General features: G+C 36.3%; 2 long non-coding RNA genes, 1 other non-coding gene and 1 pseudogene across 3 annotated transcripts; all 4 read left to right on the top strand.

The window, feature by feature from the left end:
• Nucleotides 1–16,171: 16,171 nt before the first annotated feature.
• Nucleotides 16,172–17,330, top strand: LOC147493915 (patellin-6 pseudogene; annotated as a pseudogene).
• Nucleotides 17,331–37,404: 20,074 nt separating this feature from the next.
• Nucleotides 37,405–37,496, top strand: LOC147493914 (small nucleolar RNA snoR8a). The gene has a single exon (XR_015200511.1). It is a non-coding gene; the product is annotated as a small nucleolar RNA snoR8a (small nucleolar RNA).
• A 994-nt stretch (nucleotides 37,497–38,490) lies between these two features.
• On the top strand, nucleotides 38,491–39,384 carry LOC147493913 (uncharacterized). Its single transcript, XR_015197525.1, has 3 exons — nucleotides 38,491–38,763; nucleotides 38,839–38,960; nucleotides 39,048–39,384. It is a non-coding gene; the product is annotated as an uncharacterized LOC147493913 (long non-coding RNA).
• Nucleotides 39,385–40,798: 1,414 nt separating this feature from the next.
• On the top strand, nucleotides 40,799–41,874 carry LOC147493912 (uncharacterized). The gene is made up of 4 exons (XR_015197670.1): nucleotides 40,799–40,871; nucleotides 40,955–41,052; nucleotides 41,436–41,692; nucleotides 41,777–41,874. It is a non-coding gene; the product is annotated as an uncharacterized LOC147493912 (long non-coding RNA).
• Nucleotides 41,875–72,089: the final 30,215 nt, after the last annotated feature.

Raw genomic sequence — 72,089 nt, 5'->3', positions numbered from 1 at the left:
TAATTAGGGCATTGACAGTTGCCAACAAAGGGCACCCTAAGATGATAGAAACAGAGTCATGAGCGACTTATGTGTCGAGAATAATAAAGTCGGCTGGATAGTAGAAGTCTTGAACTTTAATAATAATATTTTCAACTACGCCCTTAGGATACTTAATCAAGCGATCGGCTAACTGTAAAGTCATTTTAGTTGGTTTGAGATCATGTATGCCTAGTTGTTTATAAAGGTAAAATAGGAGTAAGTTAACAGTTGCCCCTAGATCTAGAAGAGCAATTGTGGTGAAAGTATCACCTAAGGTTCATTGTACAGTAAGACGACTAGAATCCTTGTACTTAATGATTCCGTTGTGTTCAGATAAAGAGGGAAACTGTTCAGTTAAAAAGGCTTCCTTAGGTATGTTTGTTTTCCTTTTTGTGGTGCACAAATCTTTAAGAAACTTAGCGTGTTTTGGAAGACATTTAATGGCATCGAGGAAAGGTAGGTTTATAGTCAGATTCTTGAAAACTTCCCTAATCTTGTCAACGTTATCCTCTTTCTTTATCATGACTAGTCTCTAGGGAAACGGGGGTTTTTCCTATATTTAGCATAATGGTCAATAAGAGTATTGCCCTTTTCTTTGACTTTTGTTGTTTTCCCCTTAGGTTGAGGTTTAACTGGTACTTCTACAGTTGTCAGATCTTCAGTTTCAACCACGGTATCTAGTAAGGTTCCATTATCTTTTTCAATTTGTTAGGAATATTTTGGCATAATTACTTTCTTGTCAACCACTCTCCCTGAACAAAGAGTAGGTATAGCCTTCAATTCACCTTGAATTAGATTATCATTACTAGGATTACAGGTTACTTCGAAGGCTGTGTTTGTTGATTTTGGATTAGGTACGGGTTGACTTAGAAACATGCCTTTTTGTTGGGCCTTTTATTGGGCTAACTATTGGATAGATAGTAAAATCTGTTGTTAAGCCTGCATGTTTGCATCGAATCTATCAGGTTGGGAAGGTTGAGCGGCCGCTAGTTGTGTAGCAGGAACTATCTCACGTTGATTATTAACTGGTGGTGGTGATTGTTCATAAGCAATAGGACAATAAAATTTGGAATGTTCAAGAGTAAAACAAAAATTACAACATGGAGAGTTGATGTTCATGACTGGAGTGGATTCCACTTCTTGTTTATGTACAGAGAGGGTATCGACCTTACGAGTGAGGGATTCAATTAAAGTTCTAAGTTGACGATCTAGTTTTAATTCAAACATACTGGCTGCCTTAGCTGTAGAAAAAGAAGGGGTGGAACGGGAGTAATCGTGACCTTCCCAGTTGTTACTTTTCTTGGATTGATTATCTAAGAAGTTATAAGCATCTGTGGGTCCTTTACTTAAGAAATTACCTCCATTCATGATGTCTAAAGTCTCCTTATGGTGTCGGGATAGACCTTTGAAAAAGGCACGAACTAGTGTGCCTTTTCCAAGATTATGATGGGGACATTCTACTAGAAGATCAGTGAAACGATTCCAAGCCTTAGAAAAAAATTTCGTGAGGCTTTTGGCAAAAAAAGTGAAATTTTGAAGCATTTCGTCACTCTTCTGTGGTGGGTAGAATTATTCCATAAATATTTCAACTAGTTTTTCCCATGTGTCGACAGAGTTCGGCTTTTGTGCTGTTAGCCAAGCAACCGCTTTGTCAGCTAGGGTGATAGGAAACACCCTTAGCTTTTCTTGTTCAGGTCTTACGTTAAGATGATGAAATGTAGTAAGAACTTATTGTATCCTACGTAAGTGTTGGTAAGGCTTCTCATGGTCTGAGTCATGGAAAAATGGTAGCAGATTAAATATATTAGGAGGGGATTCTAAAATCTCCCGTAGTGTCTCCAAGAATGATGCATGACTCAGGTCCATCGTTCATAGCCTTATAAAAATCAGAGAGGGGTCTCTCTACTATTTCTTCACCCATTGCTATAAATGTAGTTGTGGTGGGTGTGTGATGATGTGTGAATTTCTAGATAGGAGATTATTCTTCCGTCTACGAGAAACTAATATGGCAGGTTTATGTGTAACAGATCTTAATCTCATACAAGTTTTAAGTCTAATAGGCAATTCCTAACGAGCATGCAAAAATAGCCTGATTATTACTAGAAATAGAATCCTCTTACAGTAGATTTGCGGATGTAGAGAGGTGTTACCTGGAGCGTCATTGCTACGCATATAAATAGTGCCTTCAATAGCCTTAAAGCACGACTATTTGTTACTTGAACAATTATATGAGTACTAGTCCAGGTTCACTAGGTGGATTGTGAAGTCTTGTAAAAAGTTTAACATGATTAGTGTTAAAGTTTAAGAATAAGGTTCAGGCTTTTTACTATTGGCTTCGTGTTGGGCCTGGATGTCAGGCCTGTGAAACGGGCTTTGGTAGTGGGTGGGCTTATTAACTTAACTACATATATATTCAAACCAACGACCAGGCCACTTTAAGAATTGAGGGAGGTTGTCTGTGCGTGCATGTTCCTTAATTAGAGGACCCCAATTCTTTAAGTTTTCTAGACGCCATATAGTATGAAAAATTAATTTTGAATTACTTAAGTTGTTGGGCATACGAGTACTGTAATGTACTCGTGAGGTAATATTGCACTTAATGTAAAAAACTTATTTTTTTCTAATTAAACTAAGGTGCAGGCGCGCTTGGAATTAAGCTATTTATGGCGCGGGTCGCGCCTTTGGTGTGAGGTGCGGGGCGCACTTTGTGAAGGAAAATCTAGGGCGCGCGCGCTCATATGTAAAAATAGTAGTTCGACTTTTTTAGGGTCAGGTCACAGGGTTGCAGGGAGTTGGAATCACAACTCGTATGCACTCTAACAGTAGCAAAAATATTTTGAAAAAATACGAACAGTAAAAACAGTGTTTTGGTTTGTGAATAGTGAAAACAGTTTTGATAATCTAAACAAGCAAGATGGCTAGCGGTGCCATTTAATAAGAATTGAGTAATTATTTATATGGGAACAGTAGATTGAAGAGCTTGAATAGTAGATAAAGTTGTGAAAACTGTAATTTAGATACTCTCAAATATCATAAGATAAAGGGGAGTAGTCGTGTTCGATCCATTCTTGGTTGCACGTACTTGAATACTTATCTAGACTAACTAAACTACTTCACTAATGAGAGTAATATGATATGAAAACAATACTTTTAAGATGCTAAATAGTGATTTAATTGATGAGACAAGATATTAGAGAGGGGAAATCCAACCACTCAATTCGATTGACTATTAGTTAGCTGTCGAGTTGCTTGTTTAAATCCCTAGTGAATATACTAAGTCATCTATGATCAAGGTTTCACTAGCATGAGAGATTAGCACTCCTACAAATCTCTTTGATGGAGTTTCTAATCTCTAGTTCTCCATTATGAGTTTTATCTCTAGAAACTCAGAACGTAGAAATTGAAACTCTAATTGCAAAACAATAACTAAACTAGCTAGTTACCAATCATCCTCACGTGGCTTCATAAACCCCCTCTAATGGAGGTTTTAGCCTTGTATCATCGAATTATTTAGACTAAAGCAACAAGAAGAAGACAATAATAAAAATAAACATTGAATATGATGAACTAAAGCTTTATTTGAAGGTTTAATGGTGGCTACAATACTAACCCATAATTACTTATCTAAAAACTAAACTAAATTATGCTAATGGGTTCTATTATATATATATATATATATATATATATTGAGAGGCTAGCCCTAATTCTCTTTATAAAGGAGAGGATTAGGTTACAATTTTCATGCATGGACCTGGAAGGGGGACTTCGGGCCTCAAATGTGAGCCCAAAGTCCATTAGGTTAACTCTAAAAGGGTCACTGCTGTTGGAAATTACTTCTGTGTCCATTTCATCTAATTTTATAGCTCTGATTGAGGCAAGTCTAGGTCCATTAGAAATTTGGTTCCGAGCCGTTCGTTTTGACATAAAGTAGGCCCAATTATGAGGGCATAAGTCCAAAGATACGCCCATTTGAAGTTCTGATAGTTTTTTATCCTTTTTCTTCCTGAATTGGCTTTGACTGGGCTTGAAAAGGTTTTTCCTTCTTGATTCTTGGGCTTTAAACATAGAACTTCCTCAATAATCAGCTTGACTCTTTTTCCATGCAAAAATGGTGTATTTAGTCACCTAATCAACTTCAAGTCCTGAAATACACAAAAACACTTAAACAATACTAACTCTCATTTATTATAAACATAATTGGCCTAACTAGAATACTATTAAAGGGTTTAAACTACACTTTTGGGGTGCTTATCACAAACCACAAATCCTTTACCCAATAAAAGAAAATAAAAAATAAAATAAGCTTACCTATCTAGATATGTCTGAGAAATAGGATGAGTGAATAAAAGAGAAGAGAAAAACCAGTGTAAGCAAAAATTAGTTAGTTTCTTCAAAAGAAAAATAAGAAAAAGAAAATAAAGTTTCCATCCAAAGAGAAGAAATATAAAATAGAAATAAAATAAAAAGTTAGAACTCCAAAAATAGAATCAAATGAGTCAAAAGGCAAAACAAAATGGCTAAGGATGGATACAAAGTATAGAAGAAAAATAAGAACAAGGTTTTCTCTTGTTACATAATATGAAGACCCTATTTTCTAAGACTTGTCTTTCTGATTATCCATTTCCTTCCTTCTGTAACCAACACCTATACCCCGTATCACCTACTAAAGACCTCTAACTCAATTAGGAATATGTTGGTGTGAAAGTATGTGGTAAATGTGTTTGATCGACCTCGGCTTTCTTGGATTGTCATTAAGATTATGAGGAAATGTGTGCCCATTGTACACTGGAGTTAGCAAACTTGAGTGGAAAAATTAGAGTGTTATGTGTCTTGACACATTCCTTTTGGGAACCTACTTAGGCACGTTACCCAAAAGTTTCAGAAACGGACCTATCATTGCATTTTATAGCATAGTTCATTATATAGTTGTTTATATTAAGATGATTTGATTATTATGCATGTATTAATTTAAGAGTTAGATTAATGATCCATGTTTAAATGCTAGTGAGATGTATAGATATCTAAGATAAATTAGGGGATAATTACTTTTATTTCTTAGTCGTTGTAGTATAAATGAAGTTTGTCAATATCTTCTCTGGAAAACACTCATGAGACAATTACTCATCCACTAGGGAATTCCCAGTGGCTTAAAGTCTTATTGCATATGGTCAATGCAATCGCACTCTGTGAAACGAGATTAGTTAGGACCACATTTTTTGCCACTTCTCCATTTTATTTGTTATATTTGTTTGATGACAAGCAAAATGCTATTTGGGGGTGGTGTGATAAGCACCCAAAACTGTTGTTTTAAACCCTTAATAGTATTACATTTAGGCCAATTATGTTTATAATAAATAAGAGTTGGTATTGTTTACGTGTTTTTGTGTATTTTAGGTATTGAAGTTGTTTATGTGCTTAAAGACGCCATTTTGTACGGAAAACGAGTCAAGATGATTGCTAGAAGAGTTCTATATTTAAAGCCCAAGAATCAAGAAGAAAAAGCCTTTTCAAGCCTAGTCAAAGTAAATTCGGGTAGAAAAAGGACAAAAAGCTATCAGAACTTCAAAAGGGCGTATCTTTGGACTCAGGCCTTGAAATTGGGCCTACTTTATGTTAAAACGACTGGGTCAGAACGAGCTTTCCAATGGACCGACCTTGCCCCAATCAGAGCTGTAAAAGTGGACGAAAAGAGTACTTAAGTATTTTCCAACAACATTGGCTCTTTTAGACTTAACTTAATGGACTTTGGGCTCACATTAGAGGCCCGAAATCCCCCTTTCAGGCCTATGCACGAAAATGTGACCTAATCCTCTCCTATATAAAGAGGATTAAGGCTAAACTTAATACACCTCACATCCTCATTAGTTTAGTAGTAATTAGGGTTCACTCTCCTAGCCTCCCTTTTCTTTAGTTTAATATAGTTTACGGTTAAGTAATTAGGGTTTAGTAGTGTAGCCTTCATTAAAATCTAACAACACAAGGCTAAACCCTCAAATAGAGGGGGATAATGAAGCCACATGAGGATGATTGCTAGTTAATTAGTTGTTGCTAATGTAAGCTTTTTAAGTTCATTATCATGTGGTTTAGAGATAACCCTCATGACGATGGACTAGAGATTAGAACCTCACCAAATAGATTTGTGGGGGTGCTAATCTGTCGTGCTAGTAAAGCTATGATTAGAGATAATTATAGGTTTGTTAGGAATCAAAACAAACAATTTGATGACTAAAGCAATAGTCAATCAAATTGCGTGGTGGATTACCCTTCTTTATATCTTTCTCTCATCGTAAGTCACTATTTTAGCATATTTAGTTACTGTTTTCATAGCCTAATATTACTCTCATTAGCGAATAACTTTATTTAGTCTAGATTCGTTATTAAGTACGTAAGGAACAAGAGTGGATCGAACATGATTACTCCCTATGTTGTATGATTTAGAGAGTATTATAATATCTTGATAAACATGATGAGTATTGTTTAAAAACACTATTTTCACATTTACAAATATACTCTCATCAAAGTCTAACCAAACAAACATATTAAAATCAATCAACTAGAGCCTAAAGTAGTCACGCTCCTCCAGAAAAGGACAAAAATATAGCCACAAGGATTAAGAATAATCAATTACTAGATTTCGGTGGACTAACTACCTTCCTCATTCCCCTCCCCCAGATTCACCGTGAGTGAAATTCTTGGTTGCACACCACTTGGTGAAGTGATTGATTACTCTTCTGAGCCGTGTAGTAGATTCATCCTAGTTTCGAGCCAATTGTTCGTTTGAACAGGGTATAGTAATCTATAGACCAAGCAAACATTTTCAAAACTCCAAATTGCAAAAACAAATTTCGATTGTTTGAGCATCCACTACATCGTTTGTGCATTTTAGGTAGTTTTGCTAGTCTTGCTAAAGTGCATGATACTATGTTCAGGCACTACAAAGTTTAGCGAGCATAAAACTTACTCACGTAGGAGAGCACGTCATCATAGATAATCTCCAATTTCTCGTCCCCGACTTTTTAAGATGGCTGGCGAAGTTGTGCAAGTTGAAGAGCCCCTCTCCAACTTCTACACACCGTTGCAAGATAGGCCTCCATCTTGTATACGACTCACACCGCTCACGAGCGATTTTTACATTCCACCAAACGTGTTCAATATTCTATCCATCTTCCATAGGTTTGAACATGAGTTACCGTACGAACATATACGCCGGATACAAGAAGTATGCAATACTTTCCACCATCCGGGCCTCACCGACGATCAAGTGAAGCTATGAGGGTTTCCGTTCACTCTAGCTAGTAAAAGTCACACATGGCTTCTTTCTCAGAAGCCTAATTCCTTCGATACATGGGAAAAGGTTGTGTTCTCCTTCATGAAGAAGTATTTTCCACCAAAGAAAGCAGAAGAGATAAGAAGTAAGATACAGTTCTTCAGACAGAGTCCAAGTGATACATTTTCCGAAGTATGGGATAAATTCTCTAACCTACTCCATTCATGTCCTCACCATAAACTAGAAAAATCCACTCTTGTCCAATGTTTCTTCAACGGTCTTCTCCAAGAACACAAAATAACCCTCGACATCATGAGTAATGGTAATTTTTTGGATAGAGGTGCAACCGAAGCTTTAACCTTTCTTGAAAACCAAGCTGAAAAAAGTACCCATTAGGGAGATATAAACAATTCCAGAATAACCCAACCCAGTACATCTAAGGCTAGTGGTATTTTTTAGGTGAAATCCGATCTAGAAATCAAAACTTTAATTGAATCCCTCACAGAAAAGATAGATGCCCTCACAACCAAAAAAAAAGACTAACCTCCTCATCCTTTCTATAGATACCACTTGTCCCTTGCTCACAAATTTATCATCACTTCCACTAGAAGAAGTTTGTGCTTTCAATATACCAAATGCACCATGGAGACAACACCCCAACTTCGCATGGACTAATAATCCATAAAACCAACCACCTCTAGGTTTCACTAACCACATCTAACCACCAAATACATTCATATAAGGACAAGGTACCTATAACAATCATAACAGAGCATTGGTTCCATCCCAGTTTAACCAGAACTACCAAAACCTAGCTATCAACAACCAAAAAAACCTAGTTCCCTTTACACCACCAACTAGTGTCCAAACCGATAAGCCAACCGAGATAATGTTATCGGTCATGCAATAACAAACTCAAATCCTAGCATCCATGCAACAGTCTCTAAACTTGTTAGCCCAAGACAAAACCCAAAAAGGTGTGTTCCCAGGACGAGCAATCCCAAATCCTAAACCAACAAACACAGTCTTTGAAGCAACAAGTAATGTGAACGAAGCTGGAGCACAAAAACTTCTTTCATGAGTATTCATGTCTACGAGGATTAAATCCTCTTTTCCACAATGTATTCCTTCTCCTTTTCCTTCCATTCCATCTTTTTCTTAAAAAAAGTATATCAATAAGGTAACCAGACCTTCCATTTGGAGTGTGTGGTTGTAAGTGTCGGACCTTTAGTTCACGTATCTCTTGCATGTTCTTTGTAAAACATTTTTTACTCATCGTTTGAGTAAGTGTGAACCTGTGGAGCGAGTATGTTGGACTGTAAGATGCAGAATGATAAGAGAAAGTTTAAGTAACACATCATGGAATATATGCAACAACCTGTCATGTTTGAATTGTCTAAAAGAGTATGAGTGTAGTACTAGTTGTTCTTCATGAAGCTCAGATGATGCAAAATATTTTATTACCTCTTTTTCAGGCACTTCAATCAAAGTAGGGCTCTCATCAACTGGAATGATAGACTCGTGAGTTTGTATATTGGGAAAAATCTCTTTACTGGGAAGGTTTAGAAAATTATGAAGGATCTCAAACGCAATTGGCTTAAATGAGAATTGAAATTTTCTTTGAAATGGTTTAGTGGTGTAGTCCTCATAAATTGGTGGATTTTTTTGTGAATGGAGGTTGGCTTTCAAGAGGTGTTAAATTGGAATGGTGATAGTTGGGTGATGGTTTTCACATGATCTCGAGGACTCAGAGAAATTTTCATCTATCTTTGGCGTATCCACAAAATTGTGGTTCATATATGTAATAGTAAGGATAACACAAATTTGTTCCATCAGTAAATCTTTAACGAGCAAACTAAATTGAGATCCATTTCCCACCATAGGTTTTATTTCCTCCTCCTCGGGCACCTGATTTTCTTTGTCCTATTTGTTTTTGTCTAAGTGTGTCGAGTTATTTTCCAACATGAGTTCTAAAGTTTCTGCTGCCAAAGGTTTCTCATGCATAGGTGATGGTGTACTAGGACAAGTGAGAGAAATTGTAACTTTAGGCATGTAACCATCATCATAAGATCTAGAATTTACACAATAGTCAAGTGGATGGTGATGGGGTTTTAATTAGTCATAAATATCATGATAGGCTTTACCAATCGGCTTTGCTATAGTAACACCTTGTTCCACGTTTCGGTTGGGTTCTGGACTGGTGGGAAGAATATTAGTCTCAGATGTGGAATCATTTGAAATAGATTGGAGAAAATATAAGGTCGTTGTTATTTGCTGAATTTGTATTATTTGCTCAACCATTACCTGGTAAAGTTTGTCTGTGATAGATGGTGGAGTGGGATATGAATTTGACATGGATGGTGATGTGAATGGTAATAGACTATTAGTGAACCCATTTTCTGACTAACCAGGTGTAGGTATATTGATGGTTAACTATTTGTGTCTGAACTCCATGAATTGTTTGCATGATTATAAAACTCTTGAGTGTATTGGGTACTCAGGAAGTTTCAAAATTGAGATTCATAACTGTAAGAATTTCCCATAGGAGGCTCCAACTCGGTATATGATGGGCATTGAGACGCCCAATGATAAGGACTACTACAACAAGAACAAGGTTCTGTTGCATTGTAATTCCATGACGGTTGTGATGCATATTAATAAACCATGGATGCTCAAACAAGGATGATGCACAAACAACATATATTCATTTTTTTTAATTTGTATATAAAAACTTTGAAAGTCTATAGATTTGATACTATGTCATGTTCAAAATAGACAATTGGGCGCAAAACTAGATTTTGTGCTTTATGTTAAGTAAGTTTTAATGACTAAAAATCATTATATTAGAGATGGGAAAATAGTACTTATCAATATATAAAACTCTCTAAATTATGTGATAAAGAGGATAGTAGTCGTGTTCGATCCACTCTTTCTTGCACGTACTTGTAAACGAATTTAGACTAGCTAACTATTGCACTAATGAGAGAGTAATTCTTATGCTATGAAAATAGTAGATAATTATGCTAAAACGGTAGATTTAATGATGAGAAAAGATTAGAGAGAAGTTAATCCACCATGCAACTCGATTGGCTATTAGTTTAGTCATCGATTCGTCTTTCTTGATCCCTAGCAAACTACCTACATCTCTATAGTCATTATCTAACTAGCATGAGATATTAGTACCCCCACAAATCTCTTCGATGGGGGTTTCTAATATCTAGCCCTTTGTTATGAGTTCTATCTCTAGAAACTCACAAAAAAGGACTTGAAACTCTATTGCAAAAACAATGGAGAACTAAGAACTAATCATCCTCACATGGCTTCATAAACCCCCTCTAATAGAGGTTTAGCCTTGTTTCATTGGAATCATACTAACTAAATAATCAGCTAAAGACATAATATAAAAGACAAGAATTGAATTAATAATTATAGTTTTTATTGAAACGTTCTAATGGAGGCTACACTACAAACTAATTAATTAACCCTAAACTAAACCAAAGAGGGAGAGAGAGAGAGAGAACCCTAATTACAACTAAACTAATGGGGAGGATGGAGAGAATAAGTTTAGCCTTAACCCTTTTAATATAGGAGAGGATTAGGGTTACATTTTCATGCATGGGCTAAAAAGGGGGATTTTGGGCTTCTAATGGGAGCCCAAAGTCCATTAGGTTAGGTCTAAAGAGGCCACAACTACTGAAAATTACTTTAGTGCCCTTTTTCATCTACTTTTACAACTTTGATTAGGTCAAGACTAGATACATTGTAAATCTTATTTCGAGTTAGTCGTTTTGACATAAAGTAGGCTCAATTCTGAGGCCCGAGTCCAAAAATACACCTCTTTGAAGTTATGATGGCTTTTTATCCTTTTTCTTCCTAAATTGACTTTGACTTCCCAGCTTTGACTGGGCTTGAAAAAGCTTTTTCTTCTTGATTCTTAGGCTTTAAGCATAGAACTCTTCTAGCAATCATCTTGACTCATTTTCCACGCAAAATGGTATCTTTAAGCACATAAACAGCTTCAAGACCTGAAATACACAAAAAACACGTAAATATTACTAACTCTTATTTATTATAAACATAATTGACCTAAATGTAATACTATTAAGAGCTTTAAACTACACTTTTGGGTGCTTATCACACCACCCCCAAACAACACTTTACTTGTCCTCAAGCAAAAATGAGAAATAAAAACATATAAGTGGCCAAAAATGTGGTCCTAACTAATCTCATTTCACAAAGTGCGATTGCATTGACCATATGTAATAAGGCCTTAAACCACTAGGAATTCCCAAGTGGACGAGTTATAGCCTCGTGAGAGTTTTCCAGAGAAGATACTCACAAACTTCATTTATACTACAACGACTAAGAAATAAAAGTAATTGTCCCCTAATTTTATCTCAGAATCTATACATCTCACTAGCATTTAAACAAGGATAATCAATCTTACTCCTAAATTAATACATGCATAATAATCAAATCATCTTAAGATAAACAACTATACAATGAACTATGCTATAAAATGCAATGGCAGGTCCGTTTCTGAAACTTTTGGGTAGCGTGCCTAAGTAGGTTCTCACAAGGAATGTGTCAAGACACATAACACTCTGATTTTTTCACTCAAGTTTGTTAACTCTAGTGTGTAGTGGGCACACGTTTCCTCACAATCGCAACGACAATCCAAGGAAGCCAAGGTCAATCAAACATATCTACCATTTACTATCACACACTACAAGAAACAGGGTATTTGGTGACAAAAGTTTTAGCGATGACAATATATTGTAGCCAATGGTCACTTTTGGCAACATTTTTAATCGTTACCCATACTATTCTAACTTGCTTTTGAAAAATATTTTTGCCGATGTTTTTAGCGTAGCCAAAAGTGGGAATCATTATTTGTAGAACGAAAATAGAATTTTGGCGACGAAGTCAACGACGTAAATTGATTTTTCTATTTGGCTACGTTTTTTTGTGTTGGTGATTGTATTTTATTACCGACGTTGTTTCGAACCGTTGCTACTAATGGGATTTCAACCACATCAAAATATACGTCGTTAATCCACTTTATAATTCATTTTATATTAGGGACAAAGTAATTGTCGGAAAATATCTAATTAGTTTAGTGACAAAATTTTCTTATTTATGGCGCTATATTTTTCGGTCGAGCCCGCTATATTTTTAGCTATTGCCGCCCGATTGTTTTAAGAAAACACAAAGAAAAAATTAAATAGGAAACCCTAAGTCTCCAAAATAGAAAATAACCAAATTTAAAACCCTTCTTTCCTTCCCTTCTCCCACACTTCAGCTTTCTCAATACTGAATCATGGCAACCAATCGAATCAATACACCAACATTTGGCTTGAGGTGGTTAAAGGTGAGGCTATTTCAATCCCAACTACCATAACCCATACCTTAATATTGGTTATCTGATAAAGCATTGTTTTACAGGTTCTTACACAAAGAAAGGAGCTCTCGGATCAACCTTGCGCTAACAAAAGGTGAAGCACTAAAATTAAGGTACGCCCTCTCTATTTATCTCTCCCTCTCTCTGGAATTAAAAAAAGGTGATGCCTTGCGTGAAATTTTAAGCTTGATTTCTATTTCTATTGTTTGGATAAATCTTAAAATTCACCCAAAAGTGGAAACCTTGTGTTGGTCGGATCTATTTTTTATTTGTTAAGTAATTTAGTTGATTTGTTCCTGAACTTGCAGAGTTTCACGTTCGTTTTATGTTAAGTTATTAGATATTCATCGGTCACTTCTGGTAACATTCAAAGCTTCAGTAGTTATAGTTTTTTCCATCGGTCACTTCTGATACTAAACTTATGGGTCAGAGTATTGCTACCTTTTGATGATTAATTTTAGTAATTTATGCTACTTTATGTAAACTCTAGTAGACTTCTGTCTCTATTAACTCCCTGCTAACTGATAAGGGGAAGGACCCTTTACTGGTGAACACCAATGACTCACTCCCGCGGTTTACAGTTCCAAATTGGGAGAAGGGTTTATACTTTTTGTCTAGGTTCGGTTTTGATGTCTCTAGGCAAGAATTTAAAGTGGCATTGGAAGTGAGATGTTATTTAGAGTGGTATAAATTATTTGGATTTGTCACTATGCTTATAACCACTGTGTAAGGAGGCGAATGTACTAAGTCTCACAGTGGACATTGGCAGTGTGGTTGACTTAAGGGATTTGTGGTCTGGCTGTAGTCTAGAGTTTCTCCCTTTTTTCAGGATTTGCCCTTCATAAATTTATTTTTGGTCAAACAAATGTTGCTGATCGGTAACATGCATGTGAATCGACTTTCTTTTACTCATTAGTTTAGGATTGTTTGTGTTTAAATACCATGTCTGATGCATACTTTGTGTTTCACACTTTGCTACTTTTCTTTTCATTTTTACTTGGTTCTCTGCCTAATCCTTTAGATCTGTGTTTGTTGCAGCATGTAGACATGTGTTGTTAAAAAAATTAAGCGAGGTTGTTAACTTGGTGGTTTTAGGAAGTGTAAACTTTTTTACTCATTAGTTTAGGTCGGGCTTTGGTTGTGTTTACATACTTTGTATGATGGATACTTTGTGTTTGACACTATGCTATGTGTTCTTGTTGTTAGTAATTACTACCTAATCCTTTTCGTGTTTGGTTGTTAGAACTATTTGTAGACATGTGTTTTTGATCTCTGGTTTGTGCATCCCACTCCTAATAAATATAATTAGGGATAGTTTTTCTGCTAGCATGTATCTCTTACAAACTTATTCAAATGGCCTTAGTTTTAGGCATCTTAGTTGAAAAAGTTAATCTATTTGATATGTATCGCTTAGAGTATATCATAAACAAATTGGTATGATCTGGTCTGATTTGTATGCATGTTTAACTATTATTGTCATATATTTTCAATTTATCTGGAGAACTAAAAATCTAAAGGTATGTGATAGGGACATTTTCCTTACATATTGACTAATTGCATGGAACTTCCATTCTTTATGAATTGAACTACTAATTTAGTTGCATGTGATATCAATGTAAGTGTAGCATATATAGTATAATATAAGTTAGTTTTTTAAATGTAGTATTGTAGAATTACCCTAAGTATATAGCCTGATGAATTAAATGCATGCCATTTTTTGTTAAATAGGACAGTGGTTTTGGTTTCAATGCAAATGATGGTGTTTATTTTCATGGATAAATAGGATCAAATATGGATAAGAGTTAGATGAATATGCCAAATAGGCCTATTGAATATGCCCAAGGTATTAAGGATTTTATTGTCCTTGCTAGCAATCATTTAGACAGTGTAGGTAGGGCACAGTGTCCATGCAAGAAGTGCAATAATAAGATGTATAGAAAGTTCCAAGAAGTAAAAGATCATTTGTATGATAACCGTTTTGACAAAGATTACACTTGTTGGATATACCATGGAGAACCTTTAGATGTGGCGAGTGACAACGATGATGATGATAATGATTTCAGTGGCGACGATGGTTTTAATCTAGGATGTTAGTATGCATAACCAGTACAGTTGTTCATGCCTCGTCGTCAACCATTGTGTTGGTTCAAAATCTTTTCTGCGTATTCGGGCTGACATGGTATAGTTAATTAAATGATTCATTTTAGATATTAAAAATAGTTTTTTTGTCTTCTTCTAGTACTAACTTTGGGAGTTTGTTTGTCTTTTGAAATGAAATAGCCGATTGATCCTGAGACTCAACAAGAGGCTGGGATGATTGCACTGCATCGTAAGACTCATTTCAGTGACAAAAAAGGTTGGGTTTCTCCTGAAGCAGAAAATAATTATGTAAGTAACTTGTACTTACCTTTTAAGTTAACTAAATTGTAGTTTTGTGAGATATTTATATTTATTTTTTTTCTTTTTAGGAGAGAATGGTGGAACTCCAAAATCAACCTATACCAGAAGGTTCTAACCCTTTGACTAAAGAAGAGATTTTTTATAAAGTCTTGGGCATAAGACATGGTTATAAACGGGGGGACATGGTGAGGCACCCCCATCCTATAAACGTGTGGCTGGATATGAACACCCAGATATGGATCAGTTGAGAGCAAGGGCAGATGGGGCAAAGTCTCATTGCGAGAATGGAAGGAAGCGGCTCAAGAGACACAAGCAACACACCAGGTGCAAATTCAACAACAACAATGCTAGTTGGACTATCTCATGGAGAAGTTTGGTAGTCCTCCTTCAATGTGGTATGATCTATGAATTTAACTATTTTCTGATATGTGTTGGTGTTGTTTCATTGGGTTTTAGTTGTTTGAAGTCCCATAGAATGAATAACCCTCCATATATGGCATCACTATCCTTTGGGTTGACTTTATTGAGTCATTGAGTTGTCCCCAAGTTATAGTACATTTACCAGCTTTATGCCGTGTAAAATAACTTTTAGTTTACCACCTTTCTCTATATGTAGCAGTAATTTTACCAATGGCTGCATGCTTTATTTTCTGTCTCCACATTCTCTTGGTAGATGTTAGGAGTTAGTATGTTAGTATGTTTCAGGTTCTTAAGAACCTAATGGTAAACTCCCTTGAAAAGTCCTCTGTGGGGGCAAGCGTATATCCTATTGGAGCAACATAAGCAAAGATTCATTTATGTTGCTTTGTTCATGTTAAAAATATCTGATAGAGTGTGCCCGGATAGTGTGATTGGAAATAAAATGGCAGTTTTCAATTTTGTTTCAAGTCATAATTAATCAAGAGAAGTGATGAGAAACCAATTGGGAGGATGTCACAGAGTATGTATAGAAGGACCATGTGAAAATTTGACTTTTCCATGTGAACTCAATCCACAGTAGTCAATCTATTGAAGCCTTCAAGTTGACATGGTAAATCTTCTCTTAGATTTCATTTGCATTTCTCATGGTTAGAACCTTCACCATGGAAGAAAAAGCTATACTATCTCCTCTCTCAACCCAACCAGAAAAAGTTATACATAGTCTTGTTTCTTTTGCTTCATTTAGATCTTCATCATTCAAAGAAGACACTTACATTACTTCTAACTTAAAATGTTCTGAGAAAAAAGCTTTACAAGAACTCAAAGAGAGACTCTCAACTACTTCACTTAAGTCTAATTCCATGTGGGGTACTTCTCTTTTAAGTGGTGATGAAAGGGGTGATGTTATTCTGTTGAAGTTTTTAAGAGCAAGAGATTTTAGAGTGTCTGAGGCTTTTACTATGTTGGAAAAGTGTTTAGCTTGGAGAAAAGAGTTTGGTGCTGAAAGTATAGTTGATGAAGAGTTGGGGTTTAAGGAACTTGAAGGGGTTGTAGCCTATATGCATAGCTATGATAAAGATGGACACCTGTGTGTTATAATGCATATGGTGTGTTTAAAGATAGAGAAATGTATGAAAGGATATTTGGGGATGATGAGAAGTTGAAGAAGTTTTTGAAATGGAGAGTTCAAGTGCTTGAAAGGGGTATCAAACTTTTGCATTTTAAGCCTGGTGGTGTTAATTCAATTATACAAGTAACTGACTTGAAAGATATGCCAAAGAGAGAGTTAAGGGTAGCTTCAAATCAGATTATATCTCTCTTTCAAGACAACTATCCTGAGCTGGTAGCTAGAAAGGTTTTTATCAATGTTCCATGGTACTTCAGTATGTTGTATGGGATGTTTAGTCCATTTCTTACTCAAAGAACTAAGAGCGAGTTTGTAATAGTCAGAGAAGGGAATGTGGCAGAGACCCTTGACAAGTACATTAGGCCAGAGAACATTCCAATTACTAATCTGGTAATCGGTCTCGACACGGTGATTCATAGGATGGTGTCCCAAAACCAGCATATGAGTTCATTGTTAAAGGAGGAGAGAAGGTTAATCTAGAGATTGATGGAATTGAGGCTGGTGCGACCATAACATGGGAGTTAGTAGAGGGCGGTTGGGAGTTAGACTATGCAGCTGAGTTTGTTCCAAATGCTGAGAAAAGCTACACCATTGCTATTCAGAAGGCAAAATGGATGGCTGTTGTTGATAACACAAATTCTCGACGAAGGAGGGTTGCTACTTACCGATATATCGTCCATCAGCCTACTGCATAATCTTTAAGAACCCAACATATTTTGTTTGAGTATGGTGTTTAAGTTAAGACTTCTGAATAATTTTTGATAATATGAGTTTGTAAATTAAGGTGATGGCAGGCAAGGATTTTGGTTTCTATCAAGAAGTTATTCCTGGTGTAATGTTCGGAATTGGAATTAGAAATGAGGACTTGGGTTTAGTTCACTTGCCGCATTCCCCACACTTCTTTTTAGATGAAGATGTCCTTCCACTTGGACCATCTGTTATTAGTTTCTTGATAGTTCACTTAGAAATGAGGACAGTTCAATTGGGACTATCTGTTATACATTCTTTATCTTAAAACTCCAGGGAAAAAATCAGAAAAAAGAAAAGGAAAAAACTCTACGGTGACATATATTATATGTGCGCACCCACATTCATTTTTGGACAATTCGATTAAACTTGGGATTCTTCAGTCATAATCACAACTTTAATTTATTTGCTTAAACGAACAGGACGAAGAACCTTGTGTTAGTATTGATTATGATTTCAGTTGTTTGTATATTGCTTGCTCATGTTATTATGCTCTACAATGCGAAAGGTCTAATAGATAACATTTTTCGTGTGCAGATAATTGTACATCAAAAGAGGAGTGTTGTGAAGAAATGGCGGTTTGGAATTGCAAGAGGCCTCAGATGAATCTATATGCTATTTTATGTCACTTTTTTTTTGCTTTTTAGTGAAGACAGTTTCATTTGCAAGCTACATGAGGGATGTTTAGAATTGTTTTTGTTACGTTAATACCTTTATTATTAAGAAGAGTTTAGAAAAAAAAATATGCAACTCATTTGTTTATAACGGAGTGAATTGACCCAATTTTATTTATTGAAAATTTGTTGTTTATTACAAATTATTAGATATTTGATGTTATGGTTTTTGTTTTTAGGTTTATTTGTTAAATGATAGTTTGTGGGGCACAATTGGCAACGATATTAGTGATAAAAATAGTCTTTTGCAGCGCATGTAATGTCGGAACAAGAACACAACTAATAGACTTTTTTGGACTCCAGCGACGATTAGAACGTCGCTTATAACACCAATTTTTTAAATTCATTTTAGCTTTGTCGACGATGGAAACATTGCTAAAAACACACAAAATTCAAATATTTTAAATCTTTAACGACGATAAAAACATCGCTTATATGAACAAAGTTTCAAATTACTATTATCTCTAGGGACACTAAAAACGTCGCTAATACTACATTTTTTTTAAAAAAATTTGGACTTATAGTGATGATTAAAACGTCACTAATAACGCTAAAATTTTCAAATTTTTTGAACTTCTATCGACGATAAAAACGTACCTAGTAATCCTCATTACCGACGATTTTGAATATGTCGCAAAAACCCCATCTTTTGCTACGTTATTGCATTTAGAATGCAGAAAATAGTTAGCGACGAAATTAGGTAAATGGCGACAGTAGGAATCGTCGGTGAATATATGATATTTGGCGACATTGAAAAATCGTAGGCCCATATCATTGCTGACTATACCATTAGCGACGCTGACATGACACTCCAAAAATCAACGCAAAATACAATTGGTGGCATTTTGGCAATTTTCAGCGATAGTATTTTTTGTCGCCAATGACCCTGTTTCTTATAGTGGTACACCAACCTATTCCTAATTGAGTTATAGGTTTTTATTAGGTGATATGGGGCATAGGTGTTGGTTAAGGAATGAAGGAAATGGATATTCAAAAAGACAAATCTGAGATAATAGGGTCTTCAAAATATGTAACTAGAGAAAACCTTATTCTTATTTTGCTTCTACACTTTGTTACCATCCTTAGCCCTTTTGTTTTGGTTTTTGACTCCCTTTGATTCTATTTTTGGAATTCTAACTTTTATTTTTCTTTCCTTTTGAAAACTTTTTTTTTCTTTTCTTTTTCTATTTCTTTTTCTTTTGAAGCAACTAACTAATTTTTGTTTACATAGGTTTTTCTCTTCTATTTTCTTCACTCATCCTATTTTTCAGACTTATCCAGATAGGTAGGCTGATTTTATTTTTTATTTTGTGTTATTGGGTAAAGAAGTTATGGTTCGTGAAAAGGCTAATGAAAGGCTCAGTGGGGCGACTAGCAGAAAATATACTTAAGTTAAAATTTCTAGCTATATTAATCCAAAGAGGGCCTAAATTCTCACTTAGGATATGGTATGGTGATCAAGCAAGTGGATGTGTGATTTCTCTACTCGGATTTTACTTCTCCCTTGTGTCATCACTCAGATATTTCACTTATATAAGGTTTTTTAGGCTAAATGCTCAGAGGATATGTATTAAGTACTCTAAACTATGTCTCAGAAAAATACTGTCAAGTACAATCATAGATGCTCATGCAAGATGTTCATGAAAAGACGCAATGACTATTACCTACATATTAATCTAAGTTTTAAAAAATAAATCCTATTCCAAGTAGTACGTGAGATTTCTAGACTATTATCATCACGGAGAAGGGAACAATACCATTATCACTAAATACATAATATGAACTATTTTTATGATTTTTTTACTTTTCTAATTTTTATACGACAACTAATACTTAATGTACAACTTAATATGTGCTTAAACATTTACAACGTGTTTCTATACCACCCCCAAATAGAATCATGCTTTGTCCCCAAAGTATGGAATGAAAATAAAGGATAGAGAGTACCATAGAAATGTGATTCTAAATGGGAGCACCTGAAAAAGAATGATAATATATACTAATAGAAAGAAATAAAATCATGCACAACTCCTATATGAGTTCCTCCTATTATAGGGATAGTTAACATGAAATAATAAATAGCGCTTGGAACATAAGCGGACTCTTATAGAAATATAATAATACCATACGCTCACAAATCAAGCATGCGCATATCGTGGCTCCTATAGGATTAGCTTCCCAATTAAATCAATAAGGCCCATGGATTATATATTTCAATATTTATACATGCAATGTTAATATGTGAATGTACAATGTGCTAAAAGTAACTATACCATCCCCAAACAATTTTGGAGAAGGGGGTTACGAAAAAGAAATAAAAATGAAACTCACTCCATAGAGAACACTAATCAAATAACGAGAAAAAGTGCAAGAGATGAATGCATGAGTTACATAAAACGTGGACTAAGGATCTGGCACTTACAACCATTCACTCCAAAAGGAGGGTCTGGTTACCTTAATGGTGAGTCTTTTATAGTCAGATACTCGAAAATTTATCTAAAACATGTATTAGTATGTAGTTTACCATAAATCAACAACCGAAATAGTTGTGGATCTTTCCATAAATAGTTAACACAGAAAGCACCCCCAAACAGAATCAAGCACCAAGATTTCCTATGACGTAGCTTAGCAGAATAAGAGTGAAGTCTAATGGACCTATAACCTAATCAAGCGTGTATTTTCTTCTTTCTCCTCCAATAAAAGGGTGTCTTAGTGAATGATCGTGAGAAAATGGATGGTTATGGAAGATATGTGGGATATGGATAAATTTTAGAATGAAGGAATGGAAAAAATAAGAATGCAGGTTTAGCACAAAATTTATTCATGGTGTAGGTCTAAACTGTCTCATATCTTAAAATAAAAGGATCGGGTGGCGTGTCCTTGGGTATTACTTCTTCACCAGATGGGTTTAGAAAGTCATGAAGCACAAAAGAAACAAGAAGGTCAAGTGCAAACTCAGGGTTCTATTAAAAAGGTGGAGGGCGGGGAATCAAGGTGGTGGTAAATGATTGGTATTTATTAGGGATTAGCTCAGTTGGATGATGGTCAGGTGGTGTTCTAGGTAGTTCTGGAGAAGGTGGATCATCACAGGCTCTTAGAAACTCATCGAATTCCTCATCTAGGTTGTTTGCATCCACGTAATTGTGGTATTCATTTGCATCTTTGAAGAATTCATCTATCTCGTCCATTATGAGATTGACTCCATCTCTTATAGGGTCAAAAAGCAGGGTAGAAAATTCTTCCTCTATTTCTGTTATGTGCAGGGAGTCGAAACTATGATCTTTGTCTTCTTCCCTAAGAGGGGTATCCACTAGTGTGGGGATTAAAGCATCGACCACACTAATAGAAGATACAAAACTCTCAATGTACTTACTTCACCTTCTACAGGCAAACCTAGTTGTCCCTGCTTCAGTTTACATATGTTAACCTCCATAGATAGATTTCCAAAGGAAAGAATCATTGATCCATCCGGACAATTAATTTGGGCATTGGTAGTTGCCAAGAAAAGATGCCCTAAGATGATTGGAATATAATCATGAGCAACTTATGTGTCATGAATAATGAAGTCGGTTGGGAAGTAAAAATCCTGAACTTTAACTAGAATGTTTTCAGCTATGCCTTTGGGATACTTAATAGAACGATCGGCTAACTACAAACTCATTTTGATCGGTTTAAATTCGTAGAGACCTAGATGTTTATATAAATAAAATGGGAGCAAGTTAACACTCGCCCCTAGGTCTAATAGTGCAGTTGTTACGAAGTTATCACCTAAGGTGCATTGTACAGTAGGACGACCAGGGTCCTTGTACTTGATGATTCTGTTATGTTTAGATAAAGAAGGATATTATTCAGCTAAGAAAGCTTCGTAGGGTATGTTGGTTTTCCTCTTCATGGTGCGCAACTCTTTTAGAAACTTAGCATGTCCAGGTAGACTTTTTATAGCATCTAGAAAAGGTAGGTTTATAGTTAGATTTTTAAACACTTCCCTAATCTCATCAAAATTCTCGTCTTTTTTAGACATAACTAGTCTCTGGGGAAACGGTGGTTTTTCTTTATACTTAGCATATGGGTTAACATTAGTATTAACCTTGTCGTTATCTTTTGCCATTTTCCAACTAGGTTTCCATATTGGAACCTCTATAGTTATAGGATCATCAATTTCTATTAAGGTTTTCCCTTTTGGTTGTGGTTGGACTGGAACTTCTACAGTTGTAAGGTCTTCAGTTTCTATGACAGTATTTGGTATGGTTGCATTCTCTTAGTTTGTGGGCGATCTTTAGGCATAGTCACTTGGTTATCAACTACCTTACCCGAATGAATGTAGTGACGGCCTGTAGTTCCTCTTGGGTTATATTACCATTACATTGAATACTGTTTACTTCAAAGGCAATGTTTGTTAACTTAGGATTAGGCACAACTTGACCTGAAAACACGCCTTGTTGGTTATTATTTTGGTTAGGAGACAGATCAAATAACATTTGGCATAATGCATGCATCATATTAGTTTGTTGTTGTTGGTTTTGTATCATGGTTAATAATAAGTTATCTTTTGTGGGTTAGCCACTTGTGCAGTAATAGGAGGGGTGATTAGGACTAAGGTTTGTTGAGTGTTTATGTTATAATTTTGATAGTACTGAGGTGCGTGCACTAAACTTATGTTCTGGTCACCTAATCTCCTTGTCCTAGATGTTGGTTAAATTAGTGGAATTTGTAGTGGGCCTAACATTTTGATAATTAAAGCATGGAGGTGTAGGCTATTGTTGTTGATTATAATTAGTGTCCTGCATCCATTTTGTGTTAGGTTTGGTTAAAGCGTAATTATCTATGGGTTATGGTGGAGGTGAACCCTAGAGTAAGGGACAAAAGGAATTGGTATGGTTAGGATTAAAACAGACATTACACAAAGCAGTGTTTATGTTCATGACCGGATTGGGTTTCAGTTCTTGTTTGTTAATAGAAAGGGCATCGACCTTTTGTGAGAGGGATTTTATTAGAGATATTAAGTCAGGGTTGGGTGTAGCCTCAACTATGTTGGTTGCTTTAGCTGTTGATAAACAAGTATTGGAGCGGGAGTACTCACTACCTCCCAAGTTGCTCCTCTTAGTTGATTGATCTTCTAAGAAGATATGCGCATTAGATGCTCTTTTACTTAAGAAATTTCCTCTGTTCATGATGTCTAGAGTCTCCTTGTGGTATTGTGAAAGACCTTTGAAGAAAGCACAAACAAACATGTCTTTCTGAAGGTTGTGGTGTGAAAATTCAATTAGGAGATCCGTAAAATTACTCCAAGCCTCTGAAAAAGATTCATGAGGGTTTTGGCAGAAGAAATGGATCTTTTGAAGCATTTCATACGTCTTATGTGGTATGTAGAATTGTTCCATGAATAACCCAACTAGTTTCTCCCATGTGTCCGGCCACAGAGTTTGGTTTTTGTGATGTTAGCCAAGCAGCCACTTTGTCAGCTAAGGTGAAAGTAAACACCTTAAGTTTTATTTGTTCAGGACCTACTTAAGGATGATGGAAGGTTGTTAGTACTTGTTATATCCTACGTAAGTGGTGATAGGGTTTCTCATGGTCTAACCTATGATAAATAGGTAGTAAGTTAAAGATATTAGGGGGGGATTCTAAAATCTCCCGTAGTATCTGCAAGAATTATGCAGGAGTCAGGTCCATCGTTCAAAGCCTTGTAAAAATCAGAGAGAGGTCTCTCTGTCTCTTGAGCCATTGTTACAGATGTGGTGTGTGAATTTCTAGATAGGCGTGTGGTATTGTGTCTACGGTAAACAAGTAAAGCAGGTTTATGCGTAGTAGATCTTAATCTCATGCAAATTGTATGTCTAATATGCAATCAACCTAATTAAGCATGCAAAATAGCCTGATTATTACTAGAAATTTAATCCTCTTACAGCAGATGTGAGGATGTAAATAGGTGTTACCTTAGAGCATCATTGCTACACGTATGAATAGCGCCTTCAACAGCCTTGAAGCACGTCTTTTACTACTGGAACACTTATACAAGTATTGGTCTTGGTTCATGATCAGCTCCCAAATGTGCGTTTTATTATCCTTATATTAATGCATTATAGCCCGTCTTATATTTAACGAAAAGACAACTCATAGCTTTTATTGCCATTTTCAGGATATGGAGAATTTCAGACCACTTATCATAAACGATGTGTCTTATCACCAAAAGGAGCCTTAATCACATTTATTATGAAGACCAGAAGCTGCTATGGAAAAATGCTAAAAAAGTTATAGTCAATAGTCAAAGTCACAGGTCAAGGTCAAAGCCCTCAACTCAGAAGACCAGAGATGGAGGCCCTTATCTCAAAATATGACATTCTCCAAAACCTACCTTGGTCAAGAAGAAATCAAAAAGTAAAAGTGAAGTGTAAGGTGTCTCAAAAGTGCTGGAGGAGGGCAAATTAGTAAAAGGCAAAAGTAGTGGTATATAATCTAAAAATTAGGGAGAGAGATAACATCCATTGCTTTAGAGTCCAAACCATTCGGTTTGTTTTAATTTTCTTATCTACTTTTTTTAATTCAAGACCTTTACTTTATTGTTCTTCATTTCCTTTTATTTAAATCTTGTTATTTTGCTTTGTTAGTTTCAATCCATCAATCTTATCTTGTTGTTCTTATTTCAATCTTTAATCAATACTTCTTTCAAGGTTTTCATGTCATTTCCGTACCAAACAACTTGATTTTTCATGTTTTCATTAGATTAAAACAAATCAAATCTATACCAAGAGTCTACCTTTCTTCTTCTTAACTCCCACACTCAAACTCTAAACAATTTAGGATGAAGCTCACTTCTTACAAACTCTTTTGAAGTTACATACCACAATATACAGCATTCAAATGGCGCCGTTGTCATGGATTGAAGGAGCAAGAGTGCTTGGTTAAGAATCTAAGGAGGAAGCACCATTCTCATCTTTCTATTTCTATTTTTTTTTTCGTCGTTTTATTTTGTTGTTTTTAGTACTGATTTACTTTCTTGCAAATCAGGGTTTGGGACCAACAAGTTGGAAAAAAGCTGAAGTTACAGCTGAAAGACGACCAAACTTTATTGGAATCGGCGGGCGACCTCGGTCTAGCCAGGGTGCGACCGCCCAGTCACCTCCAGGCACAAGGGTCCAATTTTTTGGCAGTTCAGTTGTTTTTTGATGAATAGTTAAACACCAAGCCCGGATTTTGTAATAGAGTAGGATAAATCAGTGGAATTTGTTTGTAATAGTTAGAGATAAAAAGAAAAACGAAAAAATTTAGGAAAAATTGGTTTTGGATTTATTTTTGTGGATGAACATAAGTTAAACTTGGTTGAAGTTGTACATTTACCAAGGGATTAGAGTTTTCATTGCCTTAGGAAGTTCAAGTGTATGAGGCGAGTTGTGAATCATAGCTCGCACACTTTGAATCAACTTGGTAATCAACACTCTAAGTCCATTTGACTCTAGTTAATCTCGATTATCAATCTAAAACTAGTTAATCTAATAGATTAGTATAGTATTAGTTTAGTTTTAAGTTTGGGCCCTTGAAAGCAAAGTTGTATAAATAATCAAAAATCCAACTTGCGGACTTTTTAAGTGGGCCTTTATTGTAACTTAAAACTGGATAAATCTCGGAAGGTTGGGCCTGATTCTCAGATCACGCGCCAACCGACGTCGACTTCTCTTCAAGTAGCGCGTAAGTACGGCTTGAGAGGTAAATTCTAAACCTCCTCAAAGCCCAAGTAGGAGGATACCTTGTGTGTTCAAGCATGCTTACATGACTGTTTGAAATTTAATTTCAGCACTGCAATTTACATTCGCACATAAGGCTGAACTCGAGCCACATAACAACCATTGGGAAGTTATTCCCCAATGAAGGTAAATTGAACGTTGCTTGATTCTTGAAGCCCTATACCAAAAAAATTAATTAAAATCAATCAACTATAACCCAAAGTAGTCACGCTCCTCCAGAAAAGGACAAAAATATAGCCATGAGGATTTAGAGTAATCAGTTACCAGATTCCGGTGGACCAACTACCTTCCTCACTCTCGTCCCCCAGATTCATCTTGAGTGATATTCTTGGTAGCACACCACTTAGTGAAGTGACTGCCTACTTTTCTGAGACGTGTAGTAGAGCCATCCTAGTCTCACGCCCAATTGTTTCCCTGAACAAGACATACTAAATTATAGGCCAAAGCAAATATTCTCACAAATAAAAAAAAAAAAAAAAAAGAATTTCTACTATTTGTGCATCATCATTGATTGAGCATTCATGTCTTATCAATATGCATCACAACCGTCATGGAATTACAAAGCAAACCCAGAACCTTGTTCTTTTTGCGGTAGTCCTTATCACTGGTTATCTCATTGTCCATCATATACCGAATTCGAGTCTACTACGGGAATTCTTTACGATTACGAACCTCAATATTCAAACTTCCGGAGTACCCAATACACTCAAGAGTTTTCTAATCATGTTGACAATTCATGGAGTTCCATCACAAATAGTCAACCACCATTCATCCATCCATATGGTCAGTCAGAGTGCGGCTTCAACCAAAACCCATTACCATACATATCAAATTCATATCCTACTTCACCATTCATCACAAACCAACTCTACCAGAAAACGGCCAAGCAAATAATACTAACTCAGCAAATAGCAACTACCTTATGTTTTCTCCAATCTGATTCAAATAATGCCACATCTAAGACTAATATTCTTCCCACCAATCCAGAACCCAACCAAAAAGAGAAACAAGGTGTTACTATAACAAAGCTTATTGCTAAAGCCCATCCTGATACTCATGACCAATTAAATCAGCATCAACCTCCACCTGACTATCGTGAGAAGTCCAGCTATCATGATGATAACTATATGCCCAAAGTCATAGTTTCTCTTACATGCCTTAATGCATCATCACCCATAATTGAGAAAACTTCAGCAGAAAAAACTCAAGAGCATGTATTAGACTCGACACATTTGGAAAATGGAATTGAGAAATTTTTTGAAGATCTAGGCAGAGAGGACAAAGAAAATGAAGTGTTTGGAAAAGAGGGAGTAAAATCTATGGTGGAAAGTGAATTTCAATTTAGGTTGGTCGTTAAGGACTTATCGATGGAACAAATTTGTGACATCCTTACTAATGCAGATATGAACCACAATCTTGTGGACATGCCAAAACTAGAAGGTGCTTTTAGAATAAGATTGATCTTTGCTGAATTCTCTTAGTCCTTGAGATCATGTGAAGAACCACCACCCAACCATCACCATCCCAAATCAACACCTCTTGATATCCAACCTCCATTCATAAAAAATCCCCCAATTTCTGAGGACTGTACCATGAAACCATTTCAAAGAAACCTCAAATTCGCACTTAAGCCAATTGCCTTTGAGATCATTCATAATTTTCTAAACTTTCCCAGTAAAGAGACTTCGCCCAATATACAAACTCAAGAGTCTATCAATTCAATAGTTGAGAAACCTGGTATGTCATATTCCCATCAATTGAGCCTCATGAAGGACATATATTACCAACCTCTCACTCTTTTGGACAATTCAAACATGACAGATTATTGCATAAGTTCCATGATGGGTTACACTATCCTTTTATCATTATGCATCTTACTCTCCAAATGTATCATTTCATTCTGTTTGGGAGTGTATGCTTTTATATGTTTTTCTATAAAGATCTCCAATTGTTTAGATTATTAGTATATAGTTAACAACATATCATCCATCTTATGCATAGTCTTGGGGAATCTGACTTAAAACGACCCCACATAAAGTTTTCAATATCTGACTATAAAAGATCCATGTTATGTTTTCTCGATGCATTCCATATGAGTGCATCATTAAGGTAACTGGACCACTCCATTTGGAGTGTGTGGTTGTATGTGCCAAAACCTTAGTCCACGTATATCTAACATATTCTTTGTAAAACACTTTTTACTCGTCGTTTGAGTAAGTGTGATCCTATAGAGCGAGTATACAATTTTCTTTTTCTTTCTTTTACATTTCTTTTTCAAAATAGTTGTTTTTCTCCATTCTCATAATAGATGATTCCCGATACATCAATAGTGATGTGATTTTCCAAAAAGAAAATGGGCAATGGATTTCACATAGACCAACCCTTAGAAGTACGCAATCTCCATTCTTCTAAGGGCGGTTTGAGGATCAGTTACTAAGGGTCGCCCATATCACCATGCACTTTCTATCTCAGCTTAAACCATATAAATACCAATTGTCCCTTGCTCACCAGCATATCATCACATCAACCATCAAATACATTAAGACAATGACAAGGTACTTACAGCAATCAGAACAGAGAATTGATTCCCATCCCATTTTAACCAGATCTACCAAAATCCACCAAAAAGACCTAATTCCACCACCCACTAGTGTCCAATCAACTAAACCCTTCCATTATTTCTTGCACAGTAAACCCCCCAACACACATAACTAAAGCCACAGTCTGACTAGATTGAGTTCAATAAAGAGCCGACACGAAAGTTGCTTGAGATTACCTGTTATGATTTGTTTTCAAAAGATAAGCTTTTAGAATCACGACTTTTGAGTACAAATCTCTTTATAACATCTCTACATAGTTTTCAAAACCTGAGGATATAAAAATAAAAATTATACGCCCAGTGTAACTAAAATGATACCGGATCAACGTATAATTTTAACTTCTTGTCAAAACCTCTATATGGTTAGAGAAATCTTTAGATTGAGAAAAACAATTACTTAAAAAAAATTAAAAAAAATTAAAAAAATTAAAAAAAAAAAAAAAAAAAAAAAAAAAAAAAAAACCCACCATTCACACATTAGATATGTGTCTATATAGATAGTTGTTTACATACTTTACATTTTTAACTTTTTAGTGTAATAATAATCATGCATGTTAGATTTTCTATATTTTTCTGCATTACATACGTTTTCAAAAATACAAAAACCCAAAAAGATTTCATAGTAGAATAAATATCCCTAGTATAATAAACCATGTATTTCTCGTTATATATCAAAGAACCCACGCCCCAAACTTATTTGGGGGTAGCGTATTTTCATCATGAAGAACATAATATAGGTGTCTCGCCATTTTTGCTCATGTTTCTATAGTAATCTCTTTCCTTATCTCTTCATACTTTGATGACAAAGCATAGTTCTATTTAGGGGTGGTATAGTAACATTTTGCAAAAACTAGACATTTTCTATATAGTAGATATAATAGTATATTTCTTCCTTTCTAAAAAATTTTCAAAAAAGACCAAAAATATTTTTCCATTTAGTATTAAAAAGTCTTGTTTCCTTTTTCTATGATGAATAAAAAGTTTAGAAGTCTCATTATAGCAATAGAGTAAACATTCGTTCTTCGTACTTAGACTAATATACCTACAATAATTTCTGCATCTTTTCATGAATATCATGCATCAGCATTTGTTTGTATATAGCAGTGAGTTTCCGAAGCAAAGGTTAGAACAATTAAGTTCCATATCTTGTGAGAATCTAGCCAAAAGCCTCATCTGAATGATTATTGAGTAATGACACAAAGGATGTCTAGATAGAAAGACCACACGTCCACTTGCTTGATCAGCACGCCATATCCTATGAGAGAATTTAGGCCCTTTTTGGATCGATATAGCTAAATAAACATTAAAACCCCAAAAACAAAAGCAAAGTTAGAAATTCCAAAAATTCACAATCATATGGAATCACAAAGCCAAAGGGCTAAAAGAATGTGTCACAATTCGGAAGCAAAAATAGCAAAATGAGGTTCTTCTCTAGTTACAAGTATCTTGAAGACCCAATTTCTCAACTTATCAGATTTTATTTTTCCCTTCCTTTTTCTTTCAAAACCATCACCCTAGCCCCATAACTCCTAATAAAAGACCTTTAGCTCGATCAAGAATAGGATTGTGTGATAGTAAATGGCAAGCGTGATCAATCGACCCCAGTTTCTTTGGATATAATTTGAGTATGCGAGGAATATAAGTGCCTGCTGCACTTGATAGAATGAACCTTGAGTGAATCTATCAGAGAGTTGTGATTGCAACACACCTCTGTGAGAACCCACCTTAAGGATGCTCTCTAAAAGTCTCATAAACAACTCTGCTTTTGCATTTCATTGCTTATGTTTTGCACATTTATCTTGAGATGATTAAATTACTATACATATGTTGTTCTAAGTTCAAAGGAGCTTGTCCGTATTCTCCGCTAATGAGATGTATGAACTTCTGAGAATAAATAAGGAAACAAAACCTTTGTACTAAATAGAAGAAGTATGTGAATACCTTCACTGGAAAACTCTCATGAGGCTTGAAGCTCATCCACTAGGAAATTCATAGTGGTTTAAGGCCTTGTTGTATATGGTCAATACAATCGCACTCTACGAAACGATATTAGTATAACATATAATAAATCACTCATTTGTTATCTTATTTTTATCTCTCATCCTTGCTTGAGGACAAGCAAGATGCTATTTGGGGGTGTTGATCAGCTCCCAAATGTGCGTTTTATTACCCTTATATTACTGTATTACAGTCCGTCTTATGTTTAACGAAAAGACAACTCATAGCTTTTATTGCCATTTTCAAGATATGGAGAATTTCAAACCACTTATCATAAAAGATATGTCTTAGCACCAAAAGGAGCCTTAATCACGCTTATTATGAAGACTATAAGCTGCTATGGAAAAGTGCTAAAAAAAGTCAAAGTCAACAGTCAAAGTCAAAGGTCAAGGTCAAAGGTCAAAGCCCTCAACTCATAATACTATATATGGAGGCCCTTATCTCAAAATATGACATTCTCCAAAACCTACCTTGGTCAAGAAGAAATCAAAAACAAAAACAAAAACAAAAGCAGAAGTGAAGTGTGAGGTGTCTCAAAAGTGATGGAGGAGGGCAAATTAGTAAAAAGCAAAAGTAGGGGTATATAATCTAAAAGTTATGGAGAGAGAAAGCATCCATTGCTTTAGGGTCCAAACCATTTGGTTTGTTTTAATTTTCTTGTCTAGTTTTTCAATTCAAGTCCTTTACTTTATTGTTCTTCATTTTATTATATTTAAATCTTGTTATTTTGTTTTGTTTGTTTCAATCAATCAATCTTATCTTATTGTTCTTATTTCCATCTTCAATCAATACTTCTTTCAATGTTTTCATGTCATTTCCATACCAAACAACTTGAGTTTTCATGTTTTCATTAGATTAAAACTACTCAAATATATATCAAGAGTCAACATTTATTTTTCTTAACTCCCACATTAAAACTCTAAACAATTTAGGATGAACCTCACTTCTTACAAACTCTTTTGAAGTTACACACCACAATCTACAACTTTAATTCATGGGGTGGATTGTGAAAACTTGAAAAAAGTTAACCGTGATTAGTGATAAAGTTTTAAGAATAAGGGTTAAGCTTTTTTACTATGGGCTTAGGTGTTGGGCCTAGATGTCGGGCCTATGAAACGGGCTTTGGTAGTGGGGGCTTACTAATTAAACTAATATTAATTCATTTTTTTGTATTTTTGTATCAAACTAATGGCCAGGCCACTTAAGAATTGAGGGAGGTTATCCGTGCGTCCATGTTCCTTAATTAGAGAACCCCAATTTTTTAAGTTTTCTAGACACCGTATAAAATGAAAAATTAATTTTTAAAATTTTGTAGTTGGTAGCATACGAGTATTGTACTGTACTCGTGAGATAATATTGTAGTTAATGACAAAAAATTAAAATTTTCTAATTAAACTAAGGTCTTGATCGCCTTTGAAATAGAACAAATTAGACGCGTTACGCCTAGGGGTGTAATCCATGAGCCTAGGGTGTAATGCTGTACACTAGGTAAGGACAAAATGAGGGCGCATGCGCACTCTCTAATAAGAGCCCAAAACTGTAGTTTCAACTCCTTAATTAATAGTATTATAATTAGGGCAATTATGTTTATAATAAATAAGAGTTAGTAATGTTTACATGTTTTTGTGTATTTTAGGTCTTGAAATCAATTATGTGAAGAAATACGTCACTTTTGCAAGAGAAAGGAGTCAAATTGTTTGCTAGAGAAATTATTTGATTAAAGCCCAAGTTTCAAGGAGAAAAAACCTTTTTAAAGCATAGTCAAAGTTGAAAAGTCAAAGTCAATGCGAGTAGAAAAAGAGCAGAAAAGTCAACAGAACTTCGGCAGGCCGTATATTTGGACTCAGACCTAGGAATTAGGCCTATTATATGTGAACCCAATCAAAGTAGTAAAAGTGGATGAAAAAGGTACTGCAGTAAATTCCCACAGAGAAACTATTTTGGACTTAAGTAATTAGGTTTTGAGCTTGATTTAGTGGCCCAAAATACAGCTTCAAAGCCCATGCACGAAATTGTAAACCTAACCCTCTCCTATATAAAAAGGATGAAGGAAAAACTCTACTCTCTCTCTCTCTCCCATTTAGTTCGAATAATTTAGATCTCTCCCTCCCATTACTTAGAATAATTTAGCTCTCTCTCACATCTTTCTTTAGTTTAGTATAGTTTAAGTAATTAGGGTTTATAATTGTAGCCTCCATAAAACCTCCATTAAAATACATTTAAGTTATTATTATTATTCAATTAAATTGCTTCTCTTTTTATTATGTCTTCTTCTCATTCTTTTATTCATAATAGCCCCATGAATCAAAGATAAAACTCCATTAGAGAGGTTTCAATAAAGCTTTGATGAGGACTTGATTTGTTAGTATATAATTGTTGGTTAAAACTTCAAGTTTAAGTTTTTCTTGACTTAGAGATAAGAAAAGTTTAATCTAAACTAGAGAATAATGAGTTTGTTATGAGAATAGGAACAAGTTTTCTCTCATGATATTTAGTTTATGACTAGAGATAGTATAAAATGATTAGATATCATAAAAGACCTAACCTTTATGTTTGAACCTTATGTGAAAATGTAGGGATTAAGGTTTGCAACAACTCTATGTTAGCATATTGGGAATTTATAAAGGTGGATTTCAATCTCTCTCTATTCTTCTCCAAATTTTATTCAAGTCATATTCAATTGCTTTAATTAAATTAGTATAAGTTAAATTCATATATTTAGTTTCGTAGTATAAATTCACATCCATAAATATTGCTCTCACCATTGTTTCCTTGTGTTTGATTAGTTGAATTCGTTAAGTCTAGAGAGTTAAGAGTGGAACGATTCCGTACTTCATATATTGTATGAATATATATGTGAGAGTAGAAAATAAATAATTGATAACATAAGAATAAGGTAGAGAGATCTAATTGTGTTGTTACGTTTATCAAATGGCGACGCTGCCATCTTAAACTCATTCAGGACAAGAATTCAATTGGTTGAATCCAAGGGGCAATCCCCCATTCTCTATCCACCCACCCCTTTTAAATTTTCATTCTTGTTTCTCATATTTTTGTTACAATTCAAACTTCATATTCACTGTTTTAAACTAAGAGCGCACCCGCCCTCCCTTTTACCTTGCACAAAGCGTACCCACGCTCCCTTAAGACTACGGACTCACAGTGAAGAATACTGCGGTAAAGGTATTTTTAAATTTCTAAAAATTCTAAAATTTTCAAGAATAATAACTAAGTTGTTATTGATTTATTGGAATTTATTCAGATTTTTCCTAGTTGTTTTACCTAGTGAACTAATACCATCTTTATAGTGCCGTATTTCAGCTTCCACATCGTAAGTTTCTGGAAAAACAGACGAGTAGGGTTACTTAGAGAGTTCCACAAATTCTAAGATTTTTACAGTAGTATCTACCATAAGTTAGGAGTTCAGAGTAAACATTTAAAGAGTTTTTTATTTGTTTTGACCACCTAACTAGTAGATTCTTTCCAGTGTGTGTTTCTGCAGTTTTGTAACACTTAATTTCTGGAACAACAGCCAATAAAGAGAGTTTGTAGAATTCTAATCTCTCTAAAAATTTTACAGGAACACGCAAGATCTGTCAAGAGTCTCCTGTAAAATTTTGGTGATTTTTGGCTCTGTTTTGATTTGATAACCATTCGGTTGTTTGTATTGTATCAGAAAACTATTTCACGAACTTTGAAGGGCAGTAGAAAGACTTTCATAACTCTGATTGTTCTGAAATTTTACAGCCTACTTACTGGATGTCTTAGTAAGCTATTGTAAAAATTTAAAATTTGTTGGAGTGCACACACACCCTAGTTACCTTATATTTGAGCGCGCCCGCACCCTGACCTCTAGTAACCTAAGTTTGCGTTTTTCTTCAGTCTTCTTTTACAGCGCGCACGTGCCCTAGTTACCTTATATTTGAACACACCCCTGCCCTCTCAAGTAAGCCCTATTTATAGGTTAGTTACAGCTCATATTTTAGTTTGAAATATTTGTTGATTCGGTGTTCCAAGTTTCTACATGACAGTGAGTTTGTATTGAAGACGTTATTCATAAGCGTAGCAAGGAGGCATTCATATACGTTTTCCTTCTTTCACTCCTTATTTATTTTGTTAGAGGAGTTTAATTCTAGTATAATCAGGCTCTTGTCTAACTGTTGTTCTTGTTCTTTCATATTAGACTTAGTCTTGCATGAGATTAAGGTCTGGTAAGAAAAAACCATCTAACATTATATATTGTAAACGTCAATACACACGCATATCTAGAATATCACACACCACACCTACAACAATAGCTAAAGAACCAGAGATGCCTCTCTCTGATTTTTACAAAGCCCTAATCGATGAACCTAAGTCATGCATCATTCTTGCAGACCCAGTGGGAGATTTTCAAATTCACCCGAATATATTTCGAACCCAGTTGTTTGTATTATATCCGAAAACTGTTTCACGAACTTTGAAGGGCAGTAGAAAGACTTTCATAACTCTGATTGTTCTGAAATTTTTCAGGCTACTTATTGGATGTCTTAGCAAACTATAGTAAAAATATCAAATTTTTTGGAGTGCACACACACCTTGTTACCTTATATTTGAGCGCGCTCGCGCCCTGACCCCTAGTAACCTAAGTTTGCGTTTTTCTTCAGTATTCTTTTACAGCGCGCACGCACCCTAGTTACCTTATATTTGAATGCGCCCGCGCCCTCTCAAGTAAGAACAATTTATAGGTTAGTTACAGGTCATATTTTAGTTCAAAATATTTGTTGGTTCGGAATTCAAAGTTTCTACAAGATAGTGAGTTCGTATTGAAGACGTTATTCATAAGCATAGCAAGGAGGCATTCATGTTCTCCTTCTTTCACTCCTCATTTATTTTGTTAAAGGAGTTTAATTCTAGTATAATCAGGCTCTTGTTTAATTGTTATTCTTGTTCTTTCATATTAGACTTTACCTTCCATAAGATTAAGGTCTCGTAAGAAAAAACCATCTAACGTTATATATCGTCAACGCCAATGCACACGCCTATCTAGAATATCACACACCACACCTACAACAATAGCTAAAGAACCATAGACGCCTCTCTCTGATTTTACAAAGCCCTGAACGATGGACCTAAGTCATGCATCGTTCTTGTAGACCCAGTGGGAGATTTTCAAATTCCCCCGAATATATTTAACTTGTTACCAATTTTCCATGGTTTAGACCACGAGAAACCTTATCAACACATGCGTAGGATAGAACAAGTTCCACTACTACAGAATGACATGTATACCACGGTCAATAAGAACGTTTATACCACGGTTCTTCTAAAAACCGTGGGAAATACTTATATACCACGGCGGAAACTTCTTTGGTCATTGGTTTACTAGTATATGCCACAGTTACATGAAAACCGTGGGATAAGTTGGGCCATATACCATGGTTAGTTTTTTTTTCCGCATGAGAGTACTCCACATCCCCACTACCTTAAACAGAAACAGTGGTATATAAATTTTCCATTTTCTACCGTGGTTTATGCCAAATAGTCAAATACACGAAAAAATAAATAAAAAATACACGTACGAAACTCATTCAAATTAGATTCCAGCTATTCTCTCGGTCTCTCCCCACAACTTCTACAGTTCTACGACTCTTAGGGTACGTTTGGCAACAGTGAGAAAACCCACCGTAACTGACACTACACCATAAGGGCCAATTTGTAACAAACGATATTTTGGATTTCTAACAGATATATCCGTAACCAAGTAACTAACGGATATAATTGTTACTTATCAAGTTATCCGTTAGTTTATTTCTTTTTATATTCTGAATTGTTTTTTAATTATTTTTCTAGCAAATAAAAGGAAAAACATAAAGGATTAATTGTTGGGTTATATTCATATACCCCCTACCACTAGTTGCAATTAGGATTACCCCCGTAATAATTGAAATTAGGATTTCTCCCCACCCCCAACTTGGCGGTCAAAGGAGTCAACCAACAGTGGCCATCAGTTGACTAGTCAATGATCATAAATTGTCCTAAATACCCTTTTTCTGTGGAAATTACGAAATTTGCCATTGACACTGTTAAAAGCCCACAACTCAAAGCCCAAACTCGAAATTACACTAAAATTAAATGTTGAAAAACTTTACTGAATATTTTAGGAAGCCTATACGCGTGTTAATAAGGAATCTAATTAGTCCCCACGAGCCATCCTCTGCAGAATTTAAACCGTGACAACTTTGAAATGGGAGAAGCATCTTTTGCTTTGTTCTTCCCCCATCTGAATCAACTTTAAAGAAGTTGCCTCAATGCATAAGGCGTCCCTCAAACCACCTTCGGGCAAAAGATAATTCGTGGGGATTGTTTTTCAGATTTGAACTTCGGTATGTCCTCGATTCTTAGTTAATCTTCCATCAACCTGCTTTGTGCATGCCCTGTTTAAATCATGTCGCTTGGATGGAAGAACATATGCCCAAGTTTGTTGTCCTAAAAGTAAAAGGAATGTGGATTCATCTTCGATGAAGTTAGTATAGGTGGAAGAAGTTACTGGATTTGTATTTTGAGATCATCTGTGATATATTTTTGAGACTTCCCATTAAGGATCTTATGTGTTGTAACTTGTAAGTCGCGTATGTAAGACCTGGTACAAATTAACAAGGGATTCTGAATTCATTAATATGCATTTGAAGAGAGCATTTGTCTCATCCGGCTTCACATTATTCTTGAACCAAAAATGGCTATACCTATCGTTTCCTAATGTCTATTATTAACGACCATTTGTTTCCTAATTTATATTATCTTTGATCCCGAAACTCTCTCGCTCTTGATCGATAAACAGAAATGTATCCCCATTCCAGTGAAAAACCTAATATTGAGAAGTGGATATACTATAGTTGGTTCTTGCAATGGTTTGCTTTGTATGGCTTCAACTAACATTACTTTGTATAGATACTCCTATGAAGTATCTATACCGATATCCATTTATACTCCAATCACGATTAAAGAGAGATAAGAAACTGGTTTATTGGCGGTTGCTATGATTATACAAATTCCTCGCATCTTGACTTGCTAATGCTATTGCATGACAGACTCCATATACACCCATAGAATATGAGCATCACCACTGCCAAAATAGTTTCACATTTTTTTTATTTTTTTTAGTTCATTTTTCTTATTTGGTTTTTGTTTGAATAATTTTATTAGGTAATTGATTTTTAAACTTTGATTGGAGTTTTATTTTTATTTGTATTTTAACTTGTATTTTTGAAGTTTGGGCTTTGAGTTGTGGGCTTTGAACGATGTCAATGGCAAATTCTGTAATTTTCACGTGAAAGAGGGTATTTAGGACAATTCATTATTCTTGACTAGTCAACCTGACGGCCACTTGTTGGTTGACTCCTTTTTAACTGTCAAGTTGGGGGAAATCCTAATTTCAATTATTATGGGGGTAATCCTAATTTCAACTAGTGGGGGTATGTCAATATAATCCTTAATTGTTTTACCCGACTAGAACTCTCTCAAACCCTATTCAAACCTAGGGTTCCAAATATATCACCCATGAAGATGAAGACGACGATCTAGTTCATCTAGTTACACCGATTTCTCTTCCTCATTAAAACTTATTGTCACGGAGGAGCTATTGTTGCGTAAGTCGGTTTTTTCAAGTGTTGGGTTTCATGTTTAGGATTTTTGTTAATAAGTCTTGGAAAATAATAAATCTTGTTACTTTGTGAAGCTGTTGTGTCCGTGCGTGGTCAAGTAGTGTGTAGAAGAAGTAGTGGTTTTGGAAGATGAGAAGGTGGACATGGGGTTCATCTCTCGTTTTCTTGGTCGGGACCACCGCTCTTGTCAAGCTCAATGAGACACTTAATCGGCAGTGTGCGTCCTCTTCTTCTTCCCTCACTTGGAAATCTATACTCTCTTGTGGTCGTCCGAGTTTGATTTCTTTGTCTACTGAGTAGCTGCTATTAAGCCTGTTTACTCAGCATGCCATTTGTTTGTAACTTTGTCTGTGCTTAACCTTTTATGTGTGCCTTATCTGCATTTCTTTTTTAATCATCTCTTGATTACTGTTGTGATTGTTTTGTAATAAATTGCAGTCTCAATTCTTGACAAGTGGAGCCCAAGGAGATGGACAATGAATTGTCCCAATCACAGTATGATGTGGTTCATATAATGCTCGCAAAAAATTTCTCTTACAAACAAAATCAAAAACTGTAGAAATGATGGATCTTCTGGGCTCTACAAGTGCTACAGAATCACCAGAAATGAATTAAGCTTAATGTTGACCAAACAGGCTTCTACAGAGTAAAATATGATGATGAACTTACAGCCAGACTCCGACATGCAATAGAAGCCAATCACCTTTCTCCAACGGATAGATTTGGTAAGATGATTGTTCACTATGACAGGCTAGCTTCTACAGTATAAAAAAACTCAGTCATTTTATTCTTTCTATCAGGCATTTTGGATGATTCATTTGCTCTGTCTATGGCTTGCAAACAGTCATTGTCTTCATTGTTCAGCTTGATGAGCGCTTACATGGAGGAGCTTGAGTATACTGTCTTGTCGAAATTGATCACTGTAATGTTGATCTCCATAGTTTGTATGTGCTTGCTCTTCCTAGTCTATGCTTCCTTGACGTTAATTTCCGGTTTCCTGATTTGTCAGATGAATAAGAAACTTGCAAGGATTGCTGCTGATGCCAGTCCTGAGTTGTCAGAGTATATCAAACTATTCTTGATCAATCTTTTTCAGTATTCTGCGGAGTAAGTCTAATATCTTCATTCCATTAGTACTTAAAACATACTTAAATATTATTATTTTTTTACCGGTAAAACTGATGTGATTCTAGATTAAACCATTTATTTTCGTACTTGTTAACAGTTCATGATCCTTAGCCTAAAATGAATTTTGTCTATGTGCCTTAACCCTTTTTACGAGAAAGTTTTCGAGAGGCCGCTAACAATGGCTTGCTTGGTCCTCCTTAAATGTCTCCAGAACTAGGACAAAATGTAATGAATATAACATTCTTCCCTATTGAACTCTCTTTAACTTGAGAAAGTGTCTACTTTGTTGAACAAAGTACAAAAAAACTCTGCGGATTTACTCTTATGTATCCATGTTTTCTACATGAAAAGATTCAAAGCATCAAATGATGAAGTTAAGAAAAAAAAAAGTTTACACCAGAATGGTCAATTCCTCCAGAACAATACTAGGTAAACTATGTAGGCTCTGTTAGCTTGCGATGATAACCTATTTCTTGATTCTTCTACCTGCATTGTTTATTGTTTGACCTAAATTCATGATATGAGATTATAACATGGTGTGAAACTATCATTTTTATTTTTATTTTAATATAAAATGAGTATTTCCTTGTAACATACTTGTTATGCACTGTCTCTCCTCCATTGAGATGCTCTATAAATATCCAAATTCTATTGAATCCCTGGACCTGGACTGCTTTAGTTTTGTTGGGTAGAGATTTTAACTTTCTTTCTTTTTCTAACTTTCCCTTGAGATCTCTTTTACAGCAAATGATAAGCCCCGACACAAATCTTCTTATCAACATTGAAGTGATTCTTTGATGATGTTCAAATATATTTAATGTTAATGGCAATGTACATCTAAATGAACACCTTAAGTGGGTTGTGTCTTCCATATGGAATAACTTTTCATTAGTTCAATATCAGAATCTCCAAATGCTTTTTTGATTTTTCTCCAATAGTTTAGTCTTTTTGGGGAACAATATTCCATCCACATCTTCAATTTGGAATGCTGCTCTTTTGGAAGAAAAGAATGTGTCTTCTTTTTCCAGCTTTGTGGTACATACCATTTCTTTCCCCATGGTTTTAAATTTAAACATTTTCTCCTAGGTATGCTTCTTTTGCAATATAGTATTTCCATCTTATTTGAATCAGCTATGTCTTCTTTCCATTAAGTTTTTTTCGTTTTTAAAGTCTGCTTACAATGATTTCCTCTGGCATCTTTTGAAATTACTATGGTATACACATTTTTGAGTTGTGTGAGACCGTAAAGAGTGAAACCTTCAGAATTCATGTAGTTGTAACTTGTAAATATGGACTCAACGTATTTACGGCAATACAAGGAAAGTGTCAGTTACGATCACATTGTTTACTGCAGTCTAGATGGTATCTTGGAGCTGAAAACCAATGAGTTTGTATAATCGCCTTCTCTTGCATCGCTTTGGCCGGACGAGTTTCGGGTAAGTTTTTTTTTTATGTTACAACCCAACTTCTTTCTTCATTTTCATATCATAATTATATTTGAAAGCTATAGCCAGACTTAAAATTTCTAAATCTTTTTGCATAATTATTTGATATTGCCGATCATATTTGTTTCACCCATCTGTCTTTACTACAAGTTCATTCTAGTGACTCTGTGAAATTTTTTTGGTACTAGATTGGCTCATAAATCTGTTGGTGAAGGAGATGACCGCCATTTAATCTTAGAGGGATCCCCTGAGTCATCAATGTATGTTGATCCCACAGTCGAATGGAACATTGGTTCATAGATTACTTTTCTTGAATGTTTCCTGTTCATGTTTGGAATTGCAGACCATCAGTTCTTGTCAATGATATCCTGTGGCAATGTAATGACTATCAGTCTCCTGCTGCATCCCATCAACTGTTGAGGAGAACAAAGGCTTTACTAGGTAGTGCATTTCCCACTTCTCTTTGTGCTTAGTATCAGTAGTTTTAAATAACAATATTGAACTCGACGTAATATATGTCCACGAAGCTTGACTTTGTACTTATTAAAAGTTTGTCATTTTTCACATTGTCATGTGCTACAAGCATTACGTAGAACTTATAGCTTTGTTCTACAACGTACTGTATCTTTGATAGAGGGAATGGTATAAACACATAGATTGGAAATTGTATGCATCCTTTTATAAAAGTGATTAATGAATTGTCATAATTGTGTACTTTAATGTCTTACTTTTCCTAATTATGATATCCTTCTCACAAAATTCAGTTTGTTACCAGTGTGATTGACTTTTTCTTTTCTTTTTATTTTCTTTTCTCTTTATTTAAGCCGCAAAGAATAATCCAACATCTTTGGGGACTACGCTGGAGGAAAGAAGCAACTTATCTTGCTGCTCGTGAGCGGATCTTTTCTGAAGAGAATGGAGGGATAAGAGAGTCAATCGCACCAAAGCCGCGGAATGTACCTATATATGGTTGCACGCCGGCTGATTGCTCATGCACTGTTTGAAAAGAATGAGGAAACCTCAAAGAACCCTCATATTCATGCAAATGCTTCGGGTGTCAAAGACGATAAGGAATTTGAAGGTCAGGAGATGCTTCATAATAGCACATTCTCTCTCCTTTATTCTTATATAGTAACTCTCACATGTTGTGCTTTGACTCATCCAGATGACAAATTTAGAACTGAAGGAGACATACACGCAAGATGAACTTGACGATGTTCGACTCGATATTATTCAGTTCATCCAGGAAAATGGGGTGTTTCAAATTTTTAAGCGAATGAGGATGAGTTTTAGCTATGTTCGACCCTCCAAATTTAATTTATGAGTCTTACCTTTTAATTTATGAAAAGAAATTTGAAGTTTGTTTTCTTAGTGCACTCAAAAAATTAATGGAAGTTATTTTATTTTATTACTATTATCTTTTTTTGCAATGTTTGATAGTTTATTGTACATTTTGGAATTTGTTGGGAAGATGAAAATGTTATTATGCGTGAGGCGGTATGTAAATTTTGTTATCTGCAGGTTCGGTTTTTAAGTGGAAGACTGTTACTAGCATTATTATTAAATAAAAAATATATATATATACCACGGTTTGGCATAAACCGTAGTATTTAGTATAACTATATACCACGGTATTATAACACATACACTAATATAAACCACGGTTTCAATAGCTTATATGCCACGGTTCTGTTGACAACTGTGGTATATAATGGGCATACAAACCACGGTTCTTTAAAAAACCGTGGTATCCGTTAAACATATATACCACAGTTTTGTTATTATTATATACCACACCACCTATTGTCACGGTTGCATAACAGTGGTAAATATATTTATACTACACTTAAAAACAGTGGTATAAGTGTCATTCTGTAGTAGTGTTCTCACTATATTCTATCATCCTAGCATAAGTCTGGATCAAGTTAAACTTAGGGTGTTTTCATTCACCCTAGCCGACAAGGCGGCGTCTTGGTTAACTGCCTAAACGCCAAACTCCGTGGACTCATGGGCTAAACTTGTTCAATTGTTCATGGAATAGTTTTACCCACCACTGAAGATAGATAAAATGCTTCAAATGATTCATTTCTTCCGCCAGAATCCTCATAAATCCTTTTTAGAGGCCTGGAATCGTTTCATTGATCTTCTCATTGAATGCCCGCATCATAATCTTGCGAAAGACGCGCTTGTTCGTGCCTTCTTCAAGGGGATTTCACATCATCATAAGGAGGTTCTAGATATCATGAATGGGGGTAGTTTTCTTAGTAAAGGAGCCTTGGAGGCTTATAAACTCTTAGAAGATCAATCTAAGAGAAACAACAATTGGGGAGGTAACGATGTCCCCCACTCCACTCCTTCTTTTGAGGTTAAACCTGATCCCCAGCTTAGAACTCTTATCGATGCCCTCACTAAAAAGGTAGATGCCATCTTTGTTCAACAACAATGCACTTCAGTCATGAACATAAACTCTACCGGTTGTAATTTCTATTTTAGTCTTGAACATTTTGACTTCTATTGTCCTCTTGTCTTTGAACAACCACCACCACAGCCAGAAAATGTATGTGCTTTTAATAACAACCCTAACACACAATGGATGCAACACGCTAATTATAATCAACAACAACAAGCTACACCTCCAGGTTTTAATAATCAAAATGTTAGGCCCACTACAAACTTCAACCAGTTTTATTCCGCATCAAGGTCAAGGAAACTTAGGTGACCGAATAGAGGTTTAGTGCCAACATCTAGACATGAACGGAACAAGCCTATCAACATCTAGACATGAACATTGTTCAACACAAAATCAAAATTCAACAAAACCAACTTGATGAAAGATCCGCTTCAAAACTCTAACATGCTACAACAAATGATGCAATCTTTTGTGCCAAAAGGTTAATCCCTAACAAAATCAACAAACACTTCAAAACAAACACTGAAAGTACATATTTAATGTAATGGTAATATAACCCTAAGGGAAATACAGGCAGTCACTACCCTTCATTCAGGTAGAGTAATTGATAACAAAATGACTATGCCTGCAGATCGCCCAAAAAAAAGCTAAAAATGAAACCATACCGAATACTGTCATAGGAATTGAAGACCCTACAACTATAGAAGTTCCAATCTAACCACAACCTAAAGATACAACCTTACTAAATACCACAATAGAAATTGATGATCCTACACCTGTAGAGGTTCCAATATGAACACCTAGATGGAAAATGGCTAAAAATAAAGCAAAGACTAATAATATTGCTGACCCTTATGCTTAATATAGAGATAAACCACCGTATCCCCAGAGACTAGTTGTGTCTAAAACAGACGAGAATTTTTATGAGATTAGGGAAGTGTTTAAAAATCTGACTTTAAACCTACCTTTTCTAGATGCTATAAAAAGTCTACCTGGACACGCTGATAAACATAAAATGAATAGTTTACCTACGAAATGAACGATGAACTCAAAACGCAAGTAAACTAAAACTTTCTTGTGAGCCTATATTTATCAAAGTTTCTACTCTCAATTCTATCGAAATAGAGTGGAGTAACAAATTCGTTCCACTCCTAGTTCTCTAGTATGGAATGTTTCATAGTCTAATTTGTCAGTCTTAAGTCTAATGAGAGCTTTACGAAGGGTGTTATACTACGATACAATATAAAATTGATTATTTGAATTTAACTACGAATGCTATGGAAATACAATTGTTTTTTAATCTAGATAAAGGATTAGAGGGGAATTGAATCCACCTCGAATCCAACTTAATAACCTAGTATAGATTCTTGTATCTCGATTCTCACGTTCTTATGGCAAGAATTCGAGTTCTAATCCCTAGTGTTCATGGCATTTCTACCGAATACTAACTAGCATGTGAGGTCGTCCACCCATTCTCATGGCAAATCACGACCTTCTAGATTGGAATAGATTCTACAATGCTTCTACACTATACCACTAAGTTTTCATCAACCCCTCTAATGGAGGTTTTAGCCTTGAATCATTCCGCAATCATTCCCATATGAATCTAAACTAAACATATTATCAAAATTCTAACTTTACTAATCTAAATTAAACAATAATTGAAATCTAATTAATTAACTAAGAATGAAATAAGAACAAGAATTTAAACTAGATCTATAAATGCAAATGACAAAAATCGAAATTGAATAATAATAACTATTTTATTTATCTAATTAAATGACGAACAATCATTCAAGGAATTAAATAAAAACAAGATATGAAACTAATTAAATTAAACTAATTAAATCTAAGGAAAACTAGATCTAGAATTAATTAATGGAGACTACTAATCTAATCTTTAATCTAGGTCTAACTATCTACCATTAACAAAGAGCTAAGCTTTTGTTTTTATATATTCAGATCCAAAAATCGTGCATGGGCTTGGAACCACAATTTGGGCCAGAGAATCAGGCCCAAAACCCAATACTTTCAGTCCAAAAAGGCCTCTTCAGCTGCAGTTGACTTCGACAGACTTTTCGTCCACTTCTGCTCCTCTGATTGGGCCAAGGCTTGGACCATTAGAAAGTACTTTCTGAGCCGGTCGTTTTGACGTAAGGTAGGCCCAATTCCGAGGTCTGAGTCCAAAGATATGGTCTTCGGAAGTTTTGTTGACTTTATGCACTATTTCTGCCCGCGTAAACTTTGACTTTTCATCTTTTGACCGGGCTTTACAGAGGCTTTGTCTTCTTGAAAATTGGCCTTTAATCACAGAACTCCTTAGCAACCGACCTTTGCTCCTTTATCTCACTAAAGTGGCACATTTCTGCACATAATGGACTTTGAAGCCTGAAATACATAAAAACACGTAATCAGTATTAACTCTTACTAATTATTCACATAATTGGTCTAAAAGTATGATTGTTAAGGGGTTAAAACTACAGTTTTGGGCTCTTATCAAACCACCCCCAAACAGCATTTTGCTTGTCCTCAAGCAAAGATGAGAAATTAGAATAAGTGATCAAAAATGGAGTTCTATCTACTCTCGTTTCGTGAGTTGCGATTGCATTGACCATATGCAACAAGGCCTTAAACCACTAGGAATTCCCTAGTGGACGAGTTATAGTCTCGTGAGAGTTTTCCAGTGAAGGTACTCACAAACTTCATCTATACTACAACGACTAAGAAATAAAACTATTGTTTCCTTATTTATGTCTCAATTATCTATACATCTCACTAGCAATGAATACAGAATAATCATGTCAAAACTTAAGCTAATATATGCATAATAATCAATCATCTACAATAAACGTATATACAATGAGTAATACTATGAAATGCAATAGCAGGTCCGTTTCTGAAACTCGGGATAGCGTCCTTAAGTAGGTTCTCACAATAATAGTCAAGATACAACACTCTGATTTTTCCACTCAAGTTTTCAGCTACTCTAGTCTTGTGGGGCACTTTACCTTACAATCTCAATGACAGACAAGGAAGCCAGAGTCGATCAAACACATCTGCCACTTACTATCACACTAACCTATTCCTAATTGAGCTAGAGGTCTTTATTAGGTGTTTCGGGGATTAGGAGATGGTTTAAGAAGGAAGGAAATGGATATTCAAAAAGGACAAGTCTGAGATAATAGAGTCTTTATATTATGTAACTAGAGAAAACCTTGTTATTTACTTTTGCTTCTACACTTTGTTTCCATCCTTAGCCATATTTTTTTCTTTGGCTTTTGACTCCTTTTATTCTATTTTTTTTTGAGTTTTTATTTTATTTCTATTTTTATTTTTCTTTTCTTTGGATGGAAACTTCTTTTCTTTATTTTCCGAAGCAATTAACTAACTTTTTGTTTACCACGTGTTTTTCTTCTTCTTCTTTCTTCCTCATTCTATTCTCAGACTTATCTAAATTGGGTAGGTTGAATTTTTTTATTTTGTTTTGTTTTGTAACAGGGTAAAGGATTTGTGGTTTATGAAAGGGCTAATGAAAGGCTTAGTGGGGCGACTAGCGGAAAATATACTTAGATCAGAATTTCTAGCTATATCGATCCAAAAAGTGCCTAAATTCTCTCTTAGGACATGGTATATTGGTCAAGCAAGTGGACATGTGATTTCTCTATTCGGAATATACTTCTCCCTTGTGTCATTTCTCAAATGTTTCACTCATATAAGGCTTTAGGCTATATTCTCACAGGATTTGTATAATAAGTACTCTAGCCTAGAATTCATAAACTTACTGCCAAACAATCATAGATACTCATGTAATATATTTATAGATAGATGCAAAGATTATTACCTACATATTAACCTAAGTTTCTAAAACTATTCTAATGCAAAAAGCTAATTGAGACTTCTAGATTATTAAGAGCATAGAGAAAGAAACAATACCAATATTCCTAAGTGTATAGCATAAACTTTTTATTTTTATTTTTATTTTTATTTTTATTATTTTTAAGACAAATAATACGTAATATACAACCTAATATGTGCTTAACATTTACATCGTGTTTCTATACCACCCCCAAACAATTTGGGAGAAGGGGGTTCATGAAACAATTCAATAGCACAATTAAATTATGTAACTAACTAATTTTTATAATTTTTAACATTTTATAAATAAAAGTGCATAATTTACATCCTAAAAGTGTCTAATTTTTGCAATGTTTCTATCCCACCCCCAAACAATCGAACGCTTTGTCCTCAAAGTGTAAAGAGATAAGGAAAAGAATTTACCATAGAAACGTGGCAAAATTGGCGACTACTGTAATAGAAATATTGTAAAGATGATATGATAATATGAAGCACAATTAAACTGGTACGTACTAACTAACACAAACTCTACTGGAGTAAACATGACAGGCTTAGGGTGGCAACATGATTTGAAATGAATACCAAAATACGCCACCCCCAAACAAAATTGGAAAACTCTTTTTAAGTTTAAAAATTTTGTTTGGCCTATACTCCAGAAAGTTGGTATTGTACGAAAATTTGGGTATTTTAAAGTCAGATTCCCTAGACTTATCTAAACATATGTATGAATATGCAGTTGTGGATCATATATCAACAACCGAAATAGTTGTGGATCGTTCCATAAATAAATATCACAGAAAACATATCCAAACACAATCAAGCACCAAGATTTCCTACTGGCCGACCTAGTGGAATGAAAGCCGAAGTCGGATAGACCTATAACATAACCGAAAGCATGCACCTTATGTTTCATCTTTTGAACGAGAGGGTGTCCTAGTGAATAAGTGTGGAAAAGTGAATGGTTGTGGAAGATATGGTGGATTGGGATAAGTTTTAGAGGGAAAGCATGGAAAAAATGAGGATGTGGGTTTAGCACAAAACTCATTCATGATATAGTTAGGGACTGTCTCAAGTCTGAAAATGAAGGTGTCAAGTGGTTTATCCTTGGGAAGTATTTGTTTACTAGGTGGATTTAAAAAATCATGAAGCACAGGAGAAACTAAAGGATCAAGTGCAAACTCGAGGTTCCTTTGAAAAGGTGGAGGGTGGGGAATATTGGTGATGGAAGGTGAATGATTCTCAGCTAGAGCTCTCAAGTCCATATCATCGAAATCTTGATATATGCAAGACATTCCTCAATAGGTGGGTCAAAAGGATAAGCTGGGATAGAGATTGAAAAATTCATCTTCCGTCATAGCATCAAGGGATGAATGGTTGTTGGCAAAGGGGACTCGTGGTAAAGAAGCGGTGCAAAAGAGTTGCAGGAATTCTTCTTCGATTTAGCCTCTACTACCGGGGAGTCATTGTTAAAGTCGAATTTCCGAAGGAAATGAATTTGTTAATCTGTTTCTCCGGAAACATGTTTTTGAAGTAATCTTTAGCTAAGCTCTCGATCATGCCTCTCCATTTGTAGATGAATCGGGATATTGTGTCCTCGTTTGAAAACATTTACCTCCTCAACAAAAGATGGCCAAAGGACAAGGACATCGAACCATCGCTGCAGTTTATGAGCGCCATGGCGAGAGCCAAGAAGGGACGCCCTAAAATGATAGGTACAGAGTCGTTAGTGACTTCGTGGTCGAGGATAACGAAGTCGGTCGGTAGTAAAAATTTTGGACTTTAACCAAAGACGTTTTCAACCACACCCTTAGGATACTTAATAGACCGATCGACTAATTGCAATATCATTTTAGTAGGTTGCATCTCCTCTAGACCTATTTGTTTATACAAATAAAATGGGAGTAAGTTAACACTAGCCCCCGTGTCTAGTAAATAGCCGTCGTCGTGTGAGAATCTCTAAGGTGCATTATGCGATGGGGATGACTAGGGTCCTTGTACTTAACAATTCCATTATTTTCGGATAAAGTTGGGAACCGCTGTTCGGTTAGAAAGGCATCTTTAGGTATGTTGGTCTTACGCCTAGCGATTACCTGAACTCCTTAAGAAACTTAAAGCGTGGTTAGGTAGCTTTTTGATAGCTTCGAGAAAAGGAAGGTTTATCGTTAGATTTTTGAAAACGTTCCTAATCTCCTCAAAGTTAGTATCCCTAGTTAGCATGGCTAATTTCTGAGGGAACGGTGGTTTCACTCTATATTTAGCGTATGGCTCGACTTGATGTGTAACCTTGGCTTTCTGTTTCTTAGGTTGTGGTTTAACTGGTACCTCTACAGTGGTAGGTTCTTCAGTTTCTATTTCGGTATCTAGTTCGATATCCGGTGTAGGGAGTACTGATGGGGTAACTATAGGCATAGTTACTTTGTTATCAACCACTCTTCCAGAACGGAGAGTGGTGATGGCATTTAGCTCACCTACGGTTGTAGTTTCCGTACTAGTATTATCGTTTACCTCAAAGGCTGTGTTTGCTGTTCTAGGGTTAGGTATCGCTTTACCTGGAAACACGCCTTTTGGTTGGGCTTTCTCTTGGGCTAACTATTGGTTTAAATTATTAACGGATTGTTGAATGTGTTGGTTAGATTGAGCCATGGTTTGGAAAAGTTGTTGGCTCACTTGTATGAAGGTGTCAAGGCGATCCGGTTGTGTGGGTGCGATAGTCACGGTGTTGTGGATTTGGAACTATCTCGCGTTGATTATTTATGGGCGGATTGTGATAGTTATTATTTACCGGAACGATACCTCTATTAGCATTATAATTATTATAACTACATTGACCTTGTGCTTGACCTTGTCGAGGTTGCGCTTGGTTGTTATAATTATTATAATTACCCTGATCCTGTCCTTGTTGTGGTGGAGCTTGGTTATAACTGTGCGTTGGCCTAACATATTGATTATTGTACCCTGTAGGTGTGACTTGTTGGTTATTTCTTTAACCGAAGTTGGGATATTGTCTCCAAGGGGCGTTAGGTTCACTATTAATGGAACAAGAATGTTCATAGGCTATAGGACAGTGGGAGTCGGGATGCTCAGGACTCCAACAGAAACTACATGGATTTGAATTTACATTCATGACGGGGATAGGCTTTTGTTGTACAGAAATGGCCTCTACCTTTTTTGTGAGGGATTCAATTAGAGTTTTAAGCTCAGGATCTGATTTAACCTCAAACATACTGGTAGCCTTAACTGTTGAAGAAGAACTAGCGGAGCGGAGTAATCGCCACTACCCCCAATTATTATTACGCTTAGTCTGATCTTCCAAAAATTTATATGCCTCTTTGAGGCTCCTTTACTTAGGAAACTACCCCCATTCATTATGTCTAGGACTTCTTTATGGTGGTGTAGAAGTCCTTTGAAAAAGGCACGAACTAACGTGTCTTTTGCTAGGTGATGGTGTGGACACTCTATAAGGAGATCGGTGAAACGATTCCAAGCCTCTGAAAATGATTCATGAGGATTCTGTCGAAAGAAGTGAATCTTGGAAAGCATTTCATCCGTCTTTAGGGGTGGGTAAAAATATTCCATAAACAACTTGAACAAGTTTGGCCCACGAGTCCACAGAATTAGGCGCTTGGGCAGTTAACCAAGACGCCGCCTTATCAGCTAAGGTGAAGGGAAATACCCTCAGTTTAATTTGTTCCGTACCAACCGTAGGATGGTGGAATGTTGTAAGGACTTGTTCAATCCTACGCGATAAGCCGATAAGGTTTTCATGGTCTAAACCATGAAAATGGGTAACAAATTAAATATATTTGGGGGATGTGGAAATCCCCACCGGTCCGCTAGAACGATGCAAGATTTAGGGCTATCGCCAAGGCTTTATAAAAATCGAGAGAGGAGTCTCTCTTTCTTCATCCATAATATCGGTGGTGTGTGTGAAATAGTAGCTAGAGGTGTAGTGGGTGGGAAACTAGATAGATTTGTTTGTTGACGTTGCCGTGTAATTACGTTAGTTGTTTTTCTTCGACCAGACCTTAATCTCATGCAAGACTAAGTCGAACTTAACTAAACATGCAACACTCCAAACAATTCTGATATACTAGTTGAAACCTCTAACTGGAGATGCGAGGTGTGGAAGAAAGGAATACCTGATTGCGTCCTTGCTTCGCTTATGAATAGCGTCTTGTTTACGCGTGTTCAGTGTATATAACAAGTTAAAACACTGAAAAACTTGAAAAATCGAAATTCGAAACAAACCTGTGGAAATCCGGCAAATTTCAGCTTAGGGCGCGGGTGCGCTCGCTTTGGGCGCGGTCGCGCTCCGTGTTCCAGTAACTTAGCGCGGGTCGCGCTCGGTATGGGGGCGGGTCGCGCTCTATGTTCCAGTAACTTAGCGGTCGGTCGGTATGGGGGCGGTCAGCTCAAGGTTCCAGGTTTTTGGCGCGTGTGCTTTCGCTTTTTAAGCGCCGTCGCGCCGCGTAATTTTTCGCGAACTTTTCAATGTAGAAATCCGAAAAATTTTGCTTAGGGGCGCAGGTGCTTTCGCATAGAGGCGGTCGCTCCGTGTTCTAAGTAAGTTAAGCGCTGGTCGCACTCGGGTCCAAAGAAATCAGGGGTCGCTTTCGGTATGAGGGCGGGGTCGCTTCGTGTTCCAGTATAGGGCGCATTAAGGCTCCTTTATAGGCCGGATCGCGCTTCGGTATAATTTTTTTTTCCGAATTTTTCAACGCTGAAATGGATAACCACAGTATGAATCCAACAAGGGTGGGTGGGTTTAATGGGACTTAAAAATGACTAATTCTACTATGAAAACAATGCTAAAGTGCAACTATGATGGCAGCGGCGCCATTTGATAAAACATAAAATGAAATAGTTTACCTAATGAAATGAGCGATGAACTCAAACGTAAAGTAAACTAAAACTATCTACGTGTCTATATTTATCAAAGTTTCTACTCTCAATTCTATCGAAATAGAGTGGAGTAACAAATTCGTTCCACTCCTAGTTCTCTAGCATGGAATGTTTTATAGTCTAATTTGTCGGTCTTAAGTCTAATGAGAGCTCTACGATACAATATGAAATTGATTATTTGAATTTAACTACAAATGCTATGGAAATACGATTGTTTTTTAATCTAGATAAAGGATTAGAAGGGAATTGAATCCACCTCGAATCCAACTTAATAACCTAGTATAGATTCTTGTATCTCAATTCTCACGTTCTACTACGGCAAGAATTCTCGTTCTAATCCCCTAGTGTTCATGGCATTTCTACCGAATACTAACTAGCATGTGAGGTCGCCCACCCATTCTCATGGCGAATAACGACCTTCTAGATTGGAATAGATTCTACAATGCTTCTACACTATACCGCTAAGTTTTCATCAAGGCTTCATCAACCCCTCTAATGGAGGTTTTAGCCTTGAATCATTCATAATCATTCCCATATGAATCTAAACTAAACATATTATCAAAATTCTAACTTTACTAATCTAAATTAAACAATAATTGAAATCTAATTAATTAACTAAGAATGAAATAAGAACAAGAATTTAAACTAGATCTATAAATGCAAATGACAAAAATCGAAATTGAATAATAATAACTATTTTATTTATCTAATTAAATGACGAACAATCATTCAAGGAATTAAATAAAAACAAGATATGAAACTAATTAAATTAAACTAATTAAATCTAAGGAAAACTGGATCTAGAATTAATTAATGGAGGCTACTAATCTAATCTTTAATCTAGGTCTAACTATCTACCATTAACAAAGAGCTAAGCTTTTTTTTTATATGTTCAGATCCAAAAATCGTGCATGGGCTTGGAGCCACATTTTGGGCCAGAGAATCAGGCCCAAAACCCAATACTTTCAGTCCAAAAAGGCCTCTTCAGTTGTAGTTGACTTCGACAGACTTTTCGTCCACTTCTGCTCCTCTGATTGGGCCAAGGCTTGGACCGTTAGAAATCTCTTTCCGAGCCGGTCGTTTTGACGTAAGGTAGGCCCAATTCCGAGGTCTGAGTCCAAAGATATGGTCTTCGGAAGTTCTGTTGACTTTCTCAGACTATTTCTCGCGGGACTTTGACTTTTCATCTTTTGACCGGGCTTTACAGAGGCTTTGTCTTCTTGAAAATTGGCCTTTAATCACAGAACTCCTTAGCAACCGACCTTTGCTCCTTTATCTCGCTAAAGTGGCACATTTCTGCACATAATGGACTCTGAAGCCTGAAATGCATAAAAACACGTAATCAGTATTAACTCTTACTTATTATTCACATAATTGGTCTAAAAGTATGATTGTTAAGGGGTTAAAACTACAGTTTTGGGCTCTTATCACACGCTAAGTTTCTAAAAGAGTTGTGCACCAAGAAGAGGAAAATCAACATACCCCAAGAAACCTTTCTAACTGAACAATATCCTTCTTTATCTGAACATAACGGAGTTGTTAAGTACAAAGACCATGGTCGTCCTACTATACAATGCACCTTAGGCGATCCCTTCATAACAACTACTTTATTAGACCTTGAGGCGAGTGTTAACTTACTCCCATTTTATTTATATAAACAGCTAGGTCTCCATGAACTTAAACCAATCAAAATGACTTTGCAGTTAGCCGATCGTTCTATTAAGTACCCCCAAGGGCATAGTTGAAAACATTCTCGTTAAAGTTCATGACACAGAAGTTGCTCATGATTCCATTCCCATCATCTTAGGGCATCTTTTCTTGGCAACCGCCAATGCCCAAATCAATTGTTGGGATGGCTTAATGAATCTATCCTTTGGAAATCTTTCTGTGGAGGTTAACATATTTAGACTAAAGAAGGGACAACTAGGTTTGCCTATAGAAGGAGAAGTGAAGTCCATTGAGAGTTTTGTATCTCACATTAGTGCGGCCGACGCTTTTGTCCCCACACTTAGGGGTGTAAAACGGTGCGGGTCTGGTGGTTGAAGGTCCGGCAGTCTCCGGCGGGGCGGGGCGGGGCGGGTCAAAGACTCAAGGTCCATACCATCACCCAACCTGTTGGGGCAGTTCTTGGGGCGGGGCGGATAACGGGTCGGTTTTCGAAAATGGGTAAACAGCACCTTCTTCACCCATCTTTCTTAAAAAACTTAAATTAACACTTAAACTGCAAAGGTTCGGGGTGCTATATGGCGTTTAACAGCCGACTATTCTGTGTGAGAGGAAATAGGAAGCAATTCGAGATGCTGTTTAGTAGTGAACCTATACTAATAATGAAAGTCGATCAAGGACAGAGGTGAGTCTTCTAAGTTCTGCCCAGCTTGGTACATTAGAATGATTACAAAGCTTCAAATTACAAAACTAATCAACTCAAAAGTTAAAAATTCAAGTTCTTTTTATGTTCTACCTGGAAAAAGACTCAAGTAGAGGAACAAAAACATTTGAAAAACTGCGTGATGCAAGTATGCAACTCGAGATTTGAAGTTTGAAATAGTTTTGTCGAAAAAAAAACTAACTTTTTTAGCTGACGCGGCATTGACTTAGATGAAAATATCAAGACATGATTCAGTTCCTGTAATCCCTTATCTTACAATTTCAGTGACTTGAGAATGTTTTTGAACTGATCCGGTCACAAAAGTTTATATATGGAGAATTATAAAGCCTGATAACAGTGATAATCAAAATTACAAAAGGGGAAAAAGTGATAAGCAAAATTACAACAGTGATAATCAAAATTACAAAAAGAGAAAAAGTGATAAGCAAAATTACAAAAGTGATAAGCAAAATTACAAAAGTGATAAGCAAAATTACAGAGTGATGACTTCTAATCTAGATTTAAAAATTCCATTTCCTTTCCGATAATCTCTCCATCGTCATCTTCTTCTACGATTGTGGCATCTTCCGCTCTAAACCAATCTTCAAGGCTTACAAGAGATTCCACTAATGGTGGCACCATTCGGCTTCGATAATCACTAAGAACTCGTCCCCCGGTAGAAAATGCCGATTCCGATGCAACTGTACTCATTGGAACTGTTAATACATCACGTGCCATTCTTGAGAGTATTGGAAACCTTTGTTTGTTCATTTTCCACCAATCCAAAACATTAAAATCATCTCCAAATTCTGTAACAGTGGGTTCGGATAGATATCGTACTAGTTCGGATCCAGTTGAACTAGTAGATTTCATACGACCTTGTAGAAGAGCCCATGTATGTACCTCCTTGGCCAAAATTAGAACTACTAGGCCTACTACTATTTGTACTAGTAGTACTAATATTTGCATTATTAGCATCAATATGGTATTGAACATATTCTTCATAGAGTTTAATAATTTCATCTTTAATAACAGTACTAGTATCAAAACATTTAGCAATTTCAGTAGAATTTTGAAAATTACTTAAAATAATTGATTGCATTATATCTAGTCCATCATATTTTGCCCTAGGATCTAAAATATAAGCAATTCCATATAATGTCGGAGTTTTCCCCCAATATTTCACAAATTTCTTTTCCATTGTTCCAACAATGGTTTCAAACCAACTAATACCTCTATAAGTATCAAAAACCATGCTAATACTAGCCAAATGATGTATTGCCATGTTAACAGTTGTATAATAAATACCGGAAAAGAAAACAGTAGCATCATTAAACACACTTAAAAAATCTCTAATCATTTCAGCCATATTCCAATCCTCATCATATACAGGTTGTGGACATCTTTTATCATTCAAATATTTTTTAATTGTGCCATAATAAGGAATAGCCTCTTTTAACATTTTATGAGTAGAATTCCATCTATGTTGGACATCAATAGGAAGTCTTCTAGGAGTTAGATTTGCAACACTACATGCTTCACGAAATGCTTGATATCTTGATGGAGCATTGAAAATAAATTGCAAATTATCCCTAATACGAGTTACTACTCCATGAATTTCGGGAATTTTTAAACCATCTTGAACAATTAAATTTAAAATATGACAACTACAACGGACATGGAATAGTGAACCATCTAAAGGCAATTTCAATGAATGTTTCAAAATATTAACGGCACTATTATTTGAACTTGCATTATCTAAAGAAATGGAAAATATTTTATCATGAATGCCCAATCTATGAAGTTTCTCAACAATATAACTAGCAACTTCTTCACCCGTATGTGGATAATCTATTTGAGCAAAACAAACAATTCTTTTGTTCAATTTCCACTCAAAATCAATATAGTGAGCCGTAATTGTACAATAACCCATATTTTGGTTTGATGTCCACAAATCCGAAGTCAAACAAATTTTTCCAACCAAGTTTCTTAAAGTAGACTTTAATTTATCCTTTTCCTCTATAAAAGTTTTGATAACATCCGCTCTAACCGTATTACGTGAAAATTTTACAAATTGAGGACATAAAGATTTACGTACCATCTTTTCAAAATCGGGGCATTCGGCAGTTGTAAATGGAATTTCTTTTTTCACAATCCATCTCACAATTTCTCTTCTAGCCACATCTTGAGCAAAATTAAAAGCAATAAGTTGACCATTGGGGCTCCTAGTTAAACTTGGTTGACTAAGATCAAGTTTTCTTTTTTTAGCACAAGCTAATGTATGATCTCTAAGACTACTAGTACCATCATTTGCATTTGCACCCAATAATTTTGCACACATATGACATCTACCTTTTTTGTTCCATACTTTATTTTTATGATCATAAATTTCTAAAAGATCATAATTTTGCCAAACCGGTGATTTTCTTTTTTTTTGTTCTTCTACTAACTCCCTAGGTTGGAAAGGATCCGCCGACGTTTCAAGACTATTAGGAGTTGGTAATGTATCCGTTTCACCAATTGAGGGATCAAGATTTGGAAAATACCCCGATTGGTAAGTTGGATCACTCTCATGAATATTATTATTAAAATATAGATTATCACTAACACTATCTCCACCTTCCATATTAAAATTTTAGTGAGATAAAGAAAACTTGACTATGAAAATTAAATATTAATACTAATACACATGCATAATATATATTATAAATAATAAGAAGGGGGTTTTTGGAAGAGATATATAATAAATGACAATAGTTATAAAAAAAAGTGAAGAAATAACTAACCGGAATATAATTGTAACTTATGAAGTCCAAAACAACTTAAGAATACATCTTGAAAGAGTAACTTGATTGGTTGAGACTTGAGTGTTGAGTACTTGAGTGTGAGAGCTTGAGAATAATATTTAAAATTGAGAGAGTTAGAGAGTTTGTGAATTTGTGAGATAAAAATACAAACAAGTGGGTATTTATAAAAAAAAAATTCATTGGAAATTGACAATTTTAACATCAAAATATAGTTGTTGGGGTTCCAACTGCCATATATTAAGGTCAAGAGAGTCATTTGCTCAAAATATAGTTGTTATAGTTTTGAATGTTGAGTAATTTACAATTGTAACATCAAAATATAGTTGTTGAAGGGTCTAACTGCCATATATTAAACCCAAAATAGTCATTTGTGATTTAGCTAAAAGTCAAATTAGGAGCGAAACGTGTACTGTAGTAACCAATGTGTTACATCATCACAATTCACATGTGCTGTCGTACTAATATGCCTCTCCTCATTTAGTTGTTGACTTTTCAGTTTTTAGTTAATCATTTAATTCAGTTAATTGTAGTACAGTACCGTCCGGATTTCAAAATTGTTCAAAATCGATTTTGGACACAATTCAAAAAACTGTCGGGTTGGGTCAGGTCATGTCAGGTCAGGTCCTATTTGACCATTAGGGCGGGTCAACGGGTGGAGTAAACGGCTTTTAGAACGGTGCGGGTCGGGCGGTTGGACGGGTTGGGTTGGAAGACAATACCTACACCCATACCCAGGCCGTGTAGAAACGGGGGCGGGGCGGGGCGGGGCAACTTTTGGGTCGGTCCGGGTTTGGGTGGCGGGTCAAAGACGGTTTACATGCTGGGTGATGGGTCAACGGTTTTTTTTTACACCCCTACCCACACTAGTAGATACCCCTCTTATGGAAGAAGACAAAGATCATAATTTTGACTCCTTGGACGAGATTGAAGACTTTCTCAAAGATGCAGATGAATACCATAATTATGTGGATGCGACCAAGCTAGATGAGGAATTCTATGAGTTTGTAAGAGCCTGTAATGATCCGCCTTCTCAAAAACTACCTAGAGCACCACCCGACCATCATTCACCTGAGCTAATCCGTCATAGAATCCAATCATTCTTCCTATCCTTTCCTTCTAACACTTATCCACATTCCATGTGTTTTCCACAACCATCTATTTTCTCACGATCATTCACTTGGAGACCCTTTCGTTGAAGGAAAAAGAAGGAGTACATGCTCGATTAGGTTCTCGATCCATCAGATCTCACTCTCATTCCACTAAGTTGTGTTATAGGAAGTCTTGGCGCTTGATTCTGTGTGGGGGTGCATTCCATGTTAATTATTTATGGAAAGACCCACAACTTTTTCGGTCGTTATTGATATATGATAAGAGCATTGTACATACATATTAGATAAAGTCTCATGTATCTGACTTTAATAGACCCAAGTTTTTGTACAATATCACCTTTCTGGAGTATAGGCCACAAAAATTTTCAAACTTAAAAAGAGTTTTCAAATTTTGTTTGTGGGTGGCATATTTTGGTATTTCATTTCAAGTCTTTTTGCCACCCTTTGCCTGTCATGTTTACTCTAGTAGAGTCCATGTTAGTTAGTACGTAACAGTTTAATTTCGTTTCAAGTTATCAATTTGCAAAAATTAGGCACTTTTAGGATATAAATTACGCACTTTTCTTTATAAAATGTTAAAAATCATAAAAATTAGTTAGTTACATAATTTAATTGTGCTACTGAATTATTTCTTGAACCCCCTTCTCCCCAAATTGTTTAGGGATGATATATTTAATTTTAGCACATTGTATGCGGCTCCATTATTAAAATTGCATGTATAAATATCGAAATATATAATCCATAGGCCTTGTTGATTTTATTATGATGCATAATGTAATTATATAATTAGGTACCTTAATTACGTGAAATTCACTATTTCACAGAATTTCGAAGCTAATCCGATAGGAGAGACAATATAGCGATGCTTGATTTGATAACATATGGTATTATTTTATTTAGGTTAGAGTCCGCTTATGTCCCTAGCGCTATTTATTATTTCATGTTATCCCCATAACGGGAGGAACTCATATAGGAGTTGCGTATGTTTTTATGTCTTTATATGGTTTTAGAAGGTTTAAATACAAAAATATGCAACATAATTAGGTCCTATTAACTTTTGTATCAACAAAAAAAAAATTCACAAAGGTATCAATGTACTATGTCCGGTTTCACAAAAATAGCAATCTGTTAGCATCCGTCAGTTAAGTGATGATGTGTCCATTTTTTTCTAATTTCGTTTTATTTGTATTTTCCACTCGGCATACCACCTCAGCATTTCTACCACCTCATCCGAAACTGACCCATATAACCCGTTTTCATCATCTCTTTCACCCATTTTTGAACCCATTTACATATAGACCCATTTACCAAAATAAATTCTTATACTGTTTCTTTTTGCATAAACCTTCCACCTTTCCATTTATGGTTCACAATGAAGTGACTAATAATCATACACAAATTTAGAACCTAATTTGAGGCGAATTTAGTCTGGTATAAAGTGTTACTTGCCTGTCGTTGCTTCAAATAAGTTGCAAGGTGTAAGATCGTGTTTCCTTTATCATCTTTCAAATTTACAATATATTCTTTGTTGAGCTGCTTCAACTTTTTGATCATGACTTCAAATGCTTCGACCTGGTTGTTCTTAACAGCAAGGTGAAGAGCAGTTTCACCACAAGTGGTTATAGCATTTGGTTATGCTTCGAATAGGTTTCATTGACAACATAAAATATGTATAACTCTTTGGACAAAATAATTAAAGGCAGCTTATGTTCCGTAGGTCAGTGAAAATGGGGACTCACCAGTTGACCTTCTGGTATAGGTAGTTCCTATACCAGAAACCTTAGCTAGTATGCCCATAGGACCTTAGGTAGTTCCTCGACCCATAAACCTTTCGCGTCATCTAATTTACACTTCATTTTATCCAAGATGACCTTGTTAGATGCTTCAGCCTGGCCATTGCCTTGTGGATACCTTGGAGTTGAGAACAGATAGGTAATGTGAAACTGCTCATAGAGTTTAGTGACCAATCCCCTAGCGAACTGTTGCCCATTATCTGAGATGATAACTTTAGGTATGCCAAACTTGCAGACAATGTTGTTCCAAATGAACTTTCTAACATCCTGTTCTCGGATGAAGACAAGGGGAACTGCTTCTATCCACTTAGTGAAGTAATCCATTGTAACAAGTAAAAATCTGACATTGCCGGGAGTCGGTGGAAGAGGTCCTACAATGTCAGTTCCCCACTGTGCAAATGACCATGGGCTGGCAAATGGGTGCAGTTCCATTGTTAGAGCATGGATAAGCGGAGCAAATCGTTGACACTTTTCACATTTGCGGGCAAACACCTTTGCATTCTTTTGAATATAAGGCCACAAGTATCCTTGTCTTAGGATCTTAAGAGCTAATGTTCTGCCCCCAGTGTGGTTGCCACAAATTCCTTCATGAACCACTCGCATAACCTGTTGAGCGAGGTCCGGGGAAAGACATCTGAGATGAGGTCCTAGAAAGGACTTCTTGTACAGATCATCTTCCATGAGGGTGAATCTTTGTATCTTTACAAGCAGACGCCTTGCTACATTCTTATCCTCAGGGAGTGTCCCATCTTTGAGGTAGGACTTGTATAGATCCATCCAATCTGGAGTGATGGCTAGAACAACACAAACTATTATAACTGTGAGTGCTTGGATGCTGGATTTCTCTTGGAACTCTATCGTGATGGAACAAGACTCGTTGTTGCCCAACATCGAGGCAAGATATGCCAAAGCATCTGCGCATCGGTTTACTGATCAAGGCAGCTGATAGAACTAAATATTTTCAAACTTGCCTTGAAAACCCCTTACCAGTTCTAGGTATTTGGCCATTCGCTCGTCTTCGGCCTCATATCTTCCATCAACATGAAACATAACTAGTTATGAGTCACTAAAAACTATGAGGTGTGTTAGTCCAAGGTCGAGAGCCATTGTGAGGCCAGCAAGCGTTGCCTCATATTTTGCCTCATTATTAGAGGCATTCCAACCCAACCGGATTGATTTTTCCAGTCGCATGTTGTCAGGAGTGACTAACACAGCTCCCACTCCTGCACCACTGTCATTTGAAGACCCATCCACAAACAGTCGTCATCCGGAGCTTGACTCCCATGGGTCTAGGTAGGTGTTTAGAGGTTCAGGCAGGATGCCCTCATCTGAACTGGGAGTTGTGGAGTTATACCAAGTGTAGGTTATTAGGAAATCGCCTAAGAATTCTGCTAGTGTCTGACCCTTCTCTGAGATTCGTGGAACGTAGATAATATCATATTTTGACAGTTGCACGGACCACTTAGCTAATCTCCCTGACCTGTTCAGGCATTCCAGAACTGATCGTAACTAGTATTCTGTGATTACCCTGATAGTGTGGGATAAGAAGTACGGTTTTAACTTCTCTACTACAAAAACAAGGGCTAAAGCAACTCTTTCGAGTTTAGGATATCTTGTTTCTGCTGGTAGAAGCGTGCAACTGAAGAAATAGATAAGTTTTTTCACCTTCTTTTCATCCATGTGTATCAGTACAGAACTGATACTATAGCCAGATGAACAGAGATAAAGACACAGGACTTCTCCCTCAACTGGCTTGGAAAGGATTGGCGGTGCCCCCAGGTATGTTTTGAGTTAATCGAATGCCTTTTGGCATTCTTCCATCCATGCGAAGGAGGTGTTCTTTCGTAGCAACTAAAAGAGAGGTTTGCACTTATCTGAACTCTTAGAGATGAACCTATTCAGAGCTGCTAACCTGCCCGTAACTTTTTGAACCTCTTTCATGTTTTAAGGTGAGGGCGTTTCTATGAGCGCTCGAATCTAATCTAAGTGCACCTCAATCCCTCTCTTAGTAACTAGGTACCCTAAAAACTTTCCTGATGATACAGTGAAAGCACATTTTGCAGGGTTGAGTTTCATGTGATATTCTCGAAGAACGTCAAATACATGTTTCAAGTGGGAGAGCTAATCTCCTCATTTTTAGACTCTTGATCAGGAGATCTTGTACATACACTTCCACAATGTCGCCTATCAATTTTTCAAACATTTTGTTTACCAAACGCTGGTATGTGGCACCAGCATTTTTCAGTCCGAAGGGACCTGATAGCAGTACATAACATCCTTAGTCGTGAAACTATCATGCTTGTGGTCCTCCTCATGCAATGGGATATGGTTGTAGCCAAACGACCCATCTGTGAAAGATAACAGTTTATGTCAAGCCGTTGCATCCACCAGTTTGTCAATTCATGTTAAGAGGGTAGTTGTCTTCTGGACATGCACAGTTTAGATCCGTGAAGTCGATACAAATTCTCCATGACCCATTTTTCTTTCTTATTGGGACAATATTAGAAATCCAGGTGGGGAAATTGATTTCCCTAACAAAATTAGCTGCCTTTAGTTTCTCAACTTCAGCTTTGACTGCTTTGGATCTATAAGCACCTATCCTTCTCGGTTTCTGCTTGACTACTACTGCATCACTGCAGACATTGAGTTGGTGGCATGCCACGTGGGGGCCCCCTAGCATTTCTTCGAATAACCAAGCAAACACGTCTCTGTGCTCTCAGAGGAACTGTATCAGGGTCTGGTGCTCTTCAAAACTTAACAAGGTGCCGATGAAAGTGGTTTTTGGCGAGCTACCTCCTATAATTTCCATTTCCTCTAACGGCTCCAGTGAGGGGGGATCCTCCTGTAGGAACTGTTATTTTAGAACAAATATTTCTACAAACCGCGAGAACCCACGCGCAGCGGAATCAATGGGGTTCTCACGATTTTGAATAGAAAACATACCTTTTGATAATCGGCTTAGATGTAATCTCTGAGAATCAAAGCTTTATCAGATCCAAAATCAACCCTTTGATCTTCTATTGTATTCCTTTAGAACATATTGGACGTTGTGTGGGTAACGATCTACCAATCCCCTTCTTTCTCACAAAGCTAGATCTAATTTTGGATCTATCTTTCCTTGCCTCTTTTTCTAATCTAGTGAATCGTGAATTTTGGCCAGAGAGAGAGTATTCTATTTATAGGCTACAATAGGGACCATGAGGAGAAAGTAGGCTTGGGCTTCCCATGTTCGCCCAGAACACACAGCCCAAGTCCGTCAACAAATGGCTTATTCAACTAAAGGCCATTGTTGCACTACCGCCCTAATCCCAAATTACGTGTCAGCGTTTACAGGCTCCATATTATATGCTCGTTGATCTCCCCGTGTTTAAGATATCGAATGTCCGTTGATTAAGTCAAGTTACTAACAACTACATTAATCAACTTCTTACGTCCTTGAGTAGTACCACTCAACCTTATTGTCATGTCAGAATAAATCCACCTGTAGGGTTAACATGACAATCTTTTTGAGCTCCTCAAGGGGACATCATCAACCCGACTTCTTGCGGGACACGGATTCCTTCTATAATCAACAGCACACCTTACATACAATGTCATTACCCAATCCATCGAGTTTCTTGATTCACAAATGAATCTCACTCATTGATGATTTTAAGCAATGTACAATGCATGTAAGTGCCCGTTATTATACCCAGATTAGGAGGACAAGCATCCATAATAACGAGCCGCTTTGTTCTCTTATATAGTCGATTATAAGGAGAAACAACCTCACTTGGTCCTGTTCAATACACACAAAGTGTACTAGTGTAATCCTATAGTCAAGATAGACTAATACCAAATTATACTACAACCGTACCAATGGTTTGTCAAAATCCATCTAGGTTGTGAACGTTTACTTATACTTTATAAGGTACTGATGATATGATCTTCTGTGTGTCACCACACACCATATCATCTATAACATAAAGTATTAGACACATGCATATAACTAATAACATATATAATATGCATAATATTTGCCCATATGATTCTTATTTAAAATATAAAGAATTAGAATTAATATAAAAGTAATGCTTTTAGTATATAACCCTATCAATCTCCCACTTATACTCAAAGCATTGCTTTTTAGTATACTACTAACACCTCCCTCTCTCTTGGGAGCAGGTCTGGGAGAGGTGGATCCATCTGTAATTGCTATTTGGCATTTTGCCCCACCTCTGTTGGTTCAAAAGGGAGTGGGGACTGCTTCGTTACCAAAGCGTAGCATGCTTTGGCAGCCACTTGATCCCCTTTGATTGTCTCAATTGTCCCATTATGCGGGAACTTTAGACATTCGTGATAGGTACTAGGAACAGCTCAGAGTTTGTGCAGCCAGGTCCTGCCCAAGATCATATGATAGGGTGTGTTAGCTTTCACCACAACAAAGTTTATGATGAGAGTTACTGGACCAGTAGCTACGGGTAGTTGGATATCCCCAACTGTCAGAGCTTTGTCCCCACTTAATCCATATAGGTTGGAGTTGGTGGCAACCATTTCAGAATCAGGAATCTATAGCTTCTTGAATGCATTATAGTATAACACATCTGCTGAGCTGCCTGGATTAACCAATATGCGATGCAAATCATAATCTCCAAAAGGAAGTGTCAGAACAAGCGCATCCTCATGGGGCTCTAGATGCTATAACAGTCAGCCTCAGTGAAAAGGATGAGCGGATCTTTGTGGGGTACCGTGTTAACTTGAGTTCCTGTAGTCAGCTCGCTATCTATGATCCTCATCTACTTGGTGATGCGCATTTGATATCGCGCACCCTTTTCAATGACATGTCCACTTTGTTTACTTGCTTTTATGGAAATCATATTTATCTGGAGTCTGTCATTGAGCGGTCTAGTACTTGAGGGATCCCGAATCGACGACGTCTTTGATCTCCTCGAGGCTATAATGGCGTTCCGCCTTGTTTGTGTGCCACAAACTGCTTCAAAAACTTCCTTTCAATCAGATCTTGTAGTTCATTTTTCAGGGTCCTACAAGCTCTGGTGCTGTGACCCTTACTTATGGAACTTGCAGTAAGTCCTTTGGTCTCTGGTACCCAGGGAGCCCGGCTTAAAGCGGAGCTTACCGCCATTTGAGGTAACTCTGATTTTTTATCGAGTCTAGAACCTCATCTGGCATTTTATTTAGAGGGGCAAAGTTTCTATCCATTTAGGGGAGAGCTTCTTTAGGTCCTTTGATACGTGGCTTCTTCTATGATTTTCCATCTGCACTACTGGCTATATTTTGGTATTGCCCTCTGGGCATTCGTCCCTTTGGTGGGGATTTCGCCCTTTGGCGACCATGATTACGGTCTCTCTTTGATTTTTGAGGGGAAGAGTTTTCATTCCCTTCTCGAGGGACCCCTGGAACTGTCCGACTAGTCTTCTTTGCTTCTTGATGTCTGTTCAGGACATCCTTTTCCCACCCCGCATGAGTATCAACCCTATCAAGGAGTTCCTCTAAATCGCGGGGTGGTTTCTGGGAGAGAGATCCGAATAAGGTGTTGTTTTCATCCAACCTTTGTTTGAAAGCTATTATAGTAGTCTATTCATCACAAGACTCTATTTGGATTGAAATTTCTATGAACCGTTGCATGTAGGATCTTAATGCCTCTCCATATTTTTTCTTGATGTTGAACAATGCATCAATCCATTTTGGCTGATGCTTGTTGCACAAGTACCTGTCTAAGCAGGTCCTAAATAGTTCTTCTGAGGACATGATCTAACGCTCAGGTAATCTGTGATACCACTGGAGCATAGATCTAGACAGGGAGGCTTTGAACTTCTGACACATGACATAGTCATATCTCTCATATTGTCCCATAGTGGCGCAATACCTGAATACGTGATCTACTGGGTCTGACTTGCCACTAAAGACATTGAACTTCGGTTGTCTGTAACCACGAGGATAAGGCTTTCTTATCATCGGTGATGCGAAAGGAGATCTTCCTACCCCCATTATGGCGGATTAAACTAGGGAGTCTTGCATTTTTCTTCTCTTGCCTGTCATCCGATACATCTGACAGATCAGGTCATTCTTCTCAGTTTCCCATGTTGTTTCTTTGGTAGAATGCTTCGAGGTCTGAGCTCTTTTCCTGTGTCGAGGGTCGACGTCACGATCCTGGATAGTTGCATCTGGTTCGGATACTATATCCGAGTCCTCATCTGAATTGTTGTATTCCAACTCAGATGTCTCGCATTGAGCTGGACCCCCACGCCTTGGGTTCTTTGCAAGACCACCTTCTGGAAGGTCGTCGTTATCATCGAGATCGATGAATGGCTCTTTCCCTGTGTCAGATTGATACAAATGCCTCAGCAGCTGTACTTCTTATTCAAGATTGCTCCTTTGCTATTCCAGAGCCTATACTGCCTGCCTTGCTTGAATAGACTCTAGGTTGGTGAGGACAGCATTCTCACCATATTGATGCTCTTCTTAAGCGTTATTCCTGGGGCCTGCACCGAGAACTGCTGGTCCATTAGTGCTGGTCATAGGTCTCTGGAGGGGGTTATTCGCGTCATGATGACCGACGTTATCCCCCCCCCTTCAGGTATCACATGCTCTTCTTCTCTCATGGCAACGCTGCGCGTGGTAGTGCCACCTTTTGTTTTCTTTGCCCCTGCCATCACAACAGTAAGAGTTTTTAGGCTAAATCAGTCATTTGAAACAAATATTTACCTATTTTTGTCCCCACAGATAGCGCCACTAGATGTAGGGGAGTTTTCATGTATCCCCTGATCTTCCTTTGTGCCTTGTGATCTAGGAGCTTTTTCTGAATGGAGAAGGGATGAGATGATTGTGAGTTCAGGGTTGAACCATCTGACGGCTGCCTATGTATCCCCTTATTTATTTAGGAGAATCAAACCCTATTTTGCGTAGTTCCTAAAAGTGAATCCCTATGGTTTATATAGGAAGGGCTACGAGAGTCCTAGGGTTAGGACTGTTCTTACCGCTTGTGAGTTCCCTTCCATCTTTGGACTCTGCCTTCCTATTAAGATTCCTCTTCTTATGGAAGTCTGAATCTAGACCAATCTTATGAGAGGTAAGTTTCCTTATTGATCATAATGTCCCATCGTGTATAGGAAGATTATATCTAAAAGGTAACTCCTAAGATATGTTCAAGAATTGTCTACGTTAGTTCCTAATGACTTGGAGAACTGTTATACTTAGAGGCGGATAGCCACGTACCTAGCACATGTCCACTAAACATTCGTGCTAAGCACGAGATCACTTATTCACCAAATTGATCTGATGGTCCTCGTTTCATTCTGGACATCTATAGTCTTAGGTTATTTTCCATACATGTGTCATCTGTTCATTGATGGGAAATCCCCCTTACATTAGAGACGCAAAAATAGTAAACAAATATGTAAATAAACCATATACCTTCCAAATATACGAAATATCTGGTGTTGTTGAACCTTGCTTGAAGTTAAATTCTCTTTTTCTACCAAAGTACATTTTTGGGTGCTTCTTGTGCTAAATGCATGGCATGAGGCAAGAGAAAAGGACCAACTGGTAGTGAGCCTTGTTAAGGAAAGCTGCATTTTCTAGTCCAAATGATCTAAATATTGATCAGTAAACATTCAAATGTGCTTCAACTATTCAATATAATTTATTGTTTTCTAGGCTACTAGAGGCACCAACATTTCATAGAATACCATGTGCCACAGGTCTTGATGCAGCTGTCCACTTAGATAAATGCTTGATTATTGGAGATTGGAGAAGGATAGTCACTGATATTGTTCTTGGTGGCTTACTCTTTTGTTGGTTTAGAGCCTTTAGCTGGGTATAAAGAGGGGATGCTTAAACGTTTTGGGAAACAATTTAGCTTTTGTTTCTTGGTGATTCAAGGTGTTTAGACTTTTGGAAACTCACATCCTCTCTTAATTGTTGCCCTTCCATTGATATGTTGTCTTAATTTTATTATTTTTGTAAAGGAGTAAGGACAGTTAATGCGTGAGCTACACTGTTTTTGTTGAATATACTTTATGCTACTTGTAGGTCATACTGGCAACGAATGTTGTTGAGGCTTCAATAACTATTCTTGGAATAAGTATGTTATAGATCCCGGGCTGGTGAAAGCACGCCGTTATAATCTAAGCACAGGGATGGAATCATTAGAAATTGTTCCAACATCAAAAGCACAAGCTGCTCAGAGGAGGTAGCATCTGAACTTTTTATATATGAAGCTATAAGACTAATTTAGTAATTTTGTAGCTAAGTTTGCATATCTAATCTATGCATGCTACATACTTTTGGGCAGTATGATCAACTTCCCTACAATTTTAAAACCTATTGTAAATACTTGGTATAGTATATCAAATCAAAGTGCTTTCTAAATTATATTTTTAGCGTTTTTTTGATGAACATGTTATCCAATTTCTCCATGAGTATAGGTGGCTTTCTTGTGTCCTATGAGTCATCCTCAATTTAATTGCATTGTATTGGTTGGTGATGTTCATGAAGTATATTCTCATTTCAATTATTCAATTCTACAACGTCTGTTTTGTTCAATCAAGTCTTATTTGAACATCAAGGCTTACTTTGAGGCTATTCTTCTTCATCAAGTGGTGGTCATTTTGAGGCATTTCTTCTCCATCAAGTCTTATTTAGAACGTGATCATGTCATGTGTTCTTACTAACTTCTCACTCCTTATATAGCCCCATTTACCATAAGTAGATTTCTAAGGGCACCTTTCTCTTATGGTCAATGTTTTCACTTCTCCATTTTAAAATATCTTTAGCTCGATTTTTATAGCTCTTGTTGTTTGTTGTTCAAGAGTATTTGTTTTAGCTGTTTATACCATCTGATTTATTCAATCAAAACGCCATACCATGGAATTTATAGGTCTCCCCGAAAATCCTTTGGAAGCTTGTTTTAATGATAGCAAAGAGTACTTACATTTTACTTGTCCTTAAACTAGAACTGTATATATAAGATTACGGAATACTATATAGCATATCTCAAGATGATTCGATTAAAATAATGCGACCTAACTGTAGGAACCGTTATGGTCGCATCAAATGACTACGAACCACGAAACACCATGCGCAGCGGAATAAAGGTGTTCACGGTTTGGTTTAGGAATTCATACCTTTATATCGGCTAAGATAACTCTGAGAATCCAAGCTCTATGAAATCAACAACCTCTTGATCTTCTGTTGTATTCCAATCCTTAGAATGGATGTTGTGTGGACAACGATCTACCAACCCTTTCTTTCTCTCTTTCCTTGCCTCTCTTTTCCAATCAAATGAATAGTGAATTTCAGCCAAGAAGAAAGGTTTCTATTTATAAGCTATAACAGAGACCATGAGGAGAAATTAGGGTTGGGCCTCCTAACGGGCTTGAGCTTCCCATGTTCTCCCAGAACACACGGCCCAAGTCCGTCAACAAATGGTTTATTCCACTAAAGGCCAATGTTGCACTATCGCCCTAATCATAAATTACGTGTTACGTTTATAGGCTCCATATTATATGCTTGTTGATCTCCACGTGTTTAAGATATCGAATGCCCGTTGATTAAGTCAAGTTATTGACAACTACATTAATCAACTTCTTATGTCCTTGAGTAGTACCACTCAACCTCATTGTCATGTCAGATTAAATCCATCTGCAGGGTTTACATGACAATCCTTATGAGCTCCTCAAGGGGACTTCATCAGCCCGACTTCCTGCGGGTCATGGATTCCTTCTATAATCAACATCACACCTTTCATATAATGTCATTACCCAATCCACCGATTTTTTTGATTCACAAATGAATCTTACTCATTGATGATTTAAAGCAATGTACAATGCACATAAGTGCTTGTTATTATATCCGGATTAAGAGGACAAGCATCCATAATAACATAGGTGTTTCTTCTCTTATATAGTCAGTATAAAGAGAAACAACCTCACTTGGTCCTGTTCAATACACACAAAGTGTACTAGTGTAATCCTATAGTCAAGATAGACTAATACTAGATTATACTACAACCGTACCAATGGTTTGTCAAAATCCATCTAGGTTGTGAACGTTTACTTATACTTTATAAGGTACTGATGATATGATCTTTTATGTGTCACCACACAGCATATCATCTACAACATAAAGTATTAGACACATGCATATAACTAATAACATATATAATATGCATAACATTTGCCCATATGATTCTCATTCAAAATATAAAGAATTAGAGTTAATACAAAAGTAATGCTTTTAGTATATAATCCTATCACTAACACCAAAGCAAATAAGTCGATGACATTGGTATTACACAATTGTAACTAGAAATCCTTTTTTCTCCTCCCTATATGGTTACACTCTCCTTACAATTGCATCATACATATCCGAGCGTATTTCATTGTATCCCTAAGTGCTCTGTTCTTTCGAAGTTAATAGAAACCATGCGTCAGTTTCTTGTAATCTCTCTTAGAAACTGACGTGTATGAGTTTATCATGTGAAAGGAAAGAATATGAACATCATTGCATGTATATGTACATTCAACTCTATTACCACACTGAATAGAATATCCATACATTTTATACTTAATTATGCCCATGTTACTGTTGGAGTGTTTGGTTGCAAGAACGTCTTTCTTATACATAGTACTAAACCAAAAACAAAACTGACGCGACCTTTAATGCATGGTCGTGCGAGTGATGAAGGGCGGGGAAATGCTTCCGGTTATACCACGAGTGAATTCGCTAAACTTGTCGAGTCCACTGTGCCAAAGATCAAGCGGTGTAACCTCTCTAATGTAATTCTTCAGCTGAAGGCTCTAGGTGTGGGTCATATATATTACTGGATTTGACTTCATGGAAAAGCCATCAAGGTGAAGTAAAGTTACTGATGTGCCTTACATGCATCTGTGTTGTTTGTTCACTTAATTTGAAACATGATCTTGTTTAAATTCCAGATTAAATTCTTTCTCCAATGCTGCTAAATTGTTCGTAAATGTTTTTATGTAAATGATGTCCCTCATCCAAAAAGAAAACTTAAAAGGTGTTTATTACGTAATTTATTATTTCTTTTTACTGTAAATGATATTTTTGTTGCTTTCTTTATGTCGTATTCTGCAACTTGTTAGGTTGATTGATTTTATTTATTGATTTATTATTATTAGTAGTAGTGGTAGTATTGTTATTTTATTATTTTATTTATGTTAATGATGTAAATTCGTCTTTGCATAGATAATTAATTATTCACTTGATTTCTTAACTGCAAATTTATGACTCCTTAGTCTTATGAGAAAGATATCATTATTTACTTAGAAAATTATTTCCTTGTTGGTAGATTCTTCATTAGGTGATCAAAGTCAGAAATCAAAGTTTTATGCTTTTTCCACCCTTTAATTCTTTGAGAATGAATAGGAGTGCTATTGTCAAATCTTTGCAGCAATTATTCTTGTTAGGAGCTCTCACTGATGATAATAAGCTCTCTTGTCATGTCGGGCATCAAATGGCTCGCTTGCCGTTGGACCCTATTTATGCAAAAGCTCTCATCGTGGCTAGTGAGTTCGGTTGCTTGGAGGAAATGTGATAGGGTTATATACTAAAAGCATTACTTTTGTATTAACTCTAATTCTTCATTTTTTGAATAAGAATCATATGGGCAAATATTATGCATATTAGTTATATGCATGTGTCTAATACTTTATGTTGTAGATGATATGGTGTGAACACATAGAAGAACATATCATCAGTACCTTATAAAGTATAAGTAATCGTTCACAACCTAGATGGATTTGGACAAACCATTAGTACGGTTGTAGTATAATCTGGTATTAGTCTATCTTGACTATAGGATTACACTAGTACACTTTGTGTGTATTGAACAGGACCAAGTGAGGTTGTTTCTCTTTATATTGACTATGTAAGAGAACAAACGCCTCTGTTATTATGGATGCTTGTCCTCCTAATCTGAATATAATAACGGGCACTTACGTGCATTGTACATTACTTTAAATCATCAATGAGTGAGTTTCATTTGTGAATCAACAAACTCGATGGATTGGGTAATGACATTGTATGTAAGGTGTGCTGTTGATTATAGAAGGAATCCGTGTCCCGCAAGAAGTTGGGTTGATGATATCCCCTTGAGGAGCTCAAAAAGATTGGGCCTGCAGGTGGATTTATTCCGACATGACAATGAGATTGAGTGGTACTACTCAAGGACATAAAAAGTTGATTAATGTAGTTGTCAGTAACTTGACT

The sequence above is a fragment of the Coptis chinensis genome, chromosome 6, assembly GCF_015680905.1.
Source record: "Coptis chinensis isolate HL-2020 chromosome 6, ASM1568090v1, whole genome shotgun sequence".
Taxonomy (NCBI): Eukaryota; Viridiplantae; Streptophyta; class Magnoliopsida; order Ranunculales; family Ranunculaceae; genus Coptis; species Coptis chinensis.
Note: the sequence above shows the minus strand (reverse complement) of the source record. Positions and strands in the feature narration are given on the sequence as shown.